The sequence below is a fragment of the Malus sylvestris genome, chromosome 3 (genome assembly GCF_916048215.2).
Source record: "Malus sylvestris chromosome 3, drMalSylv7.2, whole genome shotgun sequence".
NCBI lineage: Eukaryota > Viridiplantae > Streptophyta > Magnoliopsida > Rosales > Rosaceae > Malus > Malus sylvestris.
This window is the reverse complement of record NC_062262.1, coordinates 8,632,445-8,704,151: the sequence shown is the minus strand read 5'-3', so window position 1 is coordinate 8,704,151 and position 71,707 is coordinate 8,632,445. Positions and strand designations below refer to the sequence as shown.

At 36.7% G+C, this 71,707-nt stretch overlaps 6 protein-coding genes and 2 pseudogenes across 6 annotated transcripts; 5 read left to right on the top strand and 3 right to left on the bottom strand.

Annotated features, from left to right (window-relative positions):
- Positions 1-5,808: 5,808 nt before the first annotated feature.
- LOC126615277 (40S ribosomal protein S15a-1) lies at positions 5,809-6,984 on the bottom strand. The gene is made up of 4 exons (XM_050283091.1): positions 6,869-6,984; positions 6,577-6,752; positions 6,318-6,478; positions 5,809-6,136 (listed from the first exon to the last, which is right to left on the bottom strand). The coding sequence occupies exons 2-4, from the start codon at positions 6,707-6,709 to the stop codon at positions 6,038-6,040; spliced, it is 393 nt and encodes a 130-aa protein (XP_050139048.1). The 5' UTR covers positions 6,710-6,752; positions 6,869-6,984; the 3' UTR covers positions 5,809-6,037.
- Positions 6,985-14,207: 7,223 nt separating this feature from the next.
- On the top strand, positions 14,208-19,048 carry LOC126615280 (histone H2B-like). The gene is made up of 2 exons (XM_050283094.1): positions 14,208-14,767; positions 18,436-19,048. Exons 1-2 carry the CDS (start codon positions 14,329-14,331, stop codon positions 18,867-18,869), a joined length of 873 nt encoding a protein of 290 aa, XP_050139051.1. The 5' UTR covers positions 14,208-14,328; the 3' UTR covers positions 18,870-19,048.
- A 664-nt stretch (positions 19,049-19,712) lies between these two features.
- On the top strand, positions 19,713-22,741 carry LOC126616935 (uncharacterized; annotated as a pseudogene).
- Positions 22,742-35,958: 13,217 nt separating this feature from the next.
- On the top strand, positions 35,959-40,097 carry LOC126615274 (beta-glucosidase 12-like). Its single transcript, XM_050283089.1, has 13 exons — positions 35,959-36,186; positions 36,334-36,403; positions 36,567-36,625; positions 36,762-36,837; positions 36,948-37,025; positions 37,133-37,220; positions 37,319-37,574; positions 37,715-37,830; positions 38,579-38,796; positions 38,892-38,923; positions 39,009-39,111; positions 39,284-39,392; positions 39,650-40,097. Exons 1-13 carry the CDS (start codon positions 36,007-36,009, stop codon positions 39,873-39,875), a joined length of 1,611 nt encoding a protein of 536 aa, XP_050139046.1. The 5' UTR covers positions 35,959-36,006; the 3' UTR covers positions 39,876-40,097.
- A 4,133-nt stretch (positions 40,098-44,230) lies between these two features.
- On the top strand, positions 44,231-45,422 carry LOC126615279 (organelle RRM domain-containing protein 6, chloroplastic-like). Its single transcript, XM_050283093.1, has 4 exons — positions 44,231-44,398; positions 44,479-44,547; positions 44,667-44,773; positions 45,092-45,422. Exons 1-4 carry the CDS (start codon positions 44,362-44,364, stop codon positions 45,161-45,163), a joined length of 285 nt encoding a protein of 94 aa, XP_050139050.1. The 5' UTR covers positions 44,231-44,361; the 3' UTR covers positions 45,164-45,422.
- An 843-nt stretch (positions 45,423-46,265) lies between these two features.
- On the bottom strand, positions 46,266-51,207 carry LOC126615281 (histone H2A-like; annotated as a pseudogene).
- Positions 51,208-57,956: 6,749 nt separating this feature from the next.
- On the top strand, positions 57,957-60,749 carry LOC126615276 (actin-depolymerizing factor 1-like). The gene is made up of 3 exons (XM_050283090.1): positions 57,957-58,129; positions 59,923-60,188; positions 60,262-60,749. The coding sequence occupies exons 1-3, from the start codon at positions 58,127-58,129 to the stop codon at positions 60,410-60,412; spliced, it is 420 nt and encodes a 139-aa protein (XP_050139047.1). The 5' UTR covers positions 57,957-58,126; the 3' UTR covers positions 60,413-60,749.
- Positions 60,750-62,671: 1,922 nt separating this feature from the next.
- On the bottom strand, positions 62,672-64,082 carry LOC126615278 (glycine-rich RNA-binding protein 3, mitochondrial-like). The gene is made up of 2 exons (XM_050283092.1): positions 63,071-64,082; positions 62,672-62,998 (listed from the first exon to the last, which is right to left on the bottom strand). The coding sequence occupies exons 1-2, from the start codon at positions 63,195-63,197 to the stop codon at positions 62,835-62,837; spliced, it is 291 nt and encodes a 96-aa protein (XP_050139049.1). The 5' UTR covers positions 63,198-64,082; the 3' UTR covers positions 62,672-62,834.
- Between the last annotated feature and the right edge of the window lie 7,625 nt (positions 64,083-71,707).

The window sequence follows — 71,707 nt, the reverse complement described above, 5'->3', positions numbered from 1 at the left end:
CATCCATATTTGCAGTTGAGGATGCAGTTCCGAACACCGGCGCAGGAGCTCTATGTTGATGTGGATCTTCAAATAACACCCATCTTTTACAAATATCCCAACAACTATGAAACTAAAAGGGTTTCGAGCTACTCTCCATATACAATTCGGCGTACCTAGAAAATATAATTACAAAAATTAAAGGAAATTAATTTATGAAATTAAATGTAATATAATTAAATATTTAAAATAAATTGTGAAAACACTTACTTCGTCGTAGTAATTAGCGCCGCTTTCATGTCTACTTGCGGCTGCTAACAATGTTTGATATCATTTGTTCAAACTTGGCTGAAGATGTTTCTTCCATCTTGAAGAACAACTCTCGTGGTTTCGAATATTCAGTGGAGTGGTGCCTTCATAGAACTCTAAGTATTTTTTGGACACACGAGTCCAAACACCGTCATTTGTTTGACAATTCCCCCTCACACTATCTTCCGACACCCATTTATAAGCCTTGCAAAGAGCTTCATCTTCTTTTCGGGTCCAAACCCTACCTTTCATTGCAGACGAGGTCATTTAAAAATTATTAAAAAAATTGAAGGACAGATTTTTGAAAGAGGAAAGAAAATATGAGACAGAGAAAGGAGTGAGTTAGTGGAAGTTTATATGGATATCCAATTTGTGCTGTACTAAATCAAGGTGCCCCTCAAATGAAATATGATTGCGTTTTGGTGTCATTTCAATACAAAATGATATGCCTCACATGCTTTGTGAAGCAGCAACATGATAAGCCATACCTAATATTTATCTGCCTGGCCGTAGACAAGAGACAAACCTAATAAAATTAATCAAATCCAAGATTAGTTCAGTTTAATCCAATGAGTATCATTAGTGGTTACGTCTTTGGCTTAATTGGATTATTAATCGTCGTGTGATAAAGTAGTCAGAAGATAACTCATGTGATAAAAAAAAATTAAGATTTAAGCCCATGTGGTAAAGTATGTTAGAATTTAAGCCCAAAATTGAAATTTTCATCAACTCTCCGTTAATTGTTAATTATTAGCACATGAAGCTCACTAAGACTAAAAAGATAAAGTTAGTTGCTGCTAACAATTAATGGATAGTTTTGTTTTAACCTTATATGTGTGGCTCACATGCTGACAATTAAAGAAGATGACGAAATTTTAAATTGTGGGTCTAAATCTTAACAGACTTTATCACATGAGCTTAAATTCTAAATTTTTTTTTCCACAAGAACTATCTTCCAATTATTCTATCACTCACGAAGATTAATAATCTAATTAGGCGTAAGACTTTTAGGCTCATATTTTCCGTGACGATACTCAAGCAGCAGACGCTTTCGCAAAGTATGGTGAGCTCTAGTTTTTCTTGGTGGGATTCACCTCCTACTCTTTTTTCTTTTTTCTTTTTCTTTTCGTTTTATTTTTATTTTTATTTTTTATGTCATGAGATTGGCCATGTTACCTCGTTCTTTATTTCTTTTCCTTAACAAATTTTGGTAGTTATGAGTGTACGAGGGGGAAAAAGTACATAAATGAATTAGTTTGGTGGGGAGGGAGGGGGCAAAAAGCACCCACACCAATTTAAGATCAATCCATGGCTGCAGTAATTTTCTCTGGTAAATAAAAAAAGAATACTAGTCACTCAATACTATAATCTAGTGATATTCTTATTCATTTGAAAGTTAGTGGTCTTATGTTCGAATCTAAATTAGGTTGGCAAATTCGATACTAAATTAGGTTGCTCATTGTGTAGCTTACCTAAACTCCTTCTCGCCTAATGTAAAAATATCGATGTACTCAAAAAAAAAAAAAAAACTATTCTTTCAAAAGTGACTCTTTATAAACTCTTTTTCATTTCATTTTTTTACACAATATTTTATAATATCAGCATAAAAATTAATGTTAAACTATGATATAATTTGTCTTATTTGGTGATAAGGCAAAATACAATAGAAAAATGGGACAAGTGCAAATTGCAAGATCCTACACCTTTAGTTCCATCCATGCTCCCATAAAAATAACTAAAGGTGGAAAGGAATGGGCCATCATCAAGTTAATGCTGAAAGCATATGCTTGGAAGATACTCTTACCACAAAACCAAACCCCCCTTTAAAGCTCACAAAGCCTCCCTCTCACTCATTCCCCCTTGGAAGGCCATCCATGGCCTCCATCTAGGTGTACGTCCACTGCTGCTCCAGGCCGCCATGGCAACGAGGACGTGTGGCGGGGAGGTCAACGGTGTTGGTGGTGGTGAGGAGGAGGACGACAGCGAGGAGGAGTTCGTGAATTGTGGCCGGTAAAAGTTGGAACATGTTTGGGCAACTAAGGACTCTTTGGCAAACCATGGTTTTATTAGTAACACAAGGTTTTGGTTTCTTTTCCTTCATGTTCTTTTAAGCTTGAAATGAAGAAACATTGTTAGTGGTTTTTTTGCAAGCTATAAATTTTATGGTGGTTGTGAGAATACTAATAGTAATAGATCACTTGGATATCTTTCTTTTTGTTATCTTGATCTGTAAAATAACAAACATTGTTTGACTTCTTACATTTAAGAAAACGTTCCTCTGCACTGACAATCAGTGATTGTCAACAAAAAGGATAAGCTATTTATATATAGGGAACCAAGTATTTTTCTTAATTTATTGAACGTTGTGTATGGAGGAAAAAGTATATGTGCAAGTGAAAAGGGCTTCGACCTCAACCAAACCCTAAACGTCGAAGACCAATAGTTTAAGTTCATGAAAAAGGAGTCTCAACTTGTAGCTACAAATTGCGATGGATGGAGTAATAATGGAGGCGATAGAAATGGAAGTTTGGGACGTGGGGGTTTAAAATAAGGAGAAATTAGGTTTTCATCATTCCTTTTGTTATTAAATTCATATTCTTTTTCAATTTTTGATCAAGATCTTTGGATATTAATAACATCATTAATTATTTCAATAATAAAATAATTTTTATTTCTAAATATGTTCATTTAATTTTAAAAATGTTACAATTAGTATATTTATATTTATGACTAAATTTTTTATCATATATTTTTAGTTTTAGTTTGTATCCATTTTTAATTTGTAATTCTTTTTTAACTTGTACCAATTTTCTTTTCAATTTTAATTTGTACCCATATATTAATTTCTTTTTGTGCCCATATTTTTTTAAAGTTTATTTGTATTTGTACCCATAAATTTTTGTATTTGTACTTTTTATTTTGCTAAATGTACCCATGCTTATTACATGTACTCATTCATGTAAAACTTTTTAATCTTAAAATGTACTCATTCTTAAATATACCAATTTGTTATATGTAAAATGTACCCCTTTTTTTATATAAAATCTATTCTATTTTTTTCTAATCCATTTTTAAACTTATATGGGTACATTCGTTTTTCTTTGATTTTAAAATGTATCCATGTCAAGTTTAATCGAAGAAATTTACTAATGTTATTAAACCTAATATCTTCTTCTTTTTTGTGATTTTGAAGAATGTACCCATGTTTTGATACAATAAATTTTTTGGTTAATTTTGATGAATGTACCCATGTTTATGTATATACAAACACAATAGTAAATTTATTTTTTAATATTTTTAATCCCGCAAATTATGGTTTTTTTAATTTAAAATCTCATTTATATAAACAACTAAATTTTTTAATTTTTAATTTAAAAAATATAGTAACGTGCATAGAAATAAATTATCACATTAATTTCAGGGACCTAGATCAAAAATTAAAAACCAACAAGGTTTCAATCAAAGAATATTCATAACTAAGGACCGCATCTAAAATCTCCCTTAAAATAAATATGAAAACGAAAGATCCCACAAGCATGTGGAGTTCTCTTGTGGGTAGGACTTTGGGGAGTTGCGGTCCTCTATATCATTGTTTGGAGCCAAGGATCAGCAGCCAAACCATTCAAATTGAAAACCCAATGATCCTCACTAACTCATTTCGTTGGCCTATCTCACACGAATCAAGGGTCCGAATCTCTCTCTTAAATGGTTAGGATTTGCTAGTCTTAGTCTCCGAACAGTGAGGTCCGAATCTCTCTCTTAAATGGTTAGGATTTGCTAGTCTTAGTCTCCGAACAGTGAGGTCCGAAGAGGATCCCAACTCAAGTTTGGGCAGGTTGAGATCACACTCAGTCAGCATTGGCCTCACCCTTAGTGCCAAAGGTTCATTGTCTAGCTTCTTGTACCGTCGTTATGTGGCACTGTTTTTATACTGCTTTCAGGATTACTGTAAATTTGCTTGTCATCGCTGTTGTTCGTTCTATTAATAATCGAATGAACTCATTTCAACTAAGAGTTGGACAGCCAAAAATGTGTTGCAAATAGAGGGTTTCATTATGGATGAATCAATCTAGTTGCCTTGTCGTAGCAGCACCAGATTCGAACCGCTAATTTCGGTTGCACTTCCATGACTTCTACAGGTATTTGTTAGGCCATCTCCAATTGAAGGGCCAAGAGGACAAAAGGGTCGAAAATAGTCCGAAAATCGTCTCCAACAGAGGGCTAGGCCAAAAGACTAGTGGCCCCCAAGGGACTAAAAAGGCCAAAAGGCCAACCGATTGGCTAGCCCACCCTTTTTTTTTTTTTTTTTTTCATTTGCCTAGCCCACTTTAAGGTTTAGAGATTAAGATCTTTTTTTCCCAGCTCACTTTTTTTTATGCCCAGCCCTTTTTTTTTTTTTTTTGGACTTTTTTCTTTTTAATTTCTAATTTTTTCCTACATCCTTTCTGACATAATTTTCACTATTTCATACTACCTTACCTCATTATATTTTAATTCTTCACATTCCATACTATAACCCCTTGGCCCTCGGTTGAAGAAGATTTTTTGTGACGGCTAAAACAAGCCCTATGACCTCAGTTGAAGATGTTAAGAAATATAATCATACACTGTTCATTAAAATATTAATTTCTTGAAAAACCAAAGGGCTAAAACGAGCCCTCCAACCCTCCTTCGGTTAGAGATGGTCTTAGTAGACTAACTAGTCGAATAGGTAAAATGACTCACAAGTCGAGTGGGATAACAAATACCGGGACTCCGGAGATGACATTTTGTTTAACACTATATAAAAAAAAGATAAAGTAAAAGCACAAAAAGAGAATCAAATCCTAAAGACCTGATTGTACATGACAAGTTGAAATCGAGGTTCGAAACCAAGTGCTTAAGGGCCTCGGTATAAGAAGCCTTAAAAAGTTCACGAACAAACATTTATCCACGAACGGGCTCATTGGGTACCCACCAGCACCAGCACCACATCCCAAAACCTCATGGGTATCCATTGCCCGTGCCTACTCCAGGGTCTTATGCATCTGCCTCGGCATTTCTCAAGGCTTAAGACCTCTTTGAAATAGCACGAGAACCTACAATGGCATACTTCATTTCCTCTGCTAGACTCCCCTACAATATCAAATGCAAAAGTACAGTTTAAGAGGATGTTTCCCAACGCTAGCCTAGTCTCGAAAAACAATGCTCAAGCAATGAACCCCCAAAGTATTATAGGAACTCGAGGCATCAGTGCGGCCGTTCGACAAAACTTACTCAACAGAACACCCTAAGCCAACATAAGCCAAACAAACAAAACCTAATCTACAGAACACCCTTGGCCATTGCCCTAACACAAAATAGTTCAACTGAATCATGAATCGTAAGCTCTTATAAAATAAAAGAAGCCAACCTATAACGTAAGAGTCATCTCAGGATGCAAGATTGAAACTGCTTACATGTTTTTCCCGTGGCATTTGAACAAAATGAAACCACTCAACTACAGGGCAGAGATGTGGACGGGGGAGATAGAAACAAGGATGAATAAAATTCCAATACAATGCCATTTCCGATGGATACCAAGTAACTTTAACACTGAGGCTTGCAATAACATGAAAGTCAATCAAAACAAAACATAAAACTAAATATCCTAGTACAATAAACTTTTCAAACCAGCATTGGTGAGAAAAAGGGTTCTCTTCTTTCAGCAAAAACGAATGAAACGAAACCAAAATTTCACAAAAAGTTCCTAAAGTTGTGCTTCATACTGTCAATAAAAGAAACCGAGGACCTTGCCACCAACATTCTTTCTCCTAGCTTCTTCATGGTCCATGATTCCAGCAGATGTGGTCAGCACAATATATCCGAACTGAAAATATATACATTGCATTCGTAATCAAAAGTTCAAAACTATAAAAAGAGTATGCTCAATAACCATTTTAAGTCACATAAATGCACAATCGAGCAATCCATTGTTGACCACCACAAAATTCATATAATACGACAGACCAAAACCCAATAATACAGTAATTGAGATAAGAGAATCAGACCTGTCTGGAAGGCAGAAGCCTAGCAGTCCAGCCTTCAATCTCCTTCACACCGACATCGAATCGGGGACTGATAACCCCACACTTGTTCAGCCTCCCATTGAGCTCAACCACAATCTTTCCAGCTCTATGGTCATCAACATACTCAAATTCCCCAATGTATCCTATACAAATCCCAAAACCCAGCAACCCACAAATCACAAATCACACCCAACAAAACATAAAATTCCAAAACAAACGAAAATATTTCAAAAACACGAACCATGCTTCTGCATAACCAGGAGGAACTTGATGATGACCTTTGACGACGGCCGGATCATGACCTGTCGCTTTCCCCTCTTCTCGGCGTTGTACATGCTCTTCAGAGCGTCATTGAGAACGCTGACGCGCACCATTTCTGCAAGTGCGAGCTGGAAACGAAATCAAAAGCAGTAAAATCTGCAAGCATGAAAAAAGAAACAAAATTTACAGTCAATAAATCATGGGGTTTTGGATACTGGGTAGGTGTTAAATTGTTCAGACATTTTGGAGATTGGTGGAGAATTGGGTTTTACCTGCGAGCACAGACGGGGCGGCTGGCTGATGGAGTTTGGAGAGGCAAGGCACTAGGGTTTTGTTTTTGAGGAGGTGCGGAGTGACCAGCTTTCAGCCTTCTTAACGTATGATTGCCCTTTTACGAAAATAACCTTAGCCGATGAGCGAACTTGGGTTGGGACAAAGCCCACTGTGTTGACCATTGGGTCACGGACATCGAAGAAGGGCAAGCCCACAAACCCACTATGCCTTTTTTATTTTATTAAAGTGAATTCGGATTTGAGATATTTTAAGAGAACTTTAACGAAAAGCACCCGGTACTGTTCACTTTAACGAAAAACCACATTTTTACACTAAAAAGTCAATCCTGGTACTGTTCACTTTACCCTTTATTTTGTCCTTATCATTAAAACTCAAAGTTTTCAAGCCATTTTCATTAGTTTTCCTATATTTTAATTCATTTTACAAATTCATGAATATTCAATCACAATTTTAAGTGATTTTATAAAAGTTTATGTCACATCCTAGTACGGGCTCCCACCACATTCCGAGCTCGACTACCGTAGCACGATATTGTTCGCTTTGGGCCCTAACCACGCCCTCACAGTTTTGTTTCTAGGAACTCACACGAGAACTTCCTAGTGGGTCATCCATCTGGGATTGCTCTCACAGTGAACTCGCTTAACTTCGGACTTCCGATGGAACTCGAAGCCATTGAGCTCCCAAAAAGCCTCGTGCTAGGTAGAGATGAGAATATACATATAAAGCTTACATGATCCACTCCCTTGGGCGATGTGAGATATTACAATCTACCCCCTTAAGGGCCCCAAGTCCTCATCGGCACACTTCCGCCCAAGGATTGGCTCTGATACCAAATTGTCACATCCTGGCCTAGGCCCCCACCACATTATGGACTCAAGTCTACCGTAGCACGATATTGTCCGTTTTGGGCCCCAACCACGTCCTCACAATTTTGTTTCTGAGAACTCACACGAGAACTTCCTAGTGGGTCACCCATTATGGGATTGCTCTCGCAACGAACTCGCTTAACTTCAGAGTTCCAATAGAACTCGAAGCCAGTGAGCTCCCAAAATGTCTCGTGCTAAGTAAAGATGAGAATATACATAAAAGGCTTACATGATCCACTCCCTTGGACGATGTGGGATGTTAGGTAGCGTTTGGTACGTGGAACGGGACGGGACGGAACAGAACGAGCCGTTCCGTCCCACGTTTGGTGCGCCTAAAAACTGTGGAACGGGTTGTCCCATGGGACGAAATTTGGCTGATTTTTTGTTCCACCTCTTCCCCCTGGAACGACCCGTTCCACATCCGTGGAACACAAATTTATAACATTTTATAACAAAATTTCTCCTTATCTTTTTCAATATTTACATCATCTGTTCCATCCTGTTCCGTCCCGTCCCGTCCCATTCTGTCCTGTCTGCGTACCAAACGGTACCTTATAGTTTAGGTATACTCAGTCATGGTCTTAAAGGAGTTTATAATACTCCATGTGTATTCAATTATAAATTGATTTTAAAGGATTTTTAAAAATTGTCAAGAAAATTAAAGAGATTTTGCAGTATATTTTAAGAATTCTCAAGTCTCACATTTCCCCCTGAGAGTTTGAAGGAATTCACTCAAAATTTAACAAAAAACCTCTAGAAATCAAGTAAACTCCATAAAAAATGATTCATTTGAATTCATCAATATCCTAATTGAATACACCCATATTAGTGTAGGTATACATTGTAGTACTAATACATATTTGAACTTAGAGTTGGCTTACTTATCAATAATAGGAATAAAAAGAAAGAGAATAAGTTCCAACTCATAACTTCTCCGACGTTTACTTGCGTGTAAGGAATTAAAATTTCGTATGAAATTTTAGGTATATCCAATTAGGATTTTAAAAAACTGAATAATTCAAAGAAATTCAAGAGATTTCACAGTATATTTTACATTCTCAAGTCTCACCTCACCTCTTGAGTAATTCACTCAAAATTTAACATAAAACCTCTAGAAATCAAGTAAACTCCATAAAAACGATTGATTTAAATTCATCAAGATCCTAATTGAATACACCCCTATTAGTGTAGGTATACATTGTAGTACTAATACAGATTTGAACTTAGAGTTGGCTTACTTATCAATAATAGGAATAAAAAAAACAAGAATAAGTTCCAACTCATAACTTCTCTCACGTTTACTTGCATGTAAGGAATTAAAATTCGTATGAAATAACTAAAATTTATGAATTAGATCAACTAAAGAAAACCGAGGGCCTTCTCTGTCTCGTTGAAAGCGCAAAAAAAAAAACTGATCTTCCTTCCGCCGGCTCCTACTTTTGGGTGGGAGTCAATGACAACTCTTTGTACTTGATAATCTCAAGTACTTCACTCTCTTTATCTCTTTTGCCTTTTTGTATTTCAATCTAGCCTTTTTTTTATTTTTTGTTATTTGAGGTTTTAAGCTGGTTTGGTATTGATGTGTTTTGCAAAAAAAAAAAAAATTGATTCTGTTGTGCTGTGAGAATAAACTCATTTTTGCTGCTTCACGTTTTTAGTTTTTTTTTTTTACCCAAAACTGTGAAAATAAGCTATTTTAAAATGTTTACCAAACACTTTTTTTTAGCTCAACTTTTTTTTATACTCACTTTTTATAAAAGCACCTCAATATTAAACCAGTATTTTGTCTCATTTCTCATAGCTCATGTTACATAGAGGCTTTTTATGCCCCACTCTAGCTCAAGTGTTGCTTCTCGTGGTCATTCTTCCAACATCAATATTTTCTACTCGGTCCATTAAGTGCTTCTCCTTGGCAACACAATATGGTGTTAGGTGACTGTTAAAGTGTTATTAGCATTATTTGAAGGATTTTGGTGAGCTTTTTTGCTCGAGTGGCTCGCTCACACCCATATCTTGTTCATCCAGTTTCTTTTGTTGGTTTGTGGACTACAACACAGGTGTGCAGAAACATGGCAACGTGATATAAGCATATATAATATAATTTACATGCATGGTTAGCAAAACGTTGGATTATATTTAATCTGATTAAATTAATCCATTTGATATAGGTTAATTGACGTGCTTATGTTCATGCAAAACACTTTTAAGAACACATGCATGAGCTTAAATTAATATTAGAATTCCAGCCTTTAGAAAACATATAATGATGAATTGAATTCGTTCTGTTAGCCCTCTGTTAGTACCCACATCAATTAATCTTTGTCTGATGAAGCAGGATGGTGACGAACCGGTTGGTCCCTTTCCTCCAGGTAAATACTGCAATGGGTAGTGTTTTATTTTTTAGTTTCTCTAATTAGAAAATCTAATTTCCTTCTCCCTCAATTTTTGATTTCACCATGTGTAAAAAACCAGCACTAGGTCTAAAGACCTTTAGGATATATAGTGCAATTTCATAAGCCAGTAAGATTACAATTTAATATTTAATCTCACATGTGTGCCGCATGCCTTAGGAGACACTTCCTTTGGGCTTGCCGTGCATACCCTTTGTTGCTAGGCTTTAGCCTGATTTGCTTCTATTTTATGTAATTAATCAAATCTTTCCTTTCAGATTGAGCTTCCTTATTTATTTTAGTTCAAATAACTTATAATAAGCCACTTAAAACTACGGTTAGTGGTATTCCTCTTCACTGGTAAGTGAGAGGTTTTAGGTTCGATTTTCGCCAAAGACAAATTTGAACCACATTATTGCTAGCCCATCATGAGGCTAAGCTCATCCCTCATCCCTTAGTATGGATAATATCGATTGTTCAAAAAAAAAAAACTTATAATAAATATAGGCTTAATCTCAGTTTACTATTCTAAACTACCATTGTTTTCAACATTTGGTACATGAAGTATTTTTTTATCCAGAGTCATACCTCAAGTTTTAATTTTCGTACAGTCTTATATTAAGTCGGTTGTTAAGTTAGCTGTTAACTGATGACGTGGCATCTATGTAGATACTGATTAGGCACCACGTGTCATTAAAAGTCCACGTGAAAATTAAAAAAACTAAAAATAAAATAAAAAAATAAAACCTTACACTTCTCAGCTCTTCAACTACTTCAAGGCTTTCAACCAAATACAAATTGGCTCGTCAAATTGGGTTCTACAGAACAGTGTTAAACTGTGGATGGACAAATTCATTGCCCTTTCGAAAAGTATGTCTCTACAATGGTTAATGTAGACAGATAAATCACAGAGAGATGCAATCAGAAATTTGGGGACGAAGGTGAAGGCTGTCTCCTCCTCTTCTCTCGTCTGCAAGATCTCCCCCTCCAGTAAAAAAACCCGATTCCAGACTTCCTTCGAAACCCGCTCACAGAGGAAGACTTCAATCTGCCCCTCCTTCACTCCCCGACCCCCTTCTCCCTTCTCTTCTTTACATCCCACCCAACCCTCCTCTCCTACCTCACCCCCTGCTCCCAATCCCATTCGTTATGATGGAATCCACCTGAATGACAGTGTACCTGGATATAATCAGATGGCCGAAAGCAACTGCAAAAGGGATTACTGTTGCCATTAGGGGCTACGGTGACCGATTTGTCGAAGCTCGAGTGGAAGTGAGTCGGCATATTTGAGAGCAAGGTTGGAGATTTCGAAGGAGAAATCAGGCGGTGGAGGATTAGGCTGAAGATCAGGCCGTCCCTGTCACACCGCCGAGACAAAACCCAGTCATGCCGCACCTGCAAATTCCATGCTTTCATGGTGGTAGAGAGTCCAAATCGGGAATCCAGGTCAGGTATAGAAGGATTAGGGGAGGGATGGGTCGGGTTGGGAGGTGGTGGTGAGAGAAGGACGAGTGCGAGTGGGGAGAGGGACGGAGGATGGAGACCGAGTTGGCGAAGACACAGGAGAAATAAGGGGTTTAAGCGATGGGGGATGGTTAAGATTTAGGTTTAGGTTTAGGTTTAGTTTATTAAATTTTAAATTTTTAGTTTTAATTTAATTTTTTAATTTCCACGTGGGCCCTTAGGTATCGTTTGGTATGCAGACAAGACGAGACGGAGGATGGAAACAAGGAGGAAGAAGAAGGAGATGAAGATGTTATAGTTTTGTGTTCTAGGGGGTGAGGCAGAACGAAAATTCACCCAAAATTCGTCCCGTGGAACAATGCGTTCCACCCGTTTTAGGCGCACCAAATGTGGGACAAAACGTCTCGTCCCATTCCGTTTTGTCCCGTCCCACGTACCAAACGGTACCTTAATGACACGTGGCTCCCAATCATTGTTCACATGGCACCACGTCACTAGTTAGCGGCTTACTTAACAGTCAACTTAACAGATGTATGAGACTGTCCGAAAATTAAGACTTGATGTATGACTCTGGAATGAAAATATGTACTAAATGTTGAAAACCATGAAACTTTAAGATAGTAAACTGAGATTAACTTATAAATATAAGCTCCAAACAAATTAATCAAATATAAAATAAAAAAATTATTGAATATAAACAACTTATATTAAATTCAACATTCACCAAATTTATCCTTCAATATCATTATATTTTGTGTGACCTTATAGGTTCTAACTAAAGTTGGCAGTGTTAATTTGATTAATTAAAGAAATTTATTTGTTTCTACATAGTTAGTAACAATTATAATTCAACCTTGTAGGAATATCCACATCTGAATATTAACATTTAGCAATGGATTTCAGCTAACTAGATTAGTCAAAATATGTTTGAATTCATACAACACATATTTAAAACCTTTGTTACGATTACAATGCAATTAGGTTCCTTTGTCTACTATATTTTGATCATATATTTAGAGCATAGAACACTTGTCAATTTCTAAGCATGAATATGATTACCTTGATGTATGTTGTTTTAAAAAAAGACTTCTGGAGGTAGATTGTCAATTGGTTACTAGAATATCAACCTTCTTGATTACCTAAAATGTGACATATTTTTGGTTGTGCATTCACATATCTCTATCTTAATGCACATGATCGTGAACCTTTGTTATAGGGCTCTGCTATTGTTTGAGAGCTTTGGGGCGAGACCAAAGCTCACATTCCTTAACACGAGATAACCAGTGATGTCTCATGTTTAAGAACTAGTTGCATCCATAACTTAGAAGCATGGTACTATTGACAAGTAGATAATTCTTTCATTCGTATACTTTTATGGTTGTTTAATGGTCAATGAACTTGATCTCATAGATGAGCACCTTTATGTCTATTTCATGTCACCACATGTCTATTTCTCGTTCTTTGTCAATTGTGTAGGAATGGTAGAGCTTAAATTGGAGATTTACTTCCTAATTTGGACTGAAAGCAAAGAAATCCTACCGCCATCAAATTGAATAACCTTGCTCTACTTTAGGTACTCATGTTTGGTATTGTTAATGTTACTGTAAATCTTTATACCGATTTCATTTCACACACTTCCATTGAGTTTTTATTTTTATTTTTATTTTTTATTTTATTTTAATTTTATTGATTTTGTGCTTCTTGTTGTATGCCTAATTAACTGAGCAATCTAAGAAATAAAGAGAGAGGGGGCGGCGGCAACAAGAGAGAAAGATAGAGATTTAATTGTGAGGTGTGTGTTGTATCATCCCCCTTTATTTATAGTAGTAAGAAAGGTAGAATCCTTACTCCTATATGATTACATATCTTAATAGGTGATCAACTCTTAATAGGTAACTACAAGATACTCCTAGATATACTAGGATTTACACAATCACATTCCTAATCCGATAAAACTGCAACACTTGTCTCTTTATATTTTGTAAATTTCTAATAATGTTAGAGACTACATGTTGCGCCCGGTTCTCGCTCCCAATGAATTTTTTTTTTATAAATTCCTCCTTGAATCACATTTTTATGGATGAATCTAAAAATATATATTGATAACTAAATAAAAAACAATTAACACAAAACACTTTAAAAGCACGTAAAAAAAAAAACATTGTAGAATTTATTAAAATCTTTTAAAATCCATAGAAATCCATAATAATCTGTCAAAATCCACATGAAATTGTAGAATTTATTAAAATCTTTTAAAATCTATCACTTAAAAAAGTCAATTAAAATCGTCTGAAATCTAAATTGACTACACCCACCTTAAAAACAGGTAAAAAAAAAAACATTGCTAGAGAGGCTGTGAAAATGACATATCTCAACCATCTATCACGCATAAAGAATCGGCGGTGCAGTAACACGCCAACTCAGCGATCCATCCAAGTCCGCCATAATGGTCCCCACTCATGACAACCGTCGATCCCTAAACTTTTTGAAAACCAAATCGCACGGCCAGATTCTCACACACACCAGCGATCCGCGTGAAAACCCTACTAACCAATAACAACAGCCGACTCCTCTCTATATAAACAAATGCATTCCTCCACTCCAACTCACACACAAAGTAATCTGCGTCTCTACCTTCTCTCTTTTTAATCGAATCACATCCCTTCACTTTCGAAAAACCCCCAAATTCCCAAACCCTAATTTTCTCTCACCACTCCAATGGCGCCCAAAGCTGAGAAGAAGCCCGCCGAGAAGAAGCCAGCAGAGGAGAAGAAGTCCGCCGTGGCGGAGAAAGCCCCCGCCGAGAAGAAGCCCAAGGCCGGGAAGAAGCTCCCGAAGGAGGCCGGAGCCGCCGCCGGAGATAAGAAGAAGAAGAAATCGAAGAAGAGCGTGGAGACCTACAAGATCTACATCTTCAAGGTGCTGAAGCAGGTCCACCCTGACATCGGGATCTCCAGCAAGGCCATGGGAATCATGAACAGCTTCATCAACGACATCTTCGAGAAGCTCGCCCAGGAATCGTCGAGGCTTGCGAGGTACAACAAGAAGCCGACGATCACTTCCCGGGAGATTCAGACTGCTGTGAGATTGGTGCTTCCTGGTGAGCTCGCTAAGCATGCGGTGTCTGAGGGGACTAAGGCGGTGACCAAGTTTACCAGCTCTTGAAGTGTGGTGGGTTCTGTTCTGTTCGTCGTCTGCGTCTTTTAGGGCTTGGAAGAGTGGATCTTTATGTGTTTAGTGTGTAGGGTTTCTGGTTAGTAGATATGTAATATCTAATCTATTGGATGAAATACAATGATCTGAAATTTGTGGTGGCATGGATTGATGAATTTGGATTCTGTAATCTCTTGAATTCGAAATGAACAGCCCACTTCCTTACTTTGGTGTTTTAAATTGAAAATCAGGATTTGAGTAACATAAATTTGTTGAATATTTGCATTTGCTTGAGTTTTACATTGATGTGGTTAGACCCCTTTAGCCCGATTTGATTTTGTCCTTATGGCGTTTGAAATTTTTTCCTGGTTTTCGGCAAAATCTTTTGTTGTCTTGAATCCGATTTCAATATCATTAGCAGTCTATCGATTATCGTTTCTTGTGCTCAAGTTTTCATTGCCTAAATAAAGAAATGAGAATTATGCAGATGTGTAGAATATCAAGGGAAAATAGGGATTTTAGACGCTATTTCAATGGCGCCGCCAATTAATTTGGGCGGCAACTCAGTGTTTAATTTTGTAATTTCACCTATTTAGATACGCTCGAATTCGAATGACCCCCTTTCATATTAGAATGTATATAATAACCCTATTCCGGTCTGGTTCGGTCGGTATGGAATGAACTTACAATCAAATCAGTTAGTTTTGGACGGGGAGTTAAAATTTCAGTCTACACATTGATTCGATCGGTTGGCTCAAACTCGGTTTCAGTTTCGCTGGTGCCCTAAATTTTGCAAGACGCGTACTCAGAGGCAATGATCTGAAATAAGACACTAGTAATCCTCATCCTTGCCACCAATATGTCATTGGCTTTGCAAGTTTTCTATAGATTTGGATCGTAAAACACGAACCAACCAAACTAGCAAATTGAAATTGATGTTCGTACCTGCCATTGCTGCTGCAGAGACAAAATCTGAAATAGCTGACTGCATTTTCAACCAAAACATGACTACTCCAAGTCCCGCACATAGTTGAATAAATGTAATCTGGGATACTTGTTATACAATGAACTTCCTGCATTGACAGTTGCATGGAAATTAATTACGTACTACAAACACATTAGTTTCCAACATCTCTTTCTTTCTCTTGAGTAGAGTTCCCCAATATGTCATTGAACAAAACCGAATGATGCAATCCCTGAACGTTTTCTTTCTCCTTTTGTCCATGGGAGACGAAGTATGTTCTTGGCATCAACTCCTATCACGCCAAATGTCCAAAAATGATCGGAAAAACAAGGATCAGTTGTTTCACGTTGGGTACTGCACATATTATTTTCTTCCTCGTGCACAATTAGCTGAATGCCCCTCCTTTACCCGGAACCAGGATCTCAGAAATCGGGAACTTTCACTTCGTTGCCATCTCTCAATTGATTCCCCAAACTCCAGTGGCTGAAGCATACCATGCTTCTCCCCTATCTGGAAAGCAGAGGCATGATGGTTCATAGATCCACTTCAGATTTGTTCACTTATTAACAACTCCAGCCATTATTGGATTCAATGGGCTGCAAACCCCAACATCTTTACTATCGTTGTTAGTAGTACATTCGTAATGAGCAATGTTTGTATATACAGAGAGTACGTTCAAGCCTCCAATCCGGAGACCTGAAGTGATGGCACGGTAGAAGATATGAAGGGCCTTTACTTTTATGGCTGAACTGACAAGGCAGCACGTTCCGAGGAAGAAATGTAAGTGTGTGAGAGAGAGAGAGAGACCTGGACGGGATGCTTGTCGATCTTATTGGCCTAGCAAAATCTTTCGGAAAAGCATCATCCGAAAGACCCAAATATTTTCTGGATTTCTCCTCATGAATGATTCGACCATCCCAGCGGTGTTCATGAGTATTTGAGATATTGGAATTTCAGCAAAATTAAGCCCTATTAGAGATTCCATCTTCCCCAACTCTGCTGGAATCTCATTCAGATTTGAGCAACCATATACACTCACTCAGTACAGTACAGAAAGCATCTTTTAAGGTTAAATATTCTTTGGAAGCTTCCTAAAAGCAATTGTAAAGGGCCTCCTTGGCAATAGGCAATTCAATCTCTTAGTGAATAGTAACAACTTTTAATGAACAATAATTATTTATTGCATCTCCACCGCAATACTGAATAGCTTAAACAATTTGTATTAAAATATTAGTATTTTTTATTTTATAAAATAATAAAAAATAATTTTATTTTTAATTTCTGATAGGAGTTTTAACCGATCTCGTCAAGCTACGTGTTATTATCCGAAAGTACAACTTTTATAGATAGATTTCGATAAGATTTTTAATCAATTCCGTTTTGCGATGTGTCCTTACTTGTCTAGAATCGTTGAAATATTGAAATATGGTGTAAGGTGGGAGAAAATGGCAAGGTATTTATAAAAAAAAAATTATAAATTATAAAAATTATTGATATTTTTTCAGATTTTTAATTATTTTTCAAATTTTTATTAACTTAATTAATCTAGACCGTTGGATTACCAAAAAATTGAAATCTAATAGTCCAGATTGTGACACGTGGCCCACCGTTACATTTCTAATTTTTTAAGCCAAAAAACGTGGACAATTTAGAAATCAAATGGTCCAGATTCAATGGTAATTGAGTGGGGTTGACATGTGGGGCCCTCCGTTTGAAAATATGTCGGAGATGCGCCCACTTGCGTGTGTTGCCCACACGCTTGACGCAAATTTTTTTAGAACATGTCTGACGTCACATCTATCCAGGCCCTTGGGCCTTGGATTTTTGTCTGACCTCTTGGTTGGCTCCTCTTTGCTTAGTTGCCGAAGGTGGGCTAAAGGAGTTTTTTGGGGTTGGGGGGGGAGGGGGTGGATTGCAATGGATTTGGAGCCTATCCATAGGGCAATTAAGCACGGTGGAAGTGCTTTAATCTTAATACAATCTTTCAGAATCGAAAAATGTTAAGAATATTCTCTTAAAGTGGGCATTTTTATGGAATCTCTGTCATCTCATACTATAAAATCAATTTTTGTATCGCCAATATTATAAAATATTGTACAAAAAACATGAAGGGCATAATTCATAAAAAAGTTCAACTTTAAGAAAATTTTGTACGCATTTCTCTTCTACAATGGTTTTAAGGTTTCCAATCTACTTGGGGATATAAACCATGTTCACAGTTGGTAAGAATCAATTCTTTTATTATCTTTTGTTGTAAAATATTGTATCAAGTTCACCCAAGTTTTACTATCTGATATTTCTAATTTGCATATCCTTCGTAAAAAGAACTACACCCAGATGATGTCATCGATCAGTCCCTCATCTCAACCGTCCGTTCTCAGTTTCATACAAAAACTATCCACCGTCCAATTCCACTTAAACTAACCGATCAGGGCACCAATCCGCTTGAACCAGCTTAACACATCGCAACCGTCAATGTTTGAACTTTCCCAAACCCAATCCACGGCCAAAACCACATCCCAGACAGCGATCCTCGTCAAACCACTTTAGCCAATGGAATCCAACCGCTCCCCATTATATAAAAACACATTCTCCTCTCTTTAAGTCCATCACGAAACATCCAACTCTCCGAGTCTTTCAATCCAAATCGAAAAATCCCCAAATCCCCGTACGTTTCTTCCACCCAACTCTAACAATGGCGCCCAAAGCCGAGAAGAAGCCCGCCGAGAAGAAGCCAGCAGAGGAGAAGAAGTCCGCCGTGGCGGAGAAAGCCCCCGCCGAGAAAAAGCCCAAGGCCGGGAAGAAGCTCCCGAAGGAGGCCGGAGCCGCCGCCGGAGACAAGAAGAAGAAGAGATCGAAGAAGAGCGTGGAGACATACAAGATCTACATCTTCAAGGTGCTGAAGCAGGTCCACCCTGACATCGGGATCTCCAGCAAGGCCATGGGAATCATGAACAGCTTCATCAACGACATCTTCGAGAAGCTCGCCCAGGAGTCGTCCAGGCTCGCGAGGTACAACAAGAAACCGACGATCACTTCCCGGGAAATCCAGACCGCCGTGAGGCTCGTGCTCCCTGGTGAGCTCGCCAAGCACGCTGTTTCGGAAGGGACCAAGGCCGTGACTAAGTTCACCAGCTCTTGAAGGGTTAGGGTTTGTGGGTTTCAATGTCTGGTACTTGATATCAAGTCGTATGGGTCTAGGGTTAGGGTTTTAATTAGTAAATGTGTATTTTACTTTCAATTTTTATTTTTTGAATTTACGTTGATTTGGAACTCGATTTTATCTTGGTAGGAAATGAAATACGATTGTGGTTCATATAATTCTTGGTGCTTATACATATCTTGTGGGGTTTTCAATTGCGAAGCTTGTTTGATGAAATGCCCGATCATATAATCCTTGGGGTTACTTCTCTTTCAGAGATTCAGAGCTCGTTCTTTCGAAGAAGAAATCAACCTTCGAATAGAGGGTTTTTAGTCATCGAATACTATCAAACTCTAGGTGTATGATTCTCCAATTGTGTTCGTGTTTTGTCAAAACTGCATTGCGATGATCACGAACGCCATTCCATCTCTGTTTTGCTCTTCACTTGCTATGAATATTGAACTTCGTTTGAACTGTTCTTAGTGTATCTTGGGAGGGATTATGCTGCATGCAGTTTTTGTTCATTTATTTGTACAGAATCCACAGATTGAGGGTACAAAAAACCCCTTTGATTTCCCCTTCATTGGAATTAAAGATTTAACGATTAGAGCACCTCGAGTATCCTAGAATTTTGGTTCAATTTGTTTTGGGTGCTTGTTCAAAATGCAGTTTCAACATGGCGATTGAAGCGTTGGTTCGCACGAAAATGTCCGCTGTTTCTGTTGCATTGCAAAGTTTGGATGGCAGCTTAAAAGATAGTATCAATCTATTTTGCCTGAATGGATACGGTTTAGGTTAATGTTTAATGATTTCCTTGGGATCAATCTATTTTACCAGTAAACAATGGAAGATTTAGTTTGGAACCCAAGTCGATGTGTGTTGCTTACGCGTTACAGGGGTGGGTACGATGCGGTTCGACTCAGTTCACCCCAAAGTCGCAAACCGAGTCGGAGTCCCTCATGGGTTTGGTTCGATTCTCAGCAGAAATGGACTCAGTTCACCCCAAAGTCGCAAACCGAGTCGGAGTCCCTCATGGGTTTGGTTCGATTCTCAGCAGAAATGGTTAGAGAAACCATACAAATTCACTTCCAATATAGTCCTGTTCCGTTGGGCCAGGGTATTTTATTTGGGCTTTGCTAGTTGATTTTTTTGGGCTTTAAACGCTAGTGTAAGACTGCAGAATTATTAAGCCTATAGGCCTCGTTTGGCAGCTTGGACTGTACTGACTATTTCAGTCGAATAGGATAAATAGTCGTCGGATAGTACTGACTAAATTAGTCTGGTGTTTGGTGCAATATCGGACTAATTACCGTATTAATAGGATCGATTATGTTACATTTTTTAATTACTTGTTAATAGTATTTTAGGAATGATAATTCAAATTAAAATAAATTCGACAAAAAAAATCTCAAAAAAAAAAAAAAAATCAAAAGAAACCCAGGGAAGGACGAACAGGGGAGAAGTGCTCGAGATTCGAGATCCCCTTGAAACCCATATCACAACGAAAATCACAAACTAATCCATCAAACAGAAAAAAATCACAAATTATCAAGAATCACAAATCCATCAAATAGAAAAAATCACAAACTAAAGGAAACAAGACAGAGAGAGAAAAAGAGAAAAAAAGAAGAAAAAAAAGGAAAATTGCAGCAAAAGGAAGACGATGAAGATGAAACGAGAAAATACCCATGAGGAAGATGATGCAATCAGGTGTGAGCGGGAGTGGTTCCGCTGATTTAGCTCTGAATCTCCAGAGCAACAGACACGAGATGACGGAGCAGATGCGAGAGGCGTTTTGAGACCGACTAAATTATACCGAGCTTTTTGAGCGTACTAACTAGCGGGTGTGAGGCGTACTAATTAATTTGGACCAGATTTATTAGTCCGGCGACTATTTAGTACGTAAGTTTCCAAACACCCGCTCCCGCATTATTAACTCTATCCGATGCTTAATACGGTGTTGTAGCCTATTTTATCTGACTAAGGAAAGAGGGCCGACATCAAGGAGAGATTGTAGATAGATGTATTTGTAGAATCGTGGGGGAATGTATATGTTATTCCCTCCTACGTAGTGACTTTATTTATAGTAATAAGAGGGAGAAGAAATCATTCTTCCCCAAGGAATACAGATCCATATAGGAAATAATAATTAGAATTTACACATCTTCTTATCAGTAAGAACACGTGAATTATCTGAAAGTGTTTCTAAAATGACTGAAAATGATTTTGATGAAAGTTTTTTTTGAAACCAATTTTTAGTGAAAATGCAAGTAAATCTTGAAAAAAAACTTAAAATGTTTCCACCAAGAAGCATTCAATATTCAAGTTGCAGTTTAAAATTTGGAAAATATTACGCGTAATTCAATTCTAAATTTTTTTTTCTTTCAATCAATTCTAAAACTTCTAACTGAACTGGAAAGGTTAAAACTATTAATTTTTCGTAAGGTGATTTGATTAAGAAAGCATTCATCACGGCCACATACCATTCTTTGCGAGTTAAGATAACAGGGCGTTGAGTGTTTTAACATATTCTAGCAAATATTTGGGCGGCAAGAAGAGAATCAATGGCTACGTTCCAAAATATTGTTGAAAGACTTTATCTAATTATATATAACATGCATTGAAATACTTGAACGTTTCTGGTCCCTTGCATGCATGCATGCGTGTTTCGCACTGCTTGCTAGTTGAGTATGGTCCCTATTAGATTAAGAATAAAGAAGGAAAAAAAAATCTCATATCTAATAATAGGTAATGTTAGAGAGATTAAATTTTTAGATTACATTTGCAAACTAAATGATGTATTACCAATAAGATTGAGCACGTTAATCAACGCCTAAGTAATAAACCAATCATCAATTTCCATGTCCTTTAGTTTCTAAAATTTAATCTAGAAATTCAGTCACCCTATCATTACTCTATCTTGAGTTGCTGCTTCGTTTCTTCCTGGGAAATCTCAGGGAGGGAGTTTTGTGAGGTTCTTTCTCGGTCCCATAAACGTGCGTTCCTCTATCAAAGATATCCAACTCAAGGTTAAAGAGGAATACAACGCTTACAGAGATGAACTGCGCTGCTATTCCTTCTTTTCCCAGCAACACTACGTATACTAAGATCTTCGATTTGGGATGGATGTTTGCCAACGTTTCCACTTCAGGCTTACAATGTTATTCCTCTACACTGGTTTGGCACTGCGAGAATACATACTGAGAATAAGTGGAAGTGATATTCGTCCATGCATGGTGGATATACCATCACTGTTGTGCTATGTTTATGGCCCTTGTTAGTCTCACATGTGAGATTGAAAAACAACCAAATTGTCCCCAAACGCAGAGAGGCGTGCAACTTTTTCTACAATGGGATATGATGCAGATGCAAGGATTTGCCATGCTTTTACAAAATAGGCATCAATGCCAGAGACTCTATACTTGAATTGCATTGGGTAAGGCCAAAAAAATGGATGTCGTCTGGGTAGAAACAGCAGGCGTAGATGGTCAATTGTAGATTCTATGTCCTTATATTACAGGGTTTTTACTTTTTAGGTATATGTCGGAATACAATTGCTTACGACTGCTTGTATTGGCGTTGTTTCGGCATGGCAGGTGAGCTTTTTGCGGCATACCGTTAGTTTTAAAGAAAAACTAACAAACAGTCCAAATTTTTTTTAGTTTTAATGAAAAATGACAAATAAATGTGTAATAAATAGTATCAGGAAAAGGTAAAAATGTGATTTTTCGTTAAAAATGAATAGTACCGGAAGTGTTTCGTTAAAACTTCCTAGTTTTAATGCTGTTCAGGACTTTGTAAATACGGTACAGACGCTTATGGTGAAGTCAAGGTTTTAGGCAAAAATGAAAAGAAGCAAGCAGGATTTGTAGTAGGGAAGGGCCGACCCCAATCGGTAGGATTAATCTCCCTGGAGCTTCATACGAGTTCATTTTTGTAATTTTATTTTTTTCTTGTGTTCACTCATAAAAAGACTAGATGCCCTTAGATTGGATAATCAATCCACAACCAAAGTCTTCCCTGTTCTAGCAAACTGAATCCTTTTCTCCATTGGAGGCAGATTCTCTGTTCTCTCACTTTTCGTGCCATCATGTTTGTGTGGTCACGGTTAAGCCATGTCAACTTTTTATATTACTATTTCTTTTTGTCATATTATCTCTATAAAAAAATAATATAAAATATTGACGTTGTTGGATTTATCCAATATAAATCGACCTTTAAGTGGTCTACTACATGTAATATGAATGCAATATTTGAGAATAATGTTGATTGTGATTTGATCTCTTAAAGATATCAATCCTATATAAGGTGTCTTATATTGGAAATAGGATTGATAGAATCCTTAATTGAATATGATTATGATACTTGACATGATACTTGACTTGGAGGCTAAGAAGTAAAGTTTAGGTTTCCTTTATGGATGGAAACCCTAGCTTTTAGCCTATATAAAACACCGGTCCCCATAAGCCCTAGAGCACAACATAATGCTTCCCATAGAGTAGTTGTATTCGGCTAGAAGTTTATAGAAGATCTTGGTGTTGCCGTGCTCTGTTTGCTTTCGTGTTTGATATCCATGACCACCGTTAGAATCAGGTCAGTCACTCTTTCATATTGTGTTTTAATTGTATAACCTTATAAGACTAACAGTTGGTATCAGAGCCACTGATTATATAATTAAAACCTATTAGGTTTAATGTTGGATTATGTAATATTCTCTTGAACTGCGTGTTTAATCCAAATTCTCATTGCATATACTCGGCAACATCACCATGTGATTTGAATAAGTTCAATTGTTAATTATGATCAGGTTGCATAATTATGTTGGATTATGTTGCATAAAATATTGACGTTGTTGGATTTATCCAATATAAATCGACATTTAAGTGGTCTACTACATGTAATAGGAATGTAATATTTGAGAATAATGTTGATTGTGATTTGATCTCTTAAAGATATCAATCCTATATAAGGTGTCTTATATTGGAAATAGGATTGATAGAATCCTTAATTGAATATGATTATGATACTTGACATGATACTTGACTTGGAGGCTAATAAAGTAAGTTTAGGTTTCCTTTATGGATGGAAACCCTAGCTTTTAGCCTATACAAAAACACCGGTCCCTATAAGCCCTAGAACACACAACATAATGCTTCCCATAGAGTAGTTGTATTCGGCTAGGAGTTTATAGAAGATCTTGGTGTTGCAGTGCCCTACCTGTTTTCGTGTTCGACTTCCATGGCCGCCATTGGAATCAGGTCAGTGACTCCTTCGATTGTGTTTTAATTGTATAACCTTATAAGGCTAACAATTGGTATCAGAGCCACTGGTTATATAATTAAAACCTATTAGGTTTAATGTTATATAATATTCTCTTGAACTGCGTGTTTAATCCAAATTCTCATTGCATATACTCGGCAACATCACCATGCGATTTGAATAAGTTCAATTGTTAATTATGATCAGGTTGCATAATTATTCAGTTTTAATCAAGAATATTTTTCACTAATATTATGGTTGCAGTCAAGGGAAATTTATTAAGAACTATGCTAATTGATACCTTGATTATTATCAGCAAGACAAGTTGCCTGATTATAGCACGAATCCATAATATTGTATGCGGTGTATTATATATAACCACATAGCTTTGCTTGCCAATTGGAAATTGAACTACACTTAGAGGTGCTTTTGATCAAGCATGAATTAAATTATGGAATTGAAGCATAGAATTTATATAATATTCTTATAGTATTGAAGCATGAAATTTAAAAACCATATAGGAATTGGAATCCTATAATCAAAGAGGAACGTAAAGAAGCATATATGTAAGGCGTGGTATTATATTATGTATTTTACAGTGGAAACCATGGCACTAAGAAGAATAACAGTTTTGTTCTTTTTCAATCTTCATGCTAGTGTTTTGGTTGAATTGATTTACCATGTGCCACTGATGATCTCAATTTTTGTAAGCATGCTATATTTGTTATGACCTTACTGAAGAGGTCCCTCCGATTAGCAAGCAGAACGAAGTCTTCTACCAAAGCAAAATGGTTTGTTTCATTGACTTTGATTTCCATAATGGTTTATGGTATTTTGGTTGATATATATTTGGGTTGATCCCTCAAAGCTTAAATTGGTAATAAGATAAAGATATAATTGCATGAGTGATGTGCTAATTATTGTAGAGTATGTACATACATTGATTACCATGTATCGGTTAAGTATGTCATGAATATGGATCCAATTATTATATATTTTGGCAATACGTATCTAAATGGGCATAAGCTTATTGAATAAGAACTAATATTATTTTCCATGAATTGTATTCTATATGAATTGCTACGAGTGATACGTTAATGTGACAAGAAACAATTGCATAAATGCCAGCAATTGTTGGATCAAGCAGGTATATATAATTTTCTAAAGCCAATTATGTATCTACAGTTCGCATATCATGTATATGTATTTACATTTGTTCTAACCTTGCATTGGAGAATTTCTTAAGATTCCTCAGTGGAACAAGCCCAATGAAGAGGTTCGTATTACATCGGTATATGAAATTCTGGTATGATCTTTCCTTTTGGTCTTCATGATAAATTATATAAGGAATGGTTATGTTGGATTCATGAAGTGTTATATTGTTCCTGCAAAATCCAACCATGTCGTGACGTCTTTCTGATTGTAGGAGACATAATTAGTCATATCCTATAATTTATCAATACTATTGGGATATGTTATGCCTATGATTGTAATAACATATATTACAATAGTGTTGCAGGGAAGCATACGCTAAGTTTTATACGTGTCAACTATATACATGTATGTTAATGAATTTGATAAAATTCCTATACATGAAAGTAAGTCATACAGATTTTGGCAACATTTGTTAAGCAAATGGCGTGTATAGTGTTGCTTGTATGGCTAATTTGGTTTGAGCATGAGATTACATATTTTCAATATTGTCATGGGTTTTGGACTATAGTGAATTGTAGTTTTGTTTCCACTAATTTTCACAAGATGAGAATGAACTTTTATGCCATTAATAGCACAAGAAATATGCATGACTAATCAATCAGGTTTGTCTACAATTTGCTTTCTTATCTCAATAGTCATTTAAATTATACATAACTAGTTAACTATGAAAATTGATGTATAATTTGTGGATTGACTGAGAATGACAGAAAGCATCCAGTGACAAGAACAAGGGTATTATACAAATGAATAAGGTTTGTAGTAGTTATGTGACAGTTCTCATTTGTATTTTTATTCTTATATGAGAATTTTGGTTGGTCATGTGATTATATATATGTTTACAAAGAAGTGGTGAACAAATGAAGGCATGAGGTATGTAATCCATTCAAAGTATGTGGCTTAATTGACAAGCATGAATTTTCAAACATGTATTATTGTTTGTGGTTTTTCCTATGCCTAAAGAATTTAAACAGTGCTTTGATTAGTAATTTTTATATGCCATAAGGGGAGAAGAAAAGAAACTTTTCAAGGCTAATGTAAGGCATATATTGGAAATGTTTTCTATGGAAGAAAATAATTTTGGTTCCTTTTATTTAATTTGGTATTTACAAGGCTAATGCACGATTTTGATGCTAATGTTTTAGGAGCCTTGTACTACGGAAAGAAAGGTACAAAAGAAAAGGAACCTGTTTTGACTTAAGCAAACATTTGAGTGACTTAGCTTTTAAATTAAAGGAATGTATTGTTCTCTCACATTACATAAAGTATTTCTAATTGACTCTGTAATGATAAGTATTGACATTCTTGTGGTGAAAACTTGTTCTATATGTGATTAATCTCCTTCAAGCATGCTGTTAGGTTTCTGGGATTAATTTAATATCAAAGGGAGTTATGAAGGAATTAGTGTCATTTGTTGGCAAGACTCGAATCTCGAATCATGTTATCCTATTTTTGTCACTTACAATTAATTAATCCATGTGACTTCTTGTATTATTGTAGGGCGGAGTTGACCAATGCTTTTTCAACTAAGCAAGATGCAAGGGTTTAGTTGACGATGGGACTACGTTTTTTAGTTACTTCGGTCAACTTTGCATCTTAATTAGAACAAAAGGGATAATCTTCTTGCCTACAAGTGTGGATTACTTTTTTTAGTTTAATTCAGATGGCATAGTATGAGTTTTATTTCACCGAAGTTGTGAAAATTTTCATCTTGCCTACAGGTGTTGAAGTTTTTCATGAAGGTACTTTTGTGACATAAAATCTACTACTAGAAACTAGTTAATTTTCTTACCTACAGGTGTAAATTAATTTAGTTTCGTGAAGTTTATTGGGATAAAGTTCCATGCCATTGGTGACAAATATTTCCATAATGAGCCCCATAAAAGGTTGTGGGTTGAAGGCATGGAAATCGGTTGCATCATGACGTATTTTGTGTCTCTTCATGAGACTTGTTGATGCAAAGTATTGGACCCATGAAGGTTAATCAAGGATTGCTAAGGTACGCATTGTTTAAGTCTTATGCTTGTAAATCTTTTCAATTTGAATTATGATGTCGGTTTAGAAGATGAAATTTGACTACTAAAGTTTCCTTTGGACATCGAAATTGAAATGATATGAAATTGAATTTGTTATGGATGCATAAATTCATGATAGATGCACATAATTGTTTCTGGCAGATTGTGTGTCTTGATTTAAATCGGGTGAATGACACGTCTAATGGTCACCAAATGACCTAAATTTTGGATATGTTTAACATATAGATGTCTACTATGTGTCTGAAAAGTTTCGTAATTTTCTGCCATGTATTTTAATTATGGTGAATTCACTAGTAATCCATGCTCGTATAGACAGTTCTTGGCAGATTGTGTTGGTCTTTTTGAGACGTGACTTTAGACTATTATTTTGATCCAAAACGGCTCTATATTTTTATTTTATGAATATTAGTATGTCTATTTTGATCAGTATAAATTTGGTAGCAATCAAGCTTATAAATTAATTATGATTAATGCTAAAGTAAGTGTAACTCGTTGCTGAAATTCTGTTTGCCAACTTTATGTTGGTTGAGATGTCTATTTTATTATGTCTAAAATATAGAGCAATTTTCCTTAGGTACATCTCTGAAAGAATATATTAATGAGTGTTTGCCCAAGTGGGAGAATTAGTGAACGAAAATTGGGCTTCACACTCATTAACTTATTTGCAAGTATAAACTCTGAAAACTTAGTGGGAGTTTTTGAGCATTAAGCGGATTTGCATGAATTTATTAAAGCGTTATTCTATCTTCCATGAATTTGTGTTACTCAAATAATAATAATATGTTTAAGTTGCACGAATGACTACTTAGTATATGCGTACATTTTTCTGTTACTTGAAATCATTTGGATTTCTTGGTTGATCATTCGTTTTGAGGCCTATAAGGACTTAGCATAAATGTGGACTTATTAATACATATAAGATGGTTGTTGGATGCATGTTTTTGTGTAACAGTGATGAATGCTTTCGTGCTTAATTGTACCTTTCATTGAGGTAATATGCATTCATTGACTAAGTAAGGCTATTCCCAAAGGCATATTTTCAAAAATATGATTAAAGTATTGATTTGCAAATTAAGTGATGATGTTGCAGATCAGTGGGAGTTTGAGTTTCGTGTTAGTAATGCCTTACATTTACAGATGACCTATAAGGTATGTATAGAATCCATGTATTCATTTTAATCTCCAGTTAGATTCATTAAATCACATTTTTCGTGTGCTAGTCAATTATCTGATGAAATATATATTAGATATCAAGTTGTTATCAAATTGCATATTAAATGGCATGACATGGTTTCTGCACTACCTCAGTTGTGAGGATTTCCATCTTGCCCGCAGGTGTTGGAAATCACTATGAAACTGGTATGGTGCATAGATCAGTGTCAAAAACATATTAATTCATCTTGCTCACAAGTGTTGAATTAATTTGTTTTATGAAGTTTTTGGGATATTTTACTTGGACATGTGCCTATTTGGTACTTTTAGTTGTGTCCATTGGCTACAAACATTGTTTGTATTATTACTGATCTAATGAAAGTGATGCATGATTGTTTTGGAAATGTATTCACACCTGCAGGTTATGGTGTCTTCATTAGATGAAGGATACCTGCATTGGTAGATTTAAGGCTTCGAAGAAGTATAAAGTGTAACTTGTGAGTTACAATAAGGTGGACCTGAGATGATATAAAGTAAGACATTTTGGTTAATTTAAAATTTAATTTAAAGTTTCATCTCTTGATCATAATTTGTGTTTCATGTGAATGAGGATCTTAGCATGTGTGATTATGAAGGTTCTGGGTTGTGTCAACCCTACAACCTTGTTAGTTTCATGTTAAGAAATGCATTTGACAGAAATTGCATTAAGGACGAGATGTAATCACTGTTACATGGCCACTAAAGTGACATTAGTCTCCAATCTCAAGTATAAACATGAATATTACATTTTGTAGACCAAGTGGGAGAATGTTGGATTTATCCAATATAAATCGACCTTTAAGTGGCCTACTACATGTAATAGGAATGTAATATTGGAGAATAATGTTGATTGTGATTTGATCTCTTAAAGATATCAATCCTATATAAGGTGTCTTATATTGGAAATAAGATTGATGGAATCCTTAATTGAATATGATTATGATACTTGACTTGGAGGCTAAGAAGTAAAGTTTAGGTTTCCTTTATAGATGGAAACCCTAGCCTTTAGCCTATATAAAACACCCCCATAAGCCCTAGAACAACATAATGCTTCCTATAGAGTAGTTGTATTCGGCTAGGAGTTTATAGAAGATCTTGGTGTTGCCGTACTCTGTTTGTTTTCGTGTTTGATATCCATAACCATCGTTAGAATCAGGTCAGTCACTCCTTCATATTGTGTTTTAATTGTATAACCTTATAAGACTAATAGATGTAGCTTAATTGTGACTACATAAAACATGAGAGCATGAAAAAATACGGAAAATAGAAGAGCAAAGAATCTGCCTCATTCTCCATTCGAGTCACCACGTACGAGCCCCTAATCTCTAGCCACCACACATTTTTCTGCAACGTGCATGTCAGTTCTATCACTTCATGTGTGAAATGCATGCAAAGAAGCTGAGGCCCTCTCTTTACCTTTTTTTTTTAGGTCAGCCTCTATTTCCCTTGTCCTTTTTTTTTCCTGGTAAAGACTCTTTTTATAAAGTTGATGAGTCGTAGTCCTCACCAAAGCTGTCATGAAAAAATGGAATCCCATCCTTTCTTTTTCTGGGCTTGTGTAAGCGGCTAGGATTATGACTTTGTGAGTCGGGAGGGTGTCACTTGCGGTGGGGTTTGGATGCTTTAAAAAAGGAAAAAGAGAAGAAATTTCTATTTCTGGTACATCATTTATGTCTTAATAATAAGGGATATCTACATTTTACACTCTCCATGTATGGGCTCATTTTCAAAATAGATCAATAAATTGTAACTCTCACATATTACACTCTAAGATAGTGAAATTGTATTAATTTGTGCGCTTGGTCAAATTTATCGTATGGGCTAACTTGTAAGATACATTTGAATGCCAAGTTAGCAAAAAAAAAAAATATTAATTTTATGAAGGATTAGACAATCAAAGAGAGAAAAGGTATAAATTTAAAATTTAGGGAATTGCTATTACCACTTCAAAAATCTCATTTGGCACTCCAAACTTTCTATAATTAGAAAGAAAACAACACTTATGATGAGTGTATAATAAGATTTTTAAGTACTAATAACAGTTCGCTGAATTTAATACAATTTTAAAAATCATGAAAATATGAGAAAGTTGAAACCTCATGGTCAATTTTGAAAATCACATCAAACCTGTAAAGTAACTTAGCATGTAAAGAAGCTCAGCTTGCAAAATATCTTTCTTTCACTCAATGTAATAAGTTCAATACACACACACACACACACACACACATATACATGTGTTTTTAATTACAATTGAGACCCTAACAACTACAACTAAGTTTATACACGTGTAACTAACTATTTAACAGTTGTACAAGATATATTTGGCTCATTAACATGGAAGGTGCAAAATGTAATTAGCCATAATATTAAAGTTGCTGAAGTCCCGATAGGGTTTCAAGAATACAATGTTGATGGTACACTTACCATCTATTTGTATCATCATTTGTATCATCTATCTAATAGAGGTACGGCTTGCGAACATATGTGGGTCCATCTCTATTAGAGAAATAATACAAATAGATAGTAAGAGAAACATTTTTGGAGAATATTATCATATTAGGTAATTTTATTGTTACGGTATTTTAGTTAATTTAAGTATTAGGTTTTCTAAGGTATATATTGCACTCGACCCTCCGCTGATCAACGAACTCATTGTCGCTACTGTGCTCTGGTATGATGTTGTTGCAATGTTGACCCGCACTCGTACTAGATCTGTCACCAACTATGTCACGCGGCCTAGAACCCACTGACCGTTGATACAAATCCATTCCGAACGTTACCATTACCGCTTGTTGATATACCACATAACGAAATCGCATCAAACCACTTTAGTCATTGTTACTGACCAAACCCACACCACACATGTATCGCGATCTGACCACCAACATCGTGACCTTATGAATCCATGAATTCGTTGTTGCGTTGTCACACCCACCAGGCATGTTGCCACACCTCATTTGTACCCACTACTGTATTTCAACATTATCTGCATTGAGTCCACTCCATACGTTCGCACAAAAGAAAAAACAGAAAAGGGATAAGAAAAGGTTTTGTTGAGAAAAAGTATTTGTTGTTATTGGGGCCGATAAGGGTGACATGATAAGGGTTGATGTTGTTGGGCCTGTATATAGAGTATGTTGTTATTGTCCATCACAACAACCGTTCAAGTGCTTGAATTGGTGACCACTCTAATGATAGTTGTTACATTTTAAGGAAAATTTATAAAAAAGGCTTGAAAAGTTTTAGTTTTAATAAAAAATCATGTTATAAGTTTTGTTTAATGATTAATACAATTCTCATATTAATGTAGTCTAACTAAAAATGGCACAACTATAATAAATTATGATTTGTCCATTTTACCCTTAACTTTTTTAGGTTGAGTTCCAGATTTTCGTTGTTAATGGAGTTCATCGTTGTTTTGCAGACCTTCTTTCTTATTTTTTGAAACAAAAATATAGATCCTCATGCTATTTAATTTATATTTTGTATTATTTCGTTGAAATGTGATCGTCGTTATTATTCATAGTGTATTCGAGGTACTGTTTTTCATTTTTTCTTCGTTAGTGGAGTTCATCGTTTGTTTCTCTAGAAAATAAATTTGAGATCTGCATGCTATTCAATAATAACGACGGGTCACTGTTTCTAGATTGTAAAAATAAATTGTCTCTGGATTTTAAGTAACATTGTTTCTGGAATCTAAGTCATTGTTTCTGGAACCTAAGTTACTGTTTCTCAAAATCTAAGTCACTGTTTTTGGAACCTAAGTTACTGTTTTTGGAATCTAAATCACTGTTTCTGGATCCAAATGAAATAGACACATTGTTTCTTAAATGTAAGCTACAAAAGAAATAGTGAAATTCACTGTTTTTGGATTCAAAGCAAATTAAGCATCTTGTTTCTTAAATATAATCAACTGATGCATGAAAGAAAATAAACAGTCAAAGGTTAAAACATAGACTGTTTTTGGAATTTAAGTCACTGTTTCTGAAATTTAAGTCACTGTTTCTGGATTTTGGTTCTTTTCTTTCCAGATACAATATTTGTTTATGCACAGACAAAACAAACACTGTATCTGATTTTTTTTCCAGAAACAGTTTTATGTTTTGGTTCTTTTTTTGCCTAGTTCAACAATGTTAAGGGATGAGTGACTCAACAAACTACACCAAGTGGGAAACCAAGACAATAGAAATTTCAAGTCCAACCTCACAGTTTCAGGAGTCGAAACAATTTTATGCTAAAAAAATCAACGAACAAACCCCAGTCAATATGTACAAGAAAAAGTCCCCTATAATAAAGGAGCTATTGTCCTCTGTAGATGCGTCCATCCTAGGATTCTACAATTCAACCCCTCAACGAAGTATCCTACATTTCTTCTTCCAATTCCAAATTCCAAATTCTGCGTGTCTGGTTTGGGCGATGAGCCTCTAGAATCTCCGCCATGGCCAAACCCAAAGCTCTGAGGCGAACGATCGACTCCTACACCGTCAAACCCATCAACAAAACCGTCAGAAAAAAGTCAACAAACAAACCCTGCGGTGCTCGAAGCATTAGAGGTAAGGAATGATGTCCAAACCAACATGGTTGTCATCAGGATCCTGGAACTCTTGGTTTTCGAAGACATCAAAGTCAAACATCGAAGATGTTGTTGTTGGGGTCGCCATTGTTGGAGAAGTTGAAAAAACCCAAGTGCTGCGCGGAGCTTGCACTGCTTAAGCCAGAGAAGGGTGAGAAGAAGGTTTTTATTAAACTTTGAGCCTTTTTGGTTAAATAATATTTTTGAATGGTTTTTGATTAAATATTTATTGATCCAAGCCCTTTTTATTAAAGCTCCCTAGATTATATATATATATATATATATATATATATATACACACACACACGTGGTGACAAAATGATTTTATGTTTGTTCGCTGTTGTATTTGTGATATAAGAATCTCGTTCATTAAGTACGGGGGAGCATTCATATGTTTTTATTTCTATACTCCTATTTGGGCAATATGCTGCAAAGTATGTCCCCCTTACAAAATCTATTTGTTGAAGAGCACCAAACATAATATGCATGCCTCATTGTTCGCCAAACAGAGTTTACATTCGCATCTGTTTGTTGGCAAACTCATATCGTTTAATTAGCATCATGAGTTTGATGTGGGGTGTTGAAAAATATTAGTATTTTTTATTTATTTCATTCATTGGGTAGTTTAGATACTTCAAGTAATAGGTTTTATAGGGTTTCAATTATTATAAACAGATTTTGTAACTCTATCAGAAGTGAGTCAACCAAATATATTCCTTAGTTTGTAGCTATTTCAGCAATCTTTTCTTTAATTTTGAGTTAATTAAATAATATTCATAGATTCATAGTTTGTTACGCGTACTATGATTTTCAACTTACATGCTATGCTAGTAGTGGCCGTGAGACCATTTTTTCTACCTCTCGGGAATAGTGAATCTGCTTACTCACTCCGTCGATCCGTTCCAGAGTAAATCAAGCACTCCAGTTTTTACTACAATAACACGTCAACATATGGTGGTTACCAGCAAATATCTTCACAATGAAATTGACGTATTCTAATCAACCCAGCAAGCCACGTTTTAACTTTATACATGTAATTGCATGATTGCTTTGAGACACTGCCGATTTCTGCAAATCCTTCTCCTAAATAAACGGTATGAATAAAATACTAAAACAATCAACAAAAAATTACTTCCAATCACAACACATAAGTTATTACACGATAAAGATTATAAAAAAAAAAACATATACAGACCTAAGTTTGGAATATAAAGAACAGAAAGCCAAGCCACATTTGACGGATCGAAGCATTCAATTGAAATGGGAAAAAATCAATATTCAAGTTGCAGTTTAAGATTTAGAAATATTACTGGTAATTCAATTCTAAAACCTTTTTTTTTGGTCAATCAATTCTAAAACTTCTAAACTGATATGAAAGGTTAAAACTATTAATTATTCGTGGGGTGATTTGATTAAGGAAGCATTCATCATGGGCATATATAGTTCTTTGCGAGTTAAGGTAACTGGGTGTTGTAGAATTATCAGAGAGATGGGCCATACGGCCCACTTCCAACAACACCGATATTGTCCCCAACTTGGTAATTACCACCTGCACAATCCGTCAGGTGTAGGGTTTTATCACAAAATGCCTCGGTGTTAGTTGGAGTGGGATTAGAGTATTTAAACTCTTCTTTTGTCATTGATACGGTCGATGTGGGACATTTCAACACGCCCCCTCACATGGGACCCAATTAGCAGGTCACACGTGGGAGATCCACACATCGACAACCACGTGGAGCCAAGGGGACTCACCCTACACGCGGGGCCAAGGGACCCACCATCATCGCGCGGGGCCAAAGGGACCCACCCATCACGTGGCAGTACGGTACGGGCCCGCTCCCTGGCTCTGATACCATGTAGAATTATCAGAGAGACGGGCCATACGGCCCACTTCCAACAACACCGATATTGTCCCCAACTTGGTAATTACCACCTGCACAATCCATCAGGTGTGAGGTTTTATCACAAAAGGCCTCGGTGTTAGTTGAAGTGGGATTAGGGTATTTAAACTCTTCTTTTGTCATTGATACGGTCGATGTGGGACATTTCAATAGGTGTTGAGTGTGTTAACATATTCTAGCAAACATTTGGCACGAAGAGAATGATCGATGGCTACGTTCTAGAATATTGTTGGAGAAATTCTTAATTATAACACAAGTGGTACATCACGTGTTTTAATAAAAGTGGTGGAAAATTTTATTTTTTAAGTTATTAACTTTTTAACATACATATCATACAATTTTTACAGTGATACGTAATGTTCCACCCTGTGTACCGATCACATTGAAAAATCTCTTGTATTGTTGAAGGGCTTTATCAACACTTGAACATTTCTGGTCCTTTGCATGCATGCATGCATGCTTCGCCACAGCTTGCTATTGGAGTACGGTCCCAACTGGATTAACAGTAGAAAGGAAAAAAGTCTGATATCGAATATTATCTTGAGGTGCGTTTCTCCACTTTTTAATTTTTCTTCTAATTTTTTTCCTTTTTTGAATATTTCTATCTACTTTAGTTTAGAAGAATTAAATCCATTCCTTGGTATATATTGCAGATCAATCCACCAAAATTTCAAGTTATATATATATATATATATATATATATATATATATATATATATATAATGTATGTATATAAGTGTATTATCCCAACACTATTATTGTTACAAAAAGTATTTGCTTTGGTCTTTTAAAGTGGTCCACACTTTTTTAAAGCCTGCCCGAGTTTATCAAATTTTAGTAAGTAAATGCTTATCAATTATTTTCATATGTAGACGTAGTACGTAGCCCCTCTATATAAACCCCATGCAATATGCAGGGAAGAACCAACCTAGCTATCTCGATCACCAAACCCCCTCCAGTTAACTATGGCAATGCATGAGTTAGGATCTTTGCTCTTGTTTGTGTTGCTACTCACTGGCTTTGCATTGACAAACACCAAAGCTGCTAAGCCATATCGGCCCATTGTCTGTAACTCTCTTGACAGGGGCAAATTTGATGCTCTTAAACCAGGGTTCGTCTTTGGCGCAGCTTCAGCATCTTACCAGGTCAGTCTTTACTAGAGCTTAGCCATTTAATTTCCCTTCATATAATCACTTAGGTTTAATTTTATTTCAATGTCAGAAAACTAGCATATATATAATCAAGCATGAATATTGACATCTTCAGTTTAAATGTATGTATGCACATTTCAGGTAGAAGGTGCATGGAACGAAGATGGTAGAGGACCAAGCATATGGGACACCTTCACCCACAACCATCCAGGTATAGTCTTCTGCATACCATCATCAACTACCATTGGGCATGTAGTATATATGCATATGTTAAGATATGGACTATACATGTATGGACATAATAGTTCGTACTGTATGATTTCTACCATCTTTATGCTTTAAATAATAAAAAAAACTTCTATGGTTATTTACAGAAAAAATCACTGATCGCAGCAATGGAGATGTCGCCATTGATCAATACCACCTCTATAAGGTTATCTATCAAGGAATAATATTATTAATTCTCCAAACCTTTCATACTTTGAAGTTGAAGGGCACATTGAACATGAGATGGTCAATTAATATTTAGCTTCTTTCTTGTATTATGTATTTCTTTCTTGTCATTACAGAAAGATGTAGCAATTATGAAGGATATGAAGTTCGATGCTTATAGGTTCTCTATCTCGTGGTCCAGATTGTTACCAAGTAATGTTGATCATCAGCGTTCATATATTTGATTTGGGACCAATTACTTCATGGACTAACCTGAATTAATTAGGCATTAACTAATTTGATTATCTTGTTCTATTTACTAGATGGAACGCTAAGTGGGGGTGTTAACAGGAAAGGAATTGAATATTACGACAATCTCATCAATGAACTCCTTCTCCATGGTGATAAAGCTACCTAATCTCATATATCCGCCCATTACATAATATATAATTACAGTTTAACTGAATCGAACTTTAAATCTTCTTTCTACTGGTAATGTTATATATAGGCCTACAACCATTTGTGACACTCTTTCACTGGGATGTTCCTCAAGCTTTAGAAGATGCATATGGTGGTTTCTTAAGCCCTCGTATTGCGTAAGTCAACAGAGTTTATCTTATGTATAATATTGATCATTTGTTTAACTAAAACGTACGTTCTATATCTAACAAAAGCGTTTGAAATGTACACACAGCGATGACTTTAAAGACTACGCAGAACTTTGTTTTTCACTTTTTGGTGACCGAGTGAAGCACTGGATCACGTTGAATGAGCCATATACCTTTAGCAACCATGCTTATACAATTGGGATCCACGCACCCGGACGATGCTCTGCTTGGCAAGACCCAACCTGCCTCGGTGGAGATTCAGCTATCGAACCCTATTTAGTCACACACCACCAACTTCTTGCTCATGCAGCTGCTGTAAAAGTGTACAAAGAAAAATTTCAGGTACAATTAATTAACTAGCTAGCTAGTTCCTGTTTTTGTCTGAATATTGGTGTGCTAGGAAACATTTTGTATAGCGAGGTAAACAAAGTTTGGACTTTGTAGGGCACTAAATCAAATAATTTTCTGAATTTTCTTTGTAGGCATATCAGAATGGGGTGATAGGAATAACACTAGTGTCGCACTGGTTTGAGCCTGCTTCAGAAGCAAAGGAAGATATAGATGCTTCATATCGAGCTTTGGATTTTATGTTCGGATGGCAAGTGCAATTGATTTCTTTTTTAGTAATGTTATTCATACCATGTTTTTGTACCATATTTTCATACCACCTTAGGTGGTATTTGATGTGGACAACCACATCATTTGAATTAATCAGATTTTTAAATTTAGTTTATTATTTAATAAACTAATAATTAAGAAAAACTAGTTAATCAAACGATGATTGTGGTATACGAGAAGTCTTTCTCCTTCATTTCCTTGGGTTTTGCAAATTTTTCAAATGATGTGGTTTTTTTTTCTTCTTTTTTTTTTCTTTTTTTCCTTCTTTTTTTCTTTTTTTCTTTTCTTTTCTTTTTTTTATTTTCCCGACCCGGGGTCCATCACATCCCGGGCCCGCTTCACTGCCGTAGCACGATATTGTCCGTATCATATGCCACTTAAGGTGGTATAAAAATGTGGTATAAAAACATGGTATGAATAGCATTACTATTTCTTTTTATTTATTTATGACTCATAAATAGGGTGAACCTTGGTGCAACAGAAATGTTGCTCATTTGTGACCGAAAGGTTACAGGTTTGAGTTGTGGAAATAGTCTATTTGCAAATTAAGGGTAAGGTTGCGTACGATAAACGTTCCTCACCCCTCCCGATCCTTGCAAAACAAGGAGTTTTGTTGGTTTGAGATCGCCCTATTTATGACTTATAATGTTGATTAGCTAGCTAGCCAGCCGTGACTGGTATAGTATGCATACTATAAGTTCATGTTTGGAAGTTTCACATTTTTATAGGTTTATGGATCCAATTACAAGAGGTGACTACCCATACAGCATGCAAGGCCTCGTTAGAGAACGATTACCCAAATTCACAGATGAAGAATCAAAGATGTTAATTGGGTCTTTTGACTTTATTGGACTGAACTATTATTCTGCTAGATATGCAGCTGATGTACCTAAGAATTATTCTGAACCTGCAAGTTACTTATATGATCCACATGTTACTTTACTAAGTGAGTACAAATTCAAAAAATTTATCGGCTAATTAATCATACGTCAGTATTATTAGATTCTACTATTGATCACATTCATATATATGTTGTGGCAGCTGAACTTGATGGCGTTCCTATTGGTCCTCAGGTACACATCAAATTTTAGGTCAAGTTATTCATATTTGGAGGATTAATTTATACAACTTTTATAAATCTCAAATATGGTATTACAGGCTGCTTCAAACTGGTTATATGTTTATCCAAAAGGAATTCATGATTTTGTACTCTACACGAAGAATAAGTATGGTGATCCAATCATTTACATTACTGAGAATGGTAATTAACACTTTTATGCCTAACTTAATTATTTCACTTATCACTTTTTATATATGTATAAATTGATGTAAAATACAGTTAAGTGCTGCCAAATCTAAATATAAAACCAATCATCTCTCTTTTTTAGATAAAAGAGAATACTAAATATGTATTGTAATGAATTTTATTGCAGGCATTGACGAGGTCAATAATTCAACCTTATCACTAGAGGATGCTCTTCATGACACCAATAGAACTGACTACTACAATCACCATCTCTGTTACCTTCAAGCAGCAATCAAGTAAGTGTTGTTGACAAAGTAATTAAAACTATATTGCTTTTTGGTTATTTAGTAATCACATTGATGCCAAATCATTAATTTTTTGGGAACTTTAACGAAAAGCTCCCGGCACTGTTCATTTTAACGAAAAACCACATTTTACACTAAAAAATCAATTCTGGTACTATTCACTTTACCCTTTATTTTGTCCTTATCATTAAAACTCAAAGTTTTCAAGCCATTTTCATTAGTTTTCCTTAATTTTTTTTTGGGTGCAGGAAGGGAAGTAATGTGAAAGGATACTTTGCATGGTCAATTTTAGACAACTTTGAATGGAGCGAAGGGTATACAGTTCGATTTGGTATCAACTATGTGGATTATGACAATGGACTGAAAAGGCACCCAAAACTTTCGACGTATTGGTTCAAGAACTTCCTTAGGAAGCGCAAAAGAAATTATAATATTTTGGCCGATTATGTTGGAGACACTAAGTCTGTGTATTAAGTGTAACTTCACATTATGGATGTTGTAGGGCCTTGTTTTAAGTTTTTTTTGCAATTTAACTCTTTCAGAGTCGGAATAAGTTGCAACAACTCATCGTGAGTTTGTTGTATATGTTGTTGGTGTGTGTATTTCTGTATTTGTATTTGCCTTATGGCTAGTGCCCCTTTGTGGTAGAATTATAAATGTAATGTACTCCACATAAAAAAAAAAATGATTGTTGAATGTGAGTGTTCAATTCCTTAACCAAAATATATTAGACATCTAATTGTTTTAGGTTGCAATAACTTCTCAACGGATCTTTAAACATAAATTCTTTATAATCGTGCCCATTAATAAAAGATTTGAAAAATCAAACTAATTTTTTAAAGAAAAATTTAACTATTCTATAGTGATATTTTATTATTTGTAAGTAAGAGTTTTTAAATTTGAATCTCACGAATTGAATACCAGTTTATTTCAGTAACACCCTTAGTATAAATATATCATTATAAAAAATGATATATCCTTATATAAGATGGGCAAAAAGGGTGGAATATCATCGACCCTTATTAAAAATGATGATTATTGCATCCCCCCTTGAGAAGGATATATGCATCTTTACATCCGCCTTGGCGGATAACATATTTTACTATATAAATTTTAGAGGCTTTTAGGCCCAGGTCCAAAAACATAGATGATTTTTAAAAGTGAGTTAAGTTATTTTTTTTATATCCATTTTATATTTTCTAAAAAAATTAATAATCAATTAAAATCCTCTAATATTATGCATTTTTCAACTCTAAAAAATCTAATTAATATCTTGTAACAAAAAAAAAAACTAATAAACTAACATAAATCTATCTGCAAAACATTCTACCTTAACTAAAGTAATAAATATATGAATGTATGTGACATCCCATATCGCCCAGATGAGTGATCCTTAAATGTATATTCTCATCCCTACCTAGCATGAAGCTTTTTGGGAGCTCACTGGCTTCGGGTTCCGTAGGAACTCCGAAGTTAAGCGAGAAGGAGGCCAGAGCACTCCCAGGATGGGTGACCCACTGGGAAGTTGCTCGTGAGTTCCCAAAAACAAAACCGTGAGGGAATGGTAAACCCAAAACGGACAATATCGTGCTATGGTGGTGGAGCAGGCCAGGAAAGTGGTCCACCCCGAGCCGGGATGTGACAATGTATACTATACTTGTAAGCGAGATATGAAAAACAGAAAATAGAAAATAAAAGTCCCTTGCTTGGGTTTAGGTGAGAACTAAGAGGCTTAAGAGCATCTCCAAGATTGGAGATCATATACATAAAATTTTAGCTTTGCTCTAATGCATAGATGCAAATAGGGGTGGGCAAACAGGTAGAGAAATCGCAGGTCAGGATAGGTAATCTAGGTTCGGGGCAGGTAGGGCCGGTTCTAAAAAATTGTAGAAAGAAAACGGTCTGGGCCGGTTCCTTATAATTAAAAGAGTAAATTGTTGCGATGGTCACTTAACTTTAACTTAATTAAAGCAATGGTCCCTCAACTTATCAAAACTTGCAGCTATGGTCCCTCAACTAAAAATTCATTACCATTGGCCCCTCAACTTTAATTCAACTGGAGAAATGATCCCTTAATTTTAACTCAATTGTAGTAATGGTCCTTCCAACATAACTCGTTTTGACAAAAAAATTTACGTAATTGACGAAAATGACCATAATTACACACTTTGATGAGTTAAGGGACCCTAAGTATATAAATGGTTATTCCAACATAACTTATTTTGACAAAATTTTGACGAAATTGATGAAAATGACTATAACTACACATTTTGATAAGTTGAGAGACCAATGGTAATGGATTTTTAGTTGAAGGATCATTGCTCCAAGTTGATTAAAGTTGATGGACAATTGTTACAATTTACTCTAATTAAAACAAACGGTACCCAAACCGACCCATTTCTAATTATAATGAACGGTCAAGATTAAATGATAACTTATCATCCAACCTCAACCGTTAGTTTTAACCCTAGCCAAATCCTCCCGGGTTCCAGAATCACTCTCTCTCTCAGACTCTCAGTCCCTCGACTCCAATCGTCCTCCTCCTCACAGTTCTCACCAGCCGTCGATTCTCCTCGACGACATCACCATTGTTGCGACGAACACAACGGCATCACCCATCATCCTCCTCGACGACATCCCATAGAACCCAGGCCATCACCCCACTAGCCCCGCCGTGGATTCTCTCCTCTTCGACAACACCCCCACCGTCGCGACCACCATCACCCCATCATCGTCGTCGAGGACACTGGTACCATCCATCATCCCTCTAAAATTTAGGTAATTTTGAATTAGGGTTTTGTTATTAATTTGAATTTTGGGTATAGGGATTTTAGGGTTTTCGAACTAGGTTACTGTTGATGATTGAATTGATGATTGATCTATTTGCTTCTGAGAACCCAGAGGGCCTTTGATAATCTGAATGTTTGGACTATTAGAATTCCTGTTTGCAGTACATATGCAGCAATAACTTTGTCAATTTGATGAATAAATCAGGTCAGATTGTTTGTTTTTAGTTCCGATTTGGACGCTACGAAATCCTCCTGGCAACCGGTCTAGACAATCTAAGGCGATTTGTGTTGGTTTGGCTATATTGAATTCCTGCCATTTGATGGATCATGAGTTTTCTGGTCCATACTAGACTATGAAATGCAACTATAGCTGGTAAATTTAAGGCTAGCTGAGCTTCACTGGTTTGTTGAATTGTGCTAGGGCTGTGAGAAATTGGGATTTGGGAAGAGATGCCAACTTTTTTTCTTTCCCTTTTTATTTCAATTTTTTTATGTAAAAATTTAGAGGAAGAGATGGTTTCAGAAGTGCTATGAGTCAGAAATTTTATAACCATGATCCTCAGAGAATTATTTTGGCAAGCTTTGATGCCTTCTAAGTTGTTAAGAAAATTAGATACTAGATAGGGTGACCACTACTACAACAACAAAGCCTTTTCCCACTAAGTGGGGTCGGCTAATAGGGTGACCACTACTGAAGAAATGAAAACTATCCATTGGAAACCGTGCTTTTGCTCTCAGGAATCTCATAAACACTTTCACCTATGAAGTTTAACATGCTTATGTAATGTTTCGAAAAATAGGGATATTGATAAAGATATAGTTTGTAGTTTTTGGGGTTAATGAGGTTCCAGAAGTCTGTCTACATAAAGGATACATTGTGTCTGGCAAAGAGCGTTTTGTATTCTCTAGGATGTCTCATTAGGTAGGAACTCCAATGGTTGAATGTTGAAGCCTATAAATTGTAGTGGCTACAAACGAAGTTGAACTCACAATTATGATCTCTCTCAATTAAGAAAACAATCATGACATGTTTACTTATCTGGGATGCGTATATCAATTATTCTGGACTTGCTTGTCACCCTGAGCCAGATTTGGGTATTTTGTATAGCGTTCAATTGGGCTTTTCACTTGATTTATGTACTTAAAGTGCTCTTTAATATAGATCACCTGCTTGCTTTGTGGTTTATATGTTTTGCACTGGCTCTACAACTTCAGGTTCTTACACTAGTTTTGATTTGTTAGGATTATAATAGATGTCTGGCTATGCATTTGTATATCCTGATTCCTAATAGAAGCATAAAGGGAAAGATATTATTCTCATTAATAATACCTCTATTTCCTAAATATCATTTATCATACAATTTTATTGTAAATTTCCCAGATGGTCAAGAGTAACTCATAAATTTTTATCGTTTCTCTCTTGCAGCTGTCTGGAAAAGAGTGGTGCTAGATTCCAGCTGTGGAGCTAACCTCCCTTACAAGTTCAGCATCTCTACCAACTGCAACAGGTATAATTAATAAACTTATCTCACAATGACTTCGAAATGTCCCAGATGTTCACTTTGTTACCTCAAATTATTAATCTATGAACTTGGATGTTGGACTTTGTATTTGGATTGGATGTGAATCATTGCAGGGACTCGGAGTGAATTTGTGCAAAATCTGCACAAATGCAGTCTGCACTGGTACTGGTAGTGAATCTACTGAATCTGTGCAAATTTTAGTTATTTTTTTTCAAAAAAAAAAAAGGACCCGTGGACCCAGCCCGAACCGGCCCGTTTCAACTGGGCCGGGTAAGGTCCGGTTCCTATACTAGAAAATGTTATCCCCGGCCCATGCCCACCCCTAGATGCAAACGAGGAGATGTAAATTTTGATTTGCAAGTGTTCATTCATTTTTGTGTAGATTTTGCTTTATGTTAACTCCAAACTAATTTGGGCATGGCAGACATTGGATCAACTCCTTTTGAATATGGGCCAGATGGTTAGCAATAACAAAGCCCAATAAAGCTCAACAAATATCTAGCATCTGGGCACAAGTGAGTTTACTAATTTACAACTTCAAAGTGATGAACCCTAAATTCCCAATTTAGCTTTAAAGTACAAAAACTGCTCGTTCACTACTTTTTATCAAAATAAATAGAAATCTGGGATTTGGGTTAACACACAGAGATGGCCAAAAGATTAGGCTCGCAGCTCTTCGTCAGCAGTAATCTCTCTCTCTCTCTCTCTCTCTCAAATTTTATGTTTTGGGTTTTTGTGTTCTGATTTCCTGGATTTGTTTTTCAGGGTTATCATCGTTCACTTCCAGTGAACAGCTCAGGAAATTGTTCTCTCCTTTTGGAAATGTTACAGAAGGTTTTTTTTTTTTTTTTTTCCATATTAATTTTCTCTAATTCTTTATTTTGTTTACTCCGTAATATGTGGAAAATTAGTGACTGGTTTTTCCTTTGTGATTTTTTGATTTGTTTGTTTAGCCAGGTTAATTATGGATCGTCGAACTGATAGACCAAAAGGTTTTGGTTTTGTTACTTACCAGTCAGATGTCGAGGCACAAAAAGCTTTGAAGGCAATGGATGGCAGGGTAATTTCCTTCCTATGGGAAAAACAAAACCCAATTCACAAATCCATATTTTTTTCAGATTAAAGTGGTTAATTCACTCGTATCAGAAGTGTTCTTATGCTGTTAAATTATTTAAATTTGTTTGTTTTTCAATTTAATATTGAAATTAGTCAAATTGAATTGATAGAGATGCTATAGACTGCAGTTTGTCAAGCATTTCTGGTCTTTTATCCCTGAATGTGTGTGTTTGGTTGATCAAATTGCCAGTATCCCTTGTTTTGTTGTGCTTTTTCGACCTCGTTCTCTTCTGAAATCTTAATTTGTTGATAATTTGTCCAGATGGTTGATGGGAGGCTGATTTTTGTCGAAGTTGCCCAGACTGGAAGGCATGAAAACGATACCTATTCTTGAGAGGAAGTTAACTTGGTCATTGTCTTGTTCAATATGTCTTCATGCCCACATGCTTTGTAGCTTTCAGTGTTGGCCGGTTGAATCGACGAAAATGGAATGGTTTAGGATTGAACTCAAATCAGATTACCATGCTTTCTTTTTTTTTTTTTCTTTTTTTTTTCCGCATTGAAAAGGGATATAGAGTTTGAGAAATAAGGATTGAGAATTCAACTTCGCTTATGCTAAACGATGAGATTACTATTCTTGATTGTTTCTCTTATATATGGTTTGCACTACGCATTAACGAGAGTACAAAAGTCTTAAAATACTCCCCTTCGTGAGAGAGCTCAATAGAGTTCCTTCTCCTTGTGAAAGTTTGATGTTTACTTCTTCCTCCCTCTGTCGCTGGCCCTGGCCAGATCCAGGGTCGGTGGCCATCTCATGGAGCTTCCTCCCTTCTCCGTCGCTGGCCCTGGCCAAACAGAGGGTCGGTGGTCATCTCATGTTTCTCTATTTCTTCTTTTATTTTCTGCGTGCTCGTCGGCCTGCATTATGTCCCCAATGTTTCGACCGAATCTACTTGTGCTCCATATTCTGATCCCTTCTTTATCCAATCTATGTTTCCCGTCCACCTCCTTATTTCTATGTTATCGCCCATCTGGATTCAGATCGTGCCCACCCATACTCTAAACCGATCTCGATAAGTTTAGTTTCCTCAAAATCTCACAAACAACACAAACATTTCCATATTCTCACTCCAAAAGCCCACAAACAACAAAAACTTGTGCATATTCTCATTTTTGTTTTTTCACAGAACTAAGACCTGTTTTTATAGCAAAAACCAACAGAGTTTGTGATATATGTACGGATGCAAAACTACACCAAGATGGAATGGAGGGCAGGGGCAAGAAGGGCATGAAGGTCTTAGTTCTTTCCCTATCATTGTGTATGAACATCCAACTGCTACCCCATGGACATGCTACCCTTGCCGTACCAAAAGATCCAAAACCAGTCGTAAGCCAAGTTTTCGATTCAGATCATTTCAAAGAACCGCCATGAGGGGATATAAACTTGATGGAATGTCTCTTTATGGTACGGGAGACGTATGTGTTTCACCGTAACGTTTGATCAAATCTCTTCAAATATCTTGATTTCATAGATGACGACACTAACTGGAAAAAATTATCACTCAGAATTTTACAGAATTGTCAATGGACAACAACAATTTGTGGGCAACTTAAATTTGGACTTGCTGGTTACCACTACCTACCACAGCATGCGGCATGCTGCATGCCCCCTCCAATCCACTGTACCTGCTCAAACACGCAACAAGACATGATATTACCACTTAGAGGAAGCATCCTAAAGTAAATTATACAGGCTCCGAAACAAACAAAAAACCAGCTTTCTGGATCTCACCTATTATGTTCAAGACAAATATGTCCTGGGAGCAAATGGGAGCAAGTTAACGCTATGCTCCCTACCACCATCCGTAGTCCCTTAGAACATGCATGTTTTGTAATCAAATTAAACAACTTTATGCTATACATTATCAATTGGACAATTGTAAGCTAAATCCTGCCACCAGTTTTCATTCTAGCAGCATCAATTGATGGTCAATAGAAGCAATTTGTGAGACAGAAATATGAAAAGCCAAAATCAGCCTAGAACCTGCTTTATCATCGATGAGAAGCAAGAAATTTTGAAGCTAAATCATTTTTCTAACCCAAAACGCTTCCCAAAATGTTAAATTTTCCTGGTTTATGCAACATGAAAAATTGGCAACTTATTTCCCGTGAAAAAATGGATATTTGTTATGTAAGGCATGACTAGCATATGGAAGCAACTGGTAACGAATGAATACAAAGCCAACTGTAAAAGGAATTCCAGCCAACGAAAACTATATGGTACAGAACTTGATTAGTAAAGCCATGGAAAGAACCAAAGCACAGAGTAGTGTGACCAAACACTTAAATCATACAAAGCTTTTATCTACTAAGTAAATTTTACCTGAGATCATGTCACTACTCCTTGTGTGCAAATTGCAATCGGATTTGTCTGCCATCCAGAACCTGAAAAGTAACATAAACATGGAGCAATGATATTACTTTGTGTTCCTAATAAGGTAGCTAGTAGGGTGATTTCAAGTTTTCAACACATGCAAATTACAAAGAAATTAATCATGATGGACTAAACTACCTGACCATCCATCTCCTTGAGAGCAATGGTGGCTTCACTTTCAGAGGTAAATTTCACAAATCCATACCCTCTCGATTTCCCACTCACATGATCACAAATAACTTTAACTGTTTAACACATCAACATAAATTCTCAAGTAAATAATTGGTATCCTTGCATCATCTACAAGAAAATAAAGACCTACGAAATTATTGCCAGCCTCAAAGAGTTTAACACTACCTTCAATTATTTCACCATGTTTTCCGAAAGCTTCCTTAAGAACGGGTTCATTTGTATCCCAGGAAAGCCCTGCATATTACAGACAGCTTAGGCTGCAGTATAATTACTATATCAAAAGCTGTCGGAACTTGTTTCCCCTACTTCGGTGCCTCAAACAAATTTAAAATCCAAAATTTAGTTGTTATATCTTTTATCAACAATTCAAATCTAAGCCGATATTCTAAACTGCTCTAATCTACAGATTCGAACTTGCGTGTGAAAGGCCGGGTAAAATGCCCTTTCCAATTGGCATAATCCACGTCTCCAAACCCATGATCTTTACAATATCAAAAGCAGTAGAACTTAAAATCCAAAATTTCACGGTTATATCTTTTATCAACAATCTATATATAAACGCGATATTCTAAACTACTCTAATCTACAGCGAAATGGGATTGGAGTTTGGCTATTTGATGCATAACAATATTTCAGCTGGCAATAAGATTTCGACCAAAGAATTTTAACTTAGAACAAGATCGACCGAGGAGAATATCGAAAAATAAAATTCTAAGAGAAACAAATCAAAGCAAAAGGGTTAGGTTTTGGCAGACCTGCAACAAACAATTTGGAGCAAGAGTGGCGAGTCAATAAAATCCTGGCCAGGACAGAAGTGCGCAGAATACCAACTACGCCATTTGCGCCTCTCATTTCACCCTAACGTGCGCCGCTCTATTGGGAGGAATATGGCCGCAAAACGCTTTCGTCATGAGCTGACTGAAAGCTCGATGCTCTTCCGGCTGGGAGAAAGTAAAATGAGCACGGATTCTTTGAACTGGTGCCCTTTGGCGCCCCGGGAGCGGATTCGCCTGGTTCGCCTGGGTTCGGTTGGTAGCGGCTTGAAGCGGCTGTCGCTCAGTGGTTACGCCTTGCAAAGAAGTTGCGGATAGAAGATGAAGTGCAGTCCCTACCCCGACTCACAAAACGACACTGTTTTTGTCCTACACATGAATTTTGAAGTGAGACAGGGTGCTTTATTTAAACCTTTTTAATTGGCGAATCCCCGCTGCTTCCAAATTCCCATTTTTTGATTTTTCATGCTCCCAAATTCGTATTACCGCATCCGTATCCGTGCTTCATAGCTTATATAAATTCGAATCCATGTATTATATTAATAAGTAGTTAAAAATCACTCACGTATACGGTAAAGAATGTAATGAAAATGCTATCTCAAAAAAATGGACCTAGACTCTTAGGGTCTGCTTCCTATCATATGCTCATTCCCATATCCTCTACCTACATACATACAAGTAACAGCAAAAGCCAATATAATTCTTGAAAATTGAAGAAAGTAGCAAAATTAGCATCTGGCAATCCATTTTCAAGTGTCCGCTATATATCGATGAACACCAAACCATTCAACGATATTTCTTCCTATGCAAGAATGTTCCTGCATTGAACACAAGAGGAAGAGAGCTTCACCAAATTATTTCGGCGTGATTATTTCCGAAAACCAAATAGTAATTTTAATGGTAACTATAAATTTCGTGCAACAGATATCAAAATACATAGTCATTACTGTATAGTTATTGGTCTACTGGTATTTTTCTTTCAGACCCTCAAAAAAGATAAAAAGGATACAAAACATAGCCAAATCCAAATCAATCACATATGTAGTGCAGAAGGTGAACGCATAGGATTAAATGATTCAACTACTCACATCAACAAAAGGGTTTCCCACTTCCAATTTCTACTCTCCTTTCTCAACTCTACACATCAAATGCCAATTTCCAATGAGCAATTCTGCCTAAAAACACCAAGGTCTAAGGTCTCGTCTGCTCCAAAGATTTCATTGGATTGAACTCATCAATTTCAAGATAAATGACATTCATTTTGAAGGGATTAGAGAACGTGAAAGAAGTTATGGCTCTTTTGGTATATAAGATTGAATTGGAATAGATAACTCCTAATTTTATGGTACTTTAAGGTGAGAAATGAAAAACTTAAAACCAATAAGAGATTAGAAGATGAATTACTCATGAAAAAAAAAACTTATCCATTCAGATCCTCTCCAAAATGATAGAATTAGAAGGAATGAATTTTCTTCATATGTATTCCTCTTCTCATCCCCTTCAACCAAAAATCATTTTCTACCATCAATATGCCTTAAAATAAGAGAATTGTTAGTTCCAATCATATCCTGCATACCAAGCAAGCCCTTAATCATCATTTTCAAAGAATTGAATGGAATAAGTTTCCTTCGTGAGAAATTTAACTACCTTAAATCCAAGATTAAAAAAAAACAAAAAAAAAGATTCTTCCATTTATTCCTTTAACATATCTTTAACTGTATTAAGTTATTCAATCCAATCGTAGACACCAAACTAATACCAAGTCATTACAGTAAAGAAAGGTAGTATAAAAGGCAAAAGGAATATTGGATAAAGGGTGCAGATTATGCTTGATAAAAACAAAAAAGAGGTCCCTTTTCTTCAAACAATTCACAAAGCAACCAATTGACAAATAACATCACATCAAAAGGCATCATTACCAAACCTTCAAATCTCATCAAACAAACTACTACTTGAGGCAATGAAAGAAACAAGGGGTTTCAATTTCATAAATGGAATTCCAAGAAAATCAAAGCTCCTAAAACATGACAAGATCACACAAGATTTTGAAGGATTACAACTGCCTTCAAATTCAATGGAAGTTCAAGTCTCGATTTCTCTTTTTTCCTACAACCAACGAAAGGCAAAGACCTGCTGCATACAGACTACATACAAATGGGGAGGGGTCACAAACTAAATCTAAACATGTGGGGATTTGACTAAACATTTGCTGGGATTGATTCACTGAGAGAACCTAAGCCTTCTTTGGAGACTTGGTTGCCTTGGTTGGAGATTTTGGCTCCTTTCCGGCGGCTTTCTCTGATTTCTTGGGCAGGAGGACCGGGTTGATGTTTGGAAGCACACCGCCGTGAGCAATGGTCACACCAGCAAGCAATTTTCCAAGCTCCTCATCGTTCCTCACAGCCAGTAGCAGATGCCTTGGGATAATCCTGTTCTTCTTGTTGTCCCGAGCTGCATTTCCAGCCAACTCCAGGACCTGGATAAAAACCAAGAAACCCACATCAGAAATTTTCTCAGCAACCAAACAGAAATTTCGGGCAGAAATCTAACACAAACCCTAAACCACAAAAATTAAACACAACCCCGATACTCAAAGCTCAAACCTTAGCTACCAAAACAAGATCAAACCCACATATGGATCTAGAGAGAGAAAAGAGGTCATAGAGAAAGAGACTTACTTCAGCTGCGAGGTACTCGAGCACAGCGGCTAAGTAAACCGGAGCTCCAGACCCGACTCTTTGCGCATACCGTCCCTTCTTCAAGTAGCGGCCGATTCTTCCGACTGGGAACTGGAGGCCAGCCCTGACGGACCGGGTCACCGCCTTCTTCTTCGGACCGCCGCCCTTCCTTCCTCCGGCACCTTTCTTCAACTTACCACCAGTCTCCATATCTCAAACCCTAACCGCACTAAAATTCACTGAGAACCTGAGACACCCTTCTGACTCAAAAACCCAAATCGGAAACGGAGAGAAAGAATTGCCAATGTTCAGACAGTGGATTTGGGAATCAGTTAGAGGATGTGCTTTATAGAGTGGGATGTATTGTGGATCATATTGTTCCAGGGGATATCGAAGGCTTGAGAAGCTGGTTAGAGGATTGGGACCGTCAGATGGGGGTCTTATCGACGGTAGTGGACGCCAGGGTAGCTATCCGCGTGGTAAGTGATTGACCAATGGGGAGCAAGGTTTTTGATTAGTTCTTGTTTTGGTTTTTGCTTTCTTATTTTTTTCAATTTCCCGCTGCAATTTTGGTGAGCTATGGTGATTTCAAAATTTGGAGAATGTCAAATTTGTGTTAGAGGTTGTTGCTAAACAAATTTTTAGGTATAAATTGGTGTTAGTGGTTCGACAGTAGAAGATAAGTATGGTTAGACTGAATTCAAATGCCACATCAATCTCAATAATCCACTTCTAAAAGTTTAAGGAGTATGATTCTCCATTTTAGGTGGGTCTATATGTATTTTCATTCTCCAAGTATTGGTAAATACAAATACTTGTGGCTCATTTGCATAACCATAATCAAAATCAGATGAATTAAATTAAGGATGAATTGAATTGAAAATGAGTTAGAATTAGATTCTTATTAAAGTTGTTTACTTAAATATTCTGAAATCGGAGTAGGAATAAAACTGAGTTCATATAAGTTGTTTACAAATTCACCTAAATCGGAATAGAAATCAATATGATAATAAAATGCCCTTGTTCTTTTTTGTTTTATTTCATCTATGTTTTTTTAATAACATTTTAATTAGTTGTTTTAACATGCCCTCATCCACCTCCTCAGCACTCTTCTTGTTTACATTTATTGTGTGCGTATATCAAACAGCTAGCCCTTTGGTTTGTATCAAGAAAAAAAACGAAGAAAAATAGAAGGAAATGGCTTCTAACAGCAGAAAAAAAACGGCTAGCCCTTTGCGTTGAATAGCAGATTGAAATTTTAAAAATAATAAGAGGGCATAATAGGAAGAAGGCTTGCATTCCCGATTCCCTCACCCTCATGGAATTCAAGTACCTCATCAATATAGGGAGTTCAATTCCTCCACTTTTAGGAATTGAATTCCTTATTTCGTGTGAACTCCATCACTCTCTTGATTCCTTCAAAATTTGTAAACGTTTGAATTCTTCATAATCCAAATCCAATTCCCTATATTTATTCCCATCACAGATACGTAAACACGCTACTGAATGACTTGGAATGGGTGCAATTTTCATCTCTCTCATTCCATTCCCCTTCCGCACGCCAGAGGAAGGTGTATTTGAAAAGAAATTGTTCGAAGAAAAGCTAAAATAGAGGATGCTTGCATGCATGAACATTATGAAATTTTTAGATTTTATCACTCTTCATAAAGCCAGGAATGACCTGTTTACCTACCGTTAATTGGAATCAAAATAAAGAATTGAATTCCGATTAATGAATAATTATATGTTTAATAAACACTAGGAAATCAAGAACTAGATTCCGATTAATGAAGAATTGGATTCCGATCATTGGTTGACCCACTAAAGTGTCCACCTGCAATAGATTTTTTTTTTTTTTTTTTGAAAAAAAGATATTATCTACACTAGGGATGAAATGGAGGAGTGGGCTAAGTCACACAATAGGCTAGCAATAATGAGGTTCAAATTCGTCTTTGACGAGAATCAAACATAAGACATTTCACTTACAATTGAAAAGGAATATCACTAAAACGTAGTACTAAGTGACCTTTTTTGAGCTATTTTATTCACACCCCATATTTTGGTGGCTACACCTTACATACCTAATACAACCTACATCTATTTTTTAAATTAAAGTTTATTTGAATACACCCCACATCTATTTTTTGAATTATGAAAACTCAAGAGTACTTATTTGTATATTTTCTTCATCATAAGAAACTTGGTAGTTCATCTGATTTCTGGATGACCATTACATGAACTTAGGTATCTGGAATTCAAATTCCTTTCCAATTGTTTCAAAGTTTATCTCTTTGATAAACAACCCATAGTAGTGCTTTTTCGAATAATAGTAAAATGAACGGCGAGCCAAAAACGCAGATTTTATGTTTCATCGTCAAGTTAACATATTTTTATTCGAAGTGTTTTTGCTTTTAGTGATTTGAGTTTTGCTCAATAATGAAGGGTAAAAGTGAAGATCGAGAAAATAAGTAAGAACATTAGGATGATTTGGGGTGTATTTTGAAGAATCTCTGTATATAAAGTGAGAAGGATGAAAGGGTTAAACGTTCAAAATGCCCCTCCTTTATTAAAGTTTTTGAAAAAAAAAACAACTTAATTAATAAGGGACAAAATAGTAATCAAGACAGTTTGAATTTTGAGATGAAGGTTATACATTAAAAAAATGAAAAGAAAACCCACGTAGTAGTCTTCTTTTTTTTTTTTTGGAATATTTTTTATTACAAAAAATAATTAAATTTAAAACCTAAAAACAATCATTTAACATAAAAAGATCAATTGCGATATGCGTTTAACAAGAGTCTAGTATATATTAAAAGAAATATCTTATGAAACGTAGATTGTAATTTCATATTAGAGTATATAAAAAGAATTGTTATTGGCACTCCAAATTTTTTATATTTGCACTTCAAATTATTACTAAATTATTTACGAACTCTTATTTGCACTTCAAATATCTTATTTTGTACTCTTTATAAGAGTATTTTTTTTTCTTTCTAAATATAAAAAATTTGGAGTGCCAATAACAATTCTTTTTATATACTATAATATGAAATTACAATCTATATTTCATAAGATATTTCTTTTAATATATACTAGTCTCTTGTTACACGCATACGAATGTCGCAATTGATATTTTTATGTTAAATGATTGTTTTTAGGTATTAATGAGACTAAGTGGAAACCTAATTACCAAATCTTGTACTCTTATGTCCTGCAATTACCAAAGTGGGTATGATGCAAGGCTGACGTCAGCCACGTTTTCTCTCTTTTTTTGCGCTAAGAGCATGCGCTTCAAGCTCGCATGGGCGCACGTCGTCCGACACTGTTTCAGACATGGGGCCCACGATGTTTTTCTGAAATGTTACTGTTTGGGAGGCCATGTGACTTCCCCACGTCCGTTGGATTTCAATGGCAACATTTTATGGATCGTTGGATTTCCAACGGTAAAAAAAAAATTAAAACCTTATTTAATTTCAATCATTGGATTTGAAATCAACGGTCCACGTTATTCGGCTTTATAAATTAAAAATAAATAAAAAACAGTTTTAAATTCTAAAATCTTACCGTTGTGCCACGTGGCACAATCTGGAGAATTGGAATTCAAAATTTTTTTAATCCAATGGTAGAGATTACTTATGTGAATAAAAAATTAATAAAAATTCAAAAAAAAAAATTTGAAAAATTAAAAAAAACAATTTTACTTTTATATAAATACATTCTGATTATCTTCTACCTTACACCACAATTTCATATTTTGTCAACTAGTTTCAACCACATTCCTATCTTTCTCTCAAAGTTTAAATCCAATTTTTTTTCCAACAAAATGACTAATGATGCAGGTACAAATTGGACGCTTATTGAAGATGTTACGTTGTGTACTAGCTGGGTTGAAGTTACTAATGATCCGATTACGAGTAATGAGATGCAGTTACGAGAAATGTGGAGTCTTATTCATGCCAATTATTTTGAGAAAATTGATGGGAAAAGAACCAAAGAATTGATGTCCAGTCGTTAGAGAATACTTAGCCAATTGTTTAGTATGTGGAGAGATGACGTGGCACAAGCTAGTTATAATCTTCGAAGTGGGGAAAATTTAGCGGATCAAGTAACAATATATTATTTATTTGTTTGTACTATACCCAAATTTATATTACCTACTTTGATTATAATTATTTATTCTCCCGCATTGTGTAGACACTTCTAGCACAATCTTGGTATAATGCCAAATCCAAAAACCAAAAGCAATCATCACCCGATGGGAATGTTGGAATATTATCAAAGATTGTCCTAAATTCAGAATTGTGCCTATTGGTCCAGAAGTTGTCATGAACAACACCCCTCTACATTCTACGCCCGATCATGCCTTGCATGTTCATAAAGATGACCCAGAACAAATGTCGGAAACTCCCCCTGAACAAGCGTCGGGGTCGACCCGTTATCCAATTAGGCCTCAAGGTACGAAGGCTTCAAAGAGAAAAGGGAGTGCTTCCAAGAATGATTATGCAAAGTATATGGAAGAACTTGCTCGCCAAGGTGAATTGACTTTGGCGCGAGAAATGGCTAAATTTAAGGCTAATAAGGCTAGAGAGGAGGCAAAAGCTACAGCTGTTGTGAGAGAATTTCAAGCTAATGAGAGAGAAAGAGAGCTACTTAGGCAAGACAGGGAAGAGATTAGAGAAGAAGGGCTCAATGAGATTGTGACATTATGAACACACCTTTAGAAGGGAAGTCTCCGAATTCTAAATATTTTTGGAATTCAGAGAAAGCAGACTTGGTGCAAAGGAGGCGTGCAAGAGAAGTAAGAGCAAGAGGAGATGGTCATAGCACCACAGGAGAAGATGATCCTAGCACCACAAATTGGTTAGGTGATGATTTTCCATTCACGAGCCCATAATTTTCCCATCACTTTGTTTGTAATCAGAGCCCATAATTTTCCAATCACTTTGGGTTGTAATTTCTTATTTATTTAATATAGTACTTTATTTAAACTAAGACTATATTTATTTAATTTGGTAATTTATTTAAACTAAGACAATCTTTATTCAAAGGACATAAACACACCAAATAAAATTACATAAACATACTAAATAATTAAAAACTCACTAAATGAACTTAAAAAACACACCAAATAAAAACAAACACACTAAATGAACTTAAGTATCTTGAACTTATTTCAATTTCCACTGGTGCTCTATCAAGTCAATTTGTCGGGCATTGTGCATATATGGCCTTTGAAGTACAATATATCGTTGAATGAGCATTTCATTGTAACGTCCATCCCTTTCTAATGGCTCATGCTGCATGGGTTCTTCGGTGACGTCATGAGCACAATATATTTGTGTTCTGGAATTGTTCATCGTGTCTGGCTCATATTCATCAATGGCATCATAATCATACTCATCTTCCACAATCATGTTGTGGAGAATGATGCACGTCATCATGATGGATCGAAGTGACTCTAAATCAAACATTTTGGTGAAGAATGAAGCAGAAACTATGAATAATGATAAAGATCTTGAGAAAATTGGTGTGAGATTTCTAAGGATTGATGGTGGATTATATGGAGGATTTAGAAAGGATTAGGTTGTAGATAATGTCACGTGGCATGCCATTATTCGTTAAAAATCTGATCGAAATCTATTCTCAAAGATCATAAACAGATTGTGATACGTGGCGCGACATATTTGGTTAAAAATCTTATCGGAAATCTATCCTCAATGATTTTGAAAAGGTAACGGCACGTGGCACGATGGCATTGGATACAAATCTTATCAAAATTCATCACCAATAATTGTCTTTTTGGATAATGACACGTGGCACAACGAGAACGATTAAAATTTTTATTCGAAATTACAAATAAAATTATTTTGTATTATTTTATTGCATATTGTGATGGCTATTCAGTGTAGGGGTAGAGATGAAAAAGACGGTTACTGTTGATTAAAGGCAGTTACTGTTTACTTGATGGATTAAATAATGAATAGTCCTAGGGGGCCTTTGCAACGGTGGAGTTGCTCTAACAAAATTGGCATTTGAAAATGACCATTTTTGAGGGGAGAGAGAGTGAAACGTCGGATGCGAGGCTTTTTGTTTTTAGTTTTTTTTTTTTAAAGAAAAACTATTAAGAAATGGTACGTCTATTTTGGATATTTTACCAAAGGAGATGTCAAATTTTAAACCTAAAATTTAAATTTGAAGGCTTACGTGACACTTTGACATCTTTTAAACTTTTGATCTCCAATTGATAAGTCAAATTTTAAACATAAAATAATAATTTATATGTATTTTCTTTGCATTGGGAATGGAAAGAAACAAAAGGATAATGATTTAAACCAATAAAAAAATTAATAAAAAGCATTTAATAATTAATTAAAAAAATTTGAAGGTGCTGTTAAATTTGGCAGCAAGGGGGAGAGATATCAATCCATGTCATGCCATATCATATTTGGCTTCTCGATTGAAAAACATTAATGCTCTATTTTGTTACCGTTATTGCTGATTTGGACATTTTGACATCTCCTTTGGAGATGTCCTCAGCTAGTACGACATTGCACCGAATGGTTCATTATTTTTATCTTACTTAGTCCAAGTCAAGCTAATATAACTTAGTCCCTAAAACAAACCTAATCTAAGATAGTTCGGCGCAACAAATACATCTTTTATTTTATTTTTTCTTTTCTCTCTAAGGTACTAAAAAAAACATTATTAATTATTTTTATACTTTTCTACGGTCCCATTTATTCAATTAGGATAATGCTAGAGAGATCAAATTTCTAAACTAAATTTGCAAATCAAATTAGATGTCACTAATAAAATAATAACTACGTTAACTAATACTTAATTAATAATCTAATCATCAACAATTACACTACAATTTAATTTAAAATTTTAACCTTCCTAACATTACGGATTCAATAAACTTCCATTTCAGTACGGCAATAAAAAAGCCCCTCCAATTGCCAACTGGATGGGCGAGTGGGAAGAAACGCCACATAAATCAAGGGCCTATCAGTCTTTTCGCAACCTCCCTCACACGCGTCAAGCCACGATAGGGACAGACCTACTTTTTCTTTTCCCCGTTGTCACGCATGGCATGCCCTCCATGATGATATTTACTATTTAGAGAGAAGTGGGAGGCGGATGAAAGAGAAGCCTCAGCCACCACCGTCTCCGTAGCAAAAGCTCTCCAGCTCCGAAGCACACACCAAACACCGGAAGAGCACTCAGTCCTCCATTGTCTGCCATAGTCGAAGCAACTCAGCTCATTGTCTGCAACAGAAATGGTCAGCATCTCTCTCCTGCTTCCCTTTCCCTGCCCATTGCTTTTGTTTTTATTTTTATTTTTTCATCTTTTTTTTTTTAAAAATTTTTAATGTGTTTTGGTTTATGATCTTTGATCTCTGGGTTATCATCTGTGATGGGTTTTAGATGCACTTGTTTCAATCGATTGTAATTTGTTGTGGATCTGAATTTGGGTTTTTGTATCATTTTAATTTGCAGTAGCTGAAGATATTTGCTTAAAGTTTTAAAATTTTCTTTTGATTTTTGGTTCATAAAATAATTTTGATCACATTCATATATATTCTTCGTTTGTTGAGTTTTGATTATATTTTATTTTTGGTTCTTTGTGGTGGGTTTGTGTGTTGTTTTGTGTTTGATATTTTGGTAATATGATTGTGTTGGTGTTGGTGGCAAACTGGCAATGCTGTCATGTTGATTGTGAAATTTGAACATAGTTGCGTTGTACCGATTCCATTAGTCTAACAGTTGATGTGGGTGTCAATATTTAGATGCATTGAGATTTAAATCTGATTAGAAAGCTGTTAATTGATCGAGAGTTGGGATTCAAGTGCTCGGTATTGGAATAGTGTCAACCAGCTGATCACTGATCAGAACTAATTGCGGGGGTCTAATTTGATTCCGTACGGATGTTGCGATGCTGAATTGTATTTGATCTTATTCTTGCAAGTATAGCACTAGTGCATAGTGTATGGAATTGGGATTTGGCAGTGTGTAACTTGGACGCATCACAGAGGAGACTGTGGTCTACGGTTGAAGCTAAACTAAAGAAGAAATGTACCTCAAGTAGTTTTATTCCTTTTTTGGTCATTTGTTATGCTAAAACTGGCACATTCTTGGTTTCTCGGTTTCAGATTGCTGGTCCATTCCTGTTTAGTTTAGATATCTAATCTATAGCCCAACCTGCATGGTACATGCTTAAATTGAAAGATTCAAGTTGAATCCTGTATCATTACGCACTACTCTTTAAGAAATTGGGTGAGACAGAACGTCTAGAATCGGAGAGAAAGAGGGAGAGAAAAAAGAGAAGGAAGGATGGGAGGGAAGGAGGTTTCAGACTTTGAAATTCTTTTCAAAATCAGTCTGCCTATTTTAATTGCCTGACCAAACCTCAAGGATTGGAAATGAAATAAGTATCTAGAATAGACTCTTGGGATCTCCATCGGATGTTTTATAATGATCATTGCATCTAAGTTGTCACCAGAAAAATTGCAACCTTTGTTGCCCGTTTGATAACCATTTCGTTTTTAGTTCTTAGTTGTCATTTTTTGTGCTAAAGTAGAGGGAGAGTATACGGGAGAAATAAGGAATGTAAAGGATGAAGGGAGGTGGTGGGAGGGGTGTGATGGGAGGGGGAGAAATGAAGGAGATTATATGAAAACAAAACTAGAAAGCGAAAACAACTTCAAAATTGTTTTCAGTTTCCATTGTGTGCCATTACATACACATCCCTTCACATTTGTTCCACTATCCCTTGTTCACCCTTGCTCCTCCTATCTCCCGCATACTTCTCTATCTATAGAATTAAAATTGGTTATTAAACGGGCCCTTACATTCAAGGAGAGGCACCGTGGCATTTTAATATCTGATTCCGTTGTTTGATTACTTTGGCACAACATTGTAGATTAATTGTTTCCTTGAGAATTTCTGAGCTTAATTTTTTTGGCTGAGTAGGAGAGTGAATACATGTTTATTGTTTCAAAACCAGTGTGTGTTGGGTTTGTGGAAATAAGTTGCATAAGAATAACATCTATCTTCTGTTTCATCATATGATCAGGCTAATGCAGCGTCCGGATTTGCTGTGAATGATGACTGCAAGCTGAAGTTTCTGGAATTGAAGGCTAAGAGAACATATCGCTTCATAGTGTTCAAGATTGACGAGAAGAAAGATGAGGTGATTGTGGAGAAGCTCGGTGAGCCAGCTGAAAGCTATGAAGACTTTACTGCAAACCTTCCTGATAATGAATGCAGATATGCTGTCTATGATTTTGACTTTGTGACTGTAGAGAACTGTCAGAAAAGCAGGATTTTCTTCGTTGGATGGTACTATTATAACCCAAAAACGCGTCTCTTTTTTTCCCGTCATTTTTGCTTATGTTCTTTACCATATTCATAGGTCTCCCGACACAGCAAGGGTGAGAAACAAGATGATTTATGCAAGCTCCAAGGACAGGTTCAAGAGAGAATTGGACGGCATACAAGTCGAGCTGCAGGCCACTGATCCATCTGAGATAGGTCTCGATGTTATCAAAAGTCGTGCAAACTAAGAAGCTTGGTCTTGTTATGCCCGTTTTTCTCAAGCTCTGCTTTACTTTTATGTGATATGTTCATAGTTTGTGGGGTTGTGAGCTTTGACTAGATTATAATTCTCGGTTTGAATTTACCTTACAGTCGTTCTTCATTTTGAACGAGTCCTGCGGTCTCGGTTTTAGACGAGGTGAAGGAACTTATGCAATGTGTGCCCTTATGGTTACATCTAGAAGCTAAGTTGTATCATCTCCTGAAGGAAGAAAAACTGGGTTTGTTCTGTTAAACTTCAAACGTGTCGTACTCTTTTTAACAATGCAGAAAAGAGCTGTTATGCTGTTATTTTTGGTACCGAAATCAGTTCTTTTGTCGTTCTTTTTGTGTGCCTGTCTTACCATTTTGGTTCTTGTCATTCAGACGCTGGATTAATACGTATGACTCTCTCTCTGAGCGGATAGCCGCCGGTTATTTTCCGAAAACCTAGTGTTGCATGAGCGCATTGTGTGACTCATTCACTGTTTAGGATGAGCTCATACCTTGAGTTTGGCCAGGGCTATTCCCGGGTAGTTTTTTGTTCCTGCTCTTAGGCTAGTCGCGGTTGTACCAGGAAAAAAAAAACGTTATAAAGTCGCAGGACATAAGGAAAAATACGTGCAAGTGCATCGTATTTAGACTCAGTTCACCTTCTCTTAACTACCTACGCAACATAATTTCTACAAAAAGCCGCATGTAAGATATCGTAGATCATCTATATGACACAAACATCGGCCGAATCAAATAGATGCAACTACAATTCCAGGTAAATCTTGTTAGAGATTTGAATGTATGTAAAACACGACAACAATAACTTACATCCCCAAGAGAAGACACGTTTTACGGGCTTAGTTCGCGTCGTTGAACAACAATCATCATCCTTTCTTAATAAATCAGCATACAGGGTGGAAAAAGCGTTACATAAAACGAATAACTGGTCATGTTGTCAAGTTAGATGTGTGTGTATCTAATCTGCATAAGTTGCAGCTGATGGACAGAACCTAACTTGTAAGGCAAGTCACTCGGATGAGTGTGTTATATGTAACTCGATTTGGAAGGGCATCACCGACGAGCATATGCTTCAAAAGAAGCTCTGCTTTATCCACATAAATCATGTCAAGCAAAACCACAGCTGCCAGAGGGGAGGAAAGAGCTAGCAAGTTTCTCCCTCTTTCTCCTGGCATTTGATTTTCGTATTAGCGAGTAACAAGTTCATTGCGAGGTCTGATTGTGAACACGGAAAATTCCTGAAACGAAAGAGACAAGAACAACGTGCACAAACAAATATTTGTATTTGATAATTTTGGGTTACAATCTCTCTCAAATTTGATCCTCTGATTCGATCTCCGTAAGGTGTTGATTGGTGGATGTTTCGTTGATCCAAGGGTCGTCGAGGCTTAATCTTGGATGAACAGTTCTTCAAGGGCCGTGGACTTGATCTTGAAGGTGGATTTGAGCGGATCTTCAAAGGGGCTTTTGGGCTTGATCTTTGAAGAACAGTGATGAACGGATCTTCGAGGGCTTTTGGGCTTGATCTCGAAGAACAGTGATGAACGGATCTTCGAGGGCTTTTGGGCTTGATTTCGAAGAACAGTTGGACGTGTGGATCGATTGATGTTGTTGATCCAAAGGGGCCGTTGGGGCTTGATCCTTGAGGATGAACAGTTGATGAACGATGAACGCTTTCTTCAAGGGCCGTCGAGGCTTGATCTTGAAGGTGGATGATTGTTGATCCAAGGGCCGTCGGGGCTTGATCTTGGAAGAACGATGAACGAAGAACGAAGAGGGCTTTCTTGATTCTTCGGGAAATCTGGATGCTTGAGAACTTCGGAGTTTCAGAGCTTCAGAGCCTCAAGCGTTTCGCCTCTTAGACTTGGTTCCCCCCTTAAATGAATGAAATTGGCTTCTATTTATAGAAATTTTCAAGGCCTAATTTTGAATATAATATCCCAGATGAAATAAGTCGTTTCTGCCAGGTGTTGACACGTGTCCTGTTTGATGACTTTTCCAACTTATTTTGATTTTTTGTTTAGACACACGCTACGTGTAAAATTTATGTAATACATGAGCGTTGAAACTTTGATTTATCGGTCAACATTTATTTACCGAAATTTCGATGTCTACACTGATATATGGCTAAAATGAAATCCCTCCTCTTAAAGAGCCATGTATATTATCTTTAAAGTCTTTATCAATAAATAGACAAACTTGTAATTAAAATTTTAACTAAGAAGTGAGTGTAGAGATAAGACACAACAGCTCTCTTAATTTATTACACACAAATTAAGAGGTCTTGCTATAAACCTCGGATTTTGGATCAGCTCTTCTTTTAAGCAATATGTTTATTTACAATCATCCATGCAACGAGGTTAAATCCCTCTTATTTAGGATCGGCTCTTAAGGGCCTATTCAGTAGTACTTGCCATCGTCGTTGAATCCCCCAGCTGGCTTATTTGTTGGCACTGTAATTAAGAGCATTGGATGTCCACCGGCAATGCCACCGGCAACGGCAACGACACCGTTACCGCCATAGCCACCGGCACCGCCATAGCCACCAGCACCGCCATAGCCACCTGCACCGGCACCGATACCGGCACCACCATAGCCACCGGCACCGCCATAGCCACCAGCACCGGCACCGGCACCGGCACCGCCATAGCCACCTTCACCGCCATAGCCACCTTCACCGGCAACGGCACTGTCAGCCTGTTCAGGTTTAATGTCATCTTTTACAGGATCTGTCCCCTCATTTTTCGCTTCTTTATTCGACATTGTCTCTCACTTATGTTAAATCGGATCTATATATTTTCTGTGTGCTTTGAATCTTTGCTGATCAACATATCAATGACCTCCTTTCCTTTTATAGTTGTAAGCATGCGCATATGCTTAGTTGGATAACGCAAAATCAACTTTATGTCTATTCAATATTAACTTACTAGAACACTGACCAATTGCATACGTAAACCATGTTACGTAAGTTCGTATGGGGTGGGAGGGACCAGCAAACGAAAAGGAAAGGAAAAGGAAAGCCTAATCCAAGCAGGGGAAAGAAGAAATTTCAAGGCACCAGCAAAGAAGAACAACAACAGAAAGCTGGGCAAAGAAGAAATTTCAAGACACCAGCAAACGAAAAGGAAAGCCTAATCCAAGCAGGGGAAGGCAACAAATAACTTAGAGACTAAGGCAACAAACGCTCTTCTCTCATTAACTCTTCCTTCATATTCATTAATTAACCTAACCCCACCCACAACCACCATCCTCCTCTCTCTTTCTGCAAATGCCCCTATTAAAAGGTCAAAAGGCCAAAGAGAACAACAACAGAAAGCTGGGTAAAGAAGAAAATTCAAGGCACCAGCAAACGAAAGGGAAAGCCTAATCCACGCAGGGGAAGGCAACAAACAACTTACAGACTAAGGCAGCAAACGCCATTCTCTCATCAACTCTTCCTTCTTATTCATTAATTAACTTGAACCCACCCATAACCACCATCCTCCTCTCTCTTTCTGCAAACGCCCCTATTAAAAGGGCGAAAGGCCAAAGAGAACAACAACAGAAAGCTGGGCAAAGAAGAAAATTCAAGGCACCAGCAAACAAAAGGGAAAGCCTAATCCACGCAGGGAAAGGCAACAAACAACTTAGAGACTAAGGCAGCAAACGCCATTCTCTCATTAACTCTTCCTTCATATTCATTAATTAACTTGGCCCACCTACAACTACCAACCTCCTCTCTCTTTCTGCAAACGCTCATATAATTGCAAAAGTTACGTGCGGATTACTAAAAAAAAGCTGAAATAGAAATTACAATGTCCGTTGTTATATGTTTGGTCCTCCACTTAAATTGCCTTCAATGTCATTTAATAGTTGCTTTTCTTCTTGTGTTTGGTTTTTTTTTTTTTTGACTAAGTCAAGGGTATCATTTTAATTTACAGTAGCTGAAGATATTTGCTTAAAGTTTTAATATTTTCTTCTGATTTTTGATTCATAAAATAATTTTGATCACATTCATATATATTCTTCGTTTGTTGAGTTTTGATTATTTTTTATTTTTGGTTCTTTGTGGTTGGTTTGTGGGTTGTTTTATGTTTGATATTTTGGTAATTTGATTGTGTTCGTGTTGGTGGCAAACTGGCAATGCTGTCATGTTGATTGTGAAATTTGAACCTAGTTGCGTTGCACTTGCACCGATTCCATTGGTATAACAATTGATGTGGGTGGGTGTCAATATTTAGATGCATTGAGATTTAAATCTGATTAGAAAGCTGTGAATTGATCGAGAGTTGGGATTCAAGTGCTCGGTATTGGAATAGTGTCAACCAGCTGATCACTGATCAGAACTAATTGCGGGGGTCCAATTTGATTCCTTACGGATGTTGCGATGCTGAATTGTATTTGATCTTAATCTTGGACACATCACAGAGGAGACTGTAGTCTACGATTGAAGCTAAACTAAAGAAGAAAAGTACCTCAAGTAGTCTTATTCCTTTTTTGTTCGTTTGTTATGCTAAAACTGGCACATTCTTGGTTTCTCGGTTTCAGATTGCTGGTCCATTCCTGTTTAGTTTAGATATCTAATCTCTAGGCCAACCTGCATAATATTGAAAAATTCAAGTTGAATCCTGTATCATTACGCACTGCTCTTTAAGAAATTGGGTCAGACAGAACGTCTAGAATCGGAGAGAAAGAGGGAGAGAAAAAAAAAGAGGAGGAAGGATGGGAGGGGGGGGGTTTCAGACTTTGAAATTCTTTTCAAAATCAGTCTGCCTATTTTAATCGCCTGACCAATCCTCAAGGATCGGAAATGACATAAATCTCTAGAATAGTCTCTCCCCCAGCCCCATCGGAAATGACATAAATCTCTAGAATAGTCTCTCCCCCAGCCCCACCGGCACCCCCAGCCTCACTGGCACCGCCAGCCCCACCGGCACCGCCATCGCCACCGGCACCGCCACTGCCACCGGCACCCCCAGCGCCACCGACACCGCCAGCGCCAGCCTGTTCAGGTTTAATGTCATCCTTTACAGGATCTGTCCCCTCATTTTTCGCTTGTTTATTCGCCGCCGCCACGGCCACCGCCATGGCCACCGGCACCGCCACAGCCACCGCCACCGCCACCGCCACCACCAGCGCCACCACCGCCGCCACCACCGCCGCCACCACCGCCGCCAACACCTCCGGGCTGACCATTGTCTCTCACTTATGTTAAATCGGATCTATATATTTTCTGTGTGTTTGAATCTTTGCTGATCAACATATCAATGACCTCCTTTCCTTTTATAGTTGTGAGCATGCGCGTATGCTTAGTTGGATAATGCAAAATGAACTTTATGTCTATTCAATATTATCTTACTAGAAAATTGACCATGCATACGTAAACCATGTTACATAAGTTCGTATGGGGTGGGAGAGACCCGGGTGGGGGGACGAGTGTGGGGTACAGGGGGAGATTGTAAACCCTGTTACAATCTCCTCTTCATACTTCTTTTATTTCTTCTATCATATTTGTCTTCTTTTTCTCTATTTTTGTATGAAATATTTTAATTGAAAAGCCTTGGCAGTCTTATGAAGCTTTTTGGTTGATATTATGATCCTGTTATTTGAAAATTCAGACTACACCACTGGCGATGTTATACGCAAAAAAAAAAAAAAAGAGGAACTCATAGAATGGTAGTGGCAAACACTAAAAGAATTCCAGCGTAGCTATAGTCTTTACACACCAAAAAATCTGTGCCTTTCTAACTTTGCATGCATCAAAGTATATTAAAGGTGGCTGTTGATACTCGGACACCGAAAAATAGTGCTGTTAAACAAATTATGATTTTCATCTGGAATTTTTAAGGAAAAAAAATGTTTTATTTTTTTTAATTTTAATCCATGAAGAAGATTGATGTACCGAAATGTGTATACCTAAATGGATGCACCAAAAAAATGGACACCCTTCTTTGGTCTTTACACACCAAAAAAATGGTCCTCGAAATGTATGTACCGAAATGTGTATACCTAAATAGATGCACCAAAATGTATTATAATGAATTTAATATATTTAAATAAGAAGACAAAGTATATCGAAATATATTGTATAACATTAGTTTAGTTATTACAACAAAATATAGTACGATGAATGAAATGAAAATTATAATTATAATGAAATATATTTAATACATTAAAATTAGGAAGAAATAGAGAAATAATTAAAACATCAAGCTATAATTAATAAATGAGGTGATTATTGTCACATCCTGGCCCGGGGTGGACCACTTCCCGGGCCCGCTCCACCACCGTAGCACGATATTGTTCGCTTTGGGCCCTGACCATGCCCTCACGATTTTGTTTCTGGGAACTCACGAGCAACTTCCCAGTGGGTCACCCATCATGGGAGTGCTCTAGCCCCCTTCTCGCTTAACTTCGGAGTTCATACGGAACCCGAAGCCAGTGAGCTCCCAAAAGGCCTCGTGCTAGGTAGGGATGGGAATACACATTTAAGGATCGCTCCCCTGGGCGATGTGGGATGTTACAATTAATGTATCAAGGGACTAAAATTAGATTTTGATCTTATTCATAATTTTAGTCTAAAAATCATCTTTGCAAAAATTAGAATAAAATTTTCTAAAAAAAAAACTTGAATTTTTATAATTTTTACATCTCTTTTATGTGGCAACTTGCAAGTTTCTGCATTCAAGTTTGTGCATAGGTACTAAACTTTTACTCTACAAATATTTTCTTGTAGTAATTTATTTTCTTTTAATAATGAAAGAAACCAAAAATTTATTCATTAACCTGGCCCCACCACAACCCACTGAACTGGCCCCACGCACGAGAGATTTTTCAGTGTGACCGGTACACGGGGTGGTACACCACGTGTCATTAAAAAAATGATGGAATATGTGTGCTAAAAAATTAATAACTTAAAAGATAAAATTTCCTTCCATTCCTATTAAAACACGTAGTATACTACTTGTGTTTCTATCACAACTAAAAATTTCTCCCCACCCACAACAACTAACTGAGAAATTTTTCCAGATGACGAGTATAGTTGTTAAGCTGGAGTACCACCTATTAACATCTGACACCTAAGATGACTTATGACACTTACGATTTATTTTTAGAATATAATTCAAATTAATTAATTAAATAAAGAACCAAGATTCATCTTTTTCTTGATAAAGAAAAGAACCCAGATTCCTCCCATTATCTTCTGTTAAACCCCATCCCATTCCTCACTTTTCCATCAACTCTTCATGTTTTGTTTTTCTTTCTGAGATAAAACTTATGATTTTGTGGTTTGTAGAAAATGCAACGGGTCGTGAAGCCCAGGACTTTGCAAATGTAGCGGGTCGTGAAGCCTGGGACTCTGTGGCTGCTGAAAATTGCAGCTTTCATAGGTTGAAGTTTGTGGGTTGTAGAAGTTGTGGGTTGCAGAAGCTTGAGGAGTGGGTGAAGGTTCAGAGCCTCCAACATCGCCATCTTCAGAGCCTCCATCACCTAATCAACCACAAGATCTTGTCGTCCATCAACTTCCCCACTCTCCTCACCAGTCTAAAACCGACAGCACCGGATCGCCTCGCCCTTCACAGCCTTCATCTTGCTCGCCTGCTCTCTGTCAAGTCCTCGGTCGAGTTGTCCACCATGCACAACAACAACAAAGGCAATCTACCAAGAAAGAAGATGAACATGTTGAGAAATTAAAGGAGTTTAACTTTTTTTTCTCTTTTTCCCACATATGAAGAGTAATGCTATTCATACCATATTTTTGTACCATATTTTCATACTACCTTAGGTGGCATTTGATGTGGATAGCCACATCATTTGAATTAATCAAAATTTTAAATTTATTTCATTATTTAATAAAATAATAATTAAGAAAAACTAGTTAATTAAATGATGATTATGGTATACGAGGAGTCTTTCTCCTTCCTTTTCTTGGATTTTGCAAATTTTTCAAATATGAAATACTTTATTAATAGAGTTATCTCAAACAAAACAAAAACACAAGTATGAAATTTAATAGAAAATAGATTTTCCACCTGTTAGACATTTATTGGGTGGGTACTCTAGCTGTCTCATGTACTGAGTACTCTAAAAAATTTCTCCAACTAACCTCTCCTTGAGAAAAAGATTTCTCCCTCTCTCATTAACTCTTCCTTCATATTCATTAATTAACTTGATCCCACCCACAACCACCAACCTTCTCTCTCTTTTTGCAATCATCCATATTAAAAGGGCAAAACCCCAAAGAGAACAACAACAGAAAGCTGGGCAAAGAAGAAAATTCAAGGCACCAGCAAACGAAAGGGAAAGGCTAATCCACGCAGGGGAAGGCAACAAACAACTTAGAGACTAAGGCAGCATACGCCCATCTCTCATTAACTCCTCCTTCATATTCATTAATTAACTTGGCCCCACCCACAATTACCAACCTCCTCTCTCTTTCTGCAAACACTCATATAATTGCAAAAGTTACGTGCGGATTACAAAAAAAAAGTTGAAATAGAAATTCCGTTGTTGTCCGTTCATTAATTAACCTGACCCCACCCACAACCACCAGCCTCCTATCTCTTTATGGAATCCCTCATCTTAAAGAGCCATGTATATTATCTTTAAAGTCTTTATCAATCATTTTATAAATAGACAGACTTGTAATTAAAATTTTAACAAATAAGTGAGTGTAGAGATCAGACACTAGAGTGAAAATATAACAGCACTCTTAATTTATTATAGTAACAATATTACACACAAATTAAGAGGTCTTTGCTATGAACCTCGGATTTTGGATCAGCTCTTATTTTAGACAATATGTTTAATTACAATCATGCATGCAATGAGGTTAAATCCTTCTTATTTAGGATCGGCTCTTAAGGGCTTATTCAGTAGTAGTTGCCAACGTCGTTGACCCCTTCAGCTGGCTTATTTGTTGGCACTGTAATTAAGAGCAGGATGTCCACCGGCACTGGCACCACCACTGTCACTGGCATCGCCACTGCCACCAACACTGCCACTGCCACTGCCACCGCCACCGCCATTGCCACCGGCATCGCCACTGCCACCAGCACCGCCACCGGCACCGCCACCGCCACCACCACCACCGGCATCGCCATTGCCAGCCTGGTTCAGGTTTAATGTCATCCTTTACAGGATCTGTCCCCTCATTTTCGCTTGTTTATTCGACACTGTCTCTCACTTATGTTAAATCGGATCTATATATTTTCTGTGTGCTTTGAATCTTTGCTGATCAACATATCAATGACCTCCTTTCCTTTTATAGTTGTGAGCATGCGCATATGCTTAGTTGGATAATGCAAAATCAACTTTATGTCTATTCAATATTAACTTACTAGAACACTGATCAATTGCATACGTAAATCATGTTACGTAAGTTCGTATGGGGTGAGAGGGACCCGGGTGGGGGGACGAGTGTGGGGTACAGGGGGAGGGATGGGGTGGGGAGGGGTCGGGAGTGGCGATGTCTAGTGGTAGAGTCAGCATGAGATCATTAGTTGTTCTTGATCCCAATAACTTCAAAAACTCCTACATATTTGTTTGTATAGTGTATTTGACCCCTATTAGTAATGAAGGCAAACTAAATTACAATCTCCTCTTCATACTTCTTTTATTTTCTTCTATCTTATTTGTCTTCTTTTTCTCTCTTCTTGTATGAAATATTTTAGATGAAAAGCCTTGGTAGTCTTATGAAGCATTTTGGTTGATATTATGATCATATTATTATAATCAGAAATGTTCATGTTATAAATCACTATATAAAGGTCACATATGCAAAAAATCAATTAAAATTAAGGTCATTTAGTCATCAAACTATTTAAAAACAAATTAACGGTATTAGTAAAAAGTATTATGAACCGTTTATGTATTTGCTACAATAGATTGACTAAATGACCTTAGTTTTAATTTAATTTTTGCAGAGATGATTTTTACAATGTGATTCATAGTATGAACAGTTAAATGTGTGTGTATCTAATCTAAAAACAAAGGGGGTGTGATATCCACACTCTTTTTTACTTCTCACACCCTTCTAATTTTCGACCGTCAGATCAGATGAAATGAAGAAGATCAACAGAAAAAAATTAACAAAGGGTGTGAAAAGTAAAAAAAAGTGTGGATAACACACTCCAAAACAAAATGTGAATGTTGAACCATCAATCATCATGGCTCCACCATGTATTGAAAGCATGCCTGGTTCAGTGGTCCGTATACAACAAAAGAACGACTCTTCCTGCATAAGTTGCAGCTGATGGACAGAACCTAACTTGTCAGGCAAGTCCCACGGATGAGTGTGTTATATGTAACTCGATTTGGCTTCAATCCTCTACTCATCATGTCATCACGCAACTCGAAAGCCTTGGTTGGTTCTCCAGTCACACAACAACCATATATAAAAAAGCTGTATGCTAAAATATCAGGTTTCAGGTCCCTATCTAGCATAACATCCCACAGCTTGATAGCTTCTATCAAATTGCCCCTCCTACAGTACTCATCGTACGTGATTGGGAAGGGCATCACCACGACCATATACTTCAAAAGAAGCTCTGATTTATCCACATAAATCATGTCAAGCAAAACCACAGCCGCCAGAGGGGAGGAAAGAGCTAGCAAGTTTCTCCCTCTTTCTCCTGGCATTTGATTTTCGTATTAGCGAATAACGAGTTCATTGCGAGGTCTGATATATGGCTAAAATGGGATCTCTCCTCTTAAAGAACCATGTATATTATCTTTAAAGTCTTTATCAATCATTTTATAAATAGACAAACTTGTAATTAAAATTTTAACTAAGAAGTGAGTGTAGATATAAGACATTGGAGTGAAAATAACAGCACTCTTAATTTATTATAGTAACAATATTACACACAAATTTAGAGGTCTTGCTATAAACCCCGGATTTTGGATCAGCTCTTATTTTAGGCAATATGTTTAATTACAATCATGCATGCAACGAGGTTAAATCCCTCTTATTTAGGATCGGCTCTTAAGGGCCTATTCAGTAGTAGTTGCCAACGTCGTTGAATCCCTCAGCTGGCTTATTTGTTGGCACCAGCGCCGTCACCGGGACAGCACGGTCATCGTCCCCGTCACCGGGACACGGTCATCGTCCCCCGCATCGCCACCACCACGGCCATCGCCATGGCCACCGCCACCGGCACCGCCACCGCCACCGCCACCACCAGCGCCACCAGCGCCGCCACCAGCGCCGCCAACAACTGCGGGTCCATTGTCTCTCACTTATGTTAAATCGGATCTATATATTTTCTGTGTGCTTTGAATCTTTGCTGATC

Excerpts from the sequence above, each read along its gene's own strand:
- LOC126615278 (XM_050283092.1), bottom strand. The coding sequence starts at position 63,197 with ATGTCGAATAAAGAAGCGAAAAATGAGGGGACAGATCCTGTAAAAGAT. Across the intron at positions 62,999-63,070 it reads AGGTGGCTATGGCGGTGCCG|GTGGCTATGGCGGTGCTGGT; the intron begins GTGCCGGTGCCG and ends GTGCCGGTGCAG.
- LOC126615280 (XM_050283094.1), top strand. The coding sequence starts at position 14,329 with ATGGCGCCCAAAGCTGAGAAGAAGCCCGCCGAGAAGAAGCCAGCAGAG. Across the intron at positions 14,768-18,435 it reads GGCGGTGACCAAGTTTACCA|CCGAGAAGAAGCCCGCCGAG; the intron begins GCTCTTGAAGTG and ends TGGCGCCCAAAG.
- LOC126615277 (XM_050283091.1), bottom strand. The coding sequence starts at position 6,709 with ATGGTGCGCGTCAGCGTTCTCAATGACGCTCTGAAGAGCATGTACAAC. Across the intron at positions 6,479-6,576 it reads CCTGGTTATGCAGAAGCATG|GATACATTGGGGAATTTGAG; the intron begins GTTCGTGTTTTT and ends GGATTTGTATAG. Across the intron at positions 6,137-6,317 it reads GGCTTCTGCCTTCCAGACAG|TTCGGATATATTGTGCTGAC; the intron begins GTCTGATTCTCT and ends ATATATTTTCAG.
- LOC126615279 (XM_050283093.1), top strand. The coding sequence starts at position 44,362 with ATGGCCAAAAGATTAGGCTCGCAGCTCTTCGTCAGCA. Across the intron at positions 44,399-44,478 it reads CTCGCAGCTCTTCGTCAGCA|GGTTATCATCGTTCACTTCC; the intron begins GTAATCTCTCTC and ends TTTGTTTTTCAG. Across the intron at positions 44,774-45,091 it reads TGAAGGCAATGGATGGCAGG|ATGGTTGATGGGAGGCTGAT; the intron begins GTAATTTCCTTC and ends TAATTTGTCCAG.
- LOC126615276 (XM_050283090.1), top strand. Across the intron at positions 60,189-60,261 it reads AGGATTTTCTTCGTTGGATG|GTCTCCCGACACAGCAAGGG; the intron begins GTACTATTATAA and ends CCATATTCATAG.
- LOC126615274 (XM_050283089.1), top strand. The coding sequence starts at position 36,007 with ATGGCAATGCATGAGTTAGGATCTTTGCTCTTGTTTGTGTTGCTACTC. Across the intron at positions 36,187-36,333 it reads CAGCTTCAGCATCTTACCAG|GTAGAAGGTGCATGGAACGA; the intron begins GTCAGTCTTTAC and ends TGCACATTTCAG. Across the intron at positions 39,112-39,283 it reads CATTTACATTACTGAGAATG|GCATTGACGAGGTCAATAAT; the intron begins GTAATTAACACT and ends ATTTTATTGCAG.